The 60,948-nt window shown below is 46.8% G+C and overlaps 3 protein-coding genes, 2 long non-coding RNA genes and 1 pseudogene across 5 annotated transcripts; 2 read left to right on the top strand and 4 right to left on the bottom strand.

Annotated features, from left to right (window-relative positions):
• Nucleotides 1-21,294: 21,294 nt before the first annotated feature.
• On the bottom strand, nt 21,295-22,210 carry LOC121836792 (the record flags this gene model as incomplete). Its single annotated transcript, XM_042291998.1, has 2 exons — nt 21,295-21,969; nt 22,065-22,210. Coding segments are annotated over 2 exons (768 nt in total), but the record flags the coding sequence as incomplete, so codon positions are not given.
• Nucleotides 22,211-22,618: 408 nt separating this feature from the next.
• LOC121836578 lies at nt 22,619-29,778 on the bottom strand (the record flags this gene model as incomplete). The annotated part of the gene is made up of 9 exons (XM_042291513.1): nt 22,619-22,769; nt 22,864-23,126; nt 23,246-23,547; nt 23,640-23,677; nt 27,200-27,429; nt 27,492-27,701; nt 27,831-28,063; nt 28,181-28,905; nt 29,600-29,778. Coding segments are annotated over 9 exons (2,331 nt in total), but the record flags the coding sequence as incomplete, so codon positions are not given.
• On the bottom strand, nt 23,941-25,786 carry LOC120847879. The gene is made up of 2 exons (XR_005717488.3): nt 25,543-25,786; nt 23,941-24,082 (listed from the first exon to the last, which is right to left on the bottom strand). It is a non-coding gene; the product is annotated as an uncharacterized LOC120847879 (long non-coding RNA).
• Nucleotides 29,779-43,928: 14,150 nt separating the features above from the next.
• On the bottom strand, nt 43,929-47,989 carry LOC115326651 (annotated as a pseudogene).
• Nucleotides 47,990-52,707: 4,718 nt separating this feature from the next.
• LOC121836691 lies at nt 52,708-53,672 on the top strand. Its single transcript, XR_006077932.1, has 3 exons — nt 52,708-52,770; nt 53,008-53,061; nt 53,592-53,672. It is a non-coding gene; the product is annotated as an uncharacterized LOC121836691 (long non-coding RNA).
• A 220-nt stretch (nt 53,673-53,892) lies between these two features.
• On the top strand, nt 53,893-56,110 carry LOC115326650. The gene is made up of 5 exons (XM_029987554.4): nt 53,893-53,903; nt 53,979-54,020; nt 54,181-54,230; nt 55,695-55,914; nt 55,977-56,110. The coding sequence occupies exons 1-5, from the start codon at nt 53,897-53,899 to the stop codon at nt 56,108-56,110; spliced, it is 453 nt and encodes a 150-aa protein (XP_029843414.3). The 5' UTR covers nt 53,893-53,896.
• The last annotated feature ends 4,838 nt before the right edge of the window (nt 56,111-60,948 follow it).

Raw genomic sequence — 60,948 nt, 5'->3', positions numbered from 1 at the left:
TTAAACAGGGCTAAGGACATAGCTTCTATTTCCAGGCTGCTATTAGTCATGATGTCACAAAATTTCACCCAATAAAGTGCGTGCCAATGTTCTCTGCAGCCGCCGGTCATTTTTTTGGTAGAGTTATATTACCTCTAGCCACACCTTAGTAGTTTGGTGGTGCAATCTGCCGCCCGTTAGATGGGGTACACGTTTTCCACCCAGAGCTGAAGGGTCGTGGGGTGGCTTTGTGGAAACATTGGGAACAAATATATCTTTTACAGAACGTATTCCTGTGCACCAGGATAGCCGCAGAACACTGAATACTTACCGATGGTAAGTTCTCGTCTTTTCGTGATCGGGGCGATTTGAGCAGCGCGCCTTACAACATGACGGCATAGCCGACCTTCCTCTGTCGCTTCTGATTCGGGGAGATTCCCGCATTTTCATTTGTACGATGACAGCTGGTTGCACACGACACAGCTGATACACTGCTCGGAAGTTCCTGTGTTTTACAATTTGCAATCACGATTGGCCAACAGCTGGTTGCACACGACGCCAGCTGACACACAGCTGATTTCGCACGACACTGACTACGCCCTGTCTGTGCTCTCTCAGAACGGAGGACGCTCTGGGCCTCTGGCTTTGATCGGTGTGATCGGGAAAAGTCATGAATTCACTTCGTTTAATGGCATTTTATTTGGAACGTCGCAGGCAAATATATTCTACAAAAATATATAAATCATTCACAGGCACATTGGCACACAAGTTTGTTGAGAGACCCCGGTGGTATATACACTAGCGAGAATTCCCCAAATGATCGCGAGCACATCCACGGTGTCTCTTGATCCGTATCCAAGCGCTCGGGACCCGAGCTCATGACTTCACCATTAATGAAATCGCACCACCACCTATTAACAATGCCGAACCGTGGAGGGGCTCATTTCCGGTGCGGTTTCTGCTTTCTATGCGAGCTGCACTGCTTTCCCCTGGTGCTGCGCTTTCACGCCGGGTTTCAAGAATCTGCTTTGTCGAACAACTTCAATGAAGCCCAAAATATCACCCACGGTACAGTCTACTAGAGCCACTTATTTTTATGGCAGTGTCACGTTCGCCTGCCACAGCACTCGAAATAATGAGGCGAGATGACGACAACGAGAAGAAAAATATATATATATATGTATTTAACAGAACTTGTAAGAAAGAAAGGAAAATTGGTAATAGTCAAGGTATAGCAAGAAAAGAAAAAAAGGAACACAAGGACGAGTGTCACGTTCTGTCCCTTCCAAAATCCCGATTCTCCATATTGTCAAGTCACTCACGACCGTTTGATTGGACGGTGTCACTATAGGTCCTGTCCTGGACGATGTCTGGTCTGTAGCGACGACCGAATCTTGGGAGCGTAGCCGGTTACGGGTAGGGTCGGTTTCGGAGCGCAGCCGAAATCGTTCCCCGGGTCTTTCGGAGCTCTCCTTAACACTTCCGCCCTCGCTGTCCGTCAGGTAGTCGTCTTCCTTTTTTTTTCTTCACCTTCGCCTCATCCTCTTCCCCTCCTTTTCCCTGTCACATAAATTGCAGATATCCCCTTTCTCTTCTCCGGTTCTCACACGCGGCAGGCAGCCTGCCGCCACAGCGCTGTCCGCCATATTACTATGATGGCTAGAGGTAATATAACTATAAAAAAGATGGCCGACCGTGGCCGCATTTCCGTCTATACCCAAGTAGCACTAAACATACCCACAATGTTACTGAAATGTCAGCTAACATTGCCAAACGTTGCTGTATATGTCACCTGGACATTAGATCAGTGATGTTACTTGGACGTCGTCAGCTAACGTTGCCAATTGTTGCTAATGACCACGAATTTTACCATCCGGTAATGTTACACCAAATTGTTGCACTGACATTACGACTTACTTAAAAGTGAAGGAATAAAAACATGAAGAACATACACAAACGACCACTTTTTTATTTCAGTGTATCTTGACCTGGGGTGCATGATTATTTTTTTCCAAAAAGACAAGCGTTCTAACTGGTAAATGAAAGAGCGGTCGTCCGTGTTTGTCCTCAGTGCGTTCATTCTGTCAACTTTCAGTAAACATTTTAACAACACGCTGGCACCAAAGCCGTATATTGGGAGAGTTTGGCCAGTGGGTGTGGCGACGAAGGCGCCGGAGAGGAGAAAAGTAAATGAAAGGGAGGAGAGTGCCGAAGGAGCGAGAGAGAAAGAAGGAAGCAGAGAGGAGACGACCGCCATTTTTGAGCAGCGCTGTCGGAGACTGGTCGGAGAAGAGCACTGCTGAGGCTACGCGTCGTCTGCTACCGGCCGACTTCTTTTTCGCCTGAATAAAAGTTTGTGGCCATACGCCGAAAAATCTTCATTTATTAGCTTTTTAACCCACCGAGGAATAACAGAATGTCGTTTTCTTGCCAGAGCCAGCGATATAAAAGGCAATAATCGAGATTTAGATGCCGATCCCACGCATTCTGCCGGGAGAATGATCGAAGATGGCGGCCCTCCCCACTCAGCTGGGAGCAGCCTGGAGTTCACGCCATGCGCTCATGCCTCTCGCTCTGCGCCGCGTGCTGATTGGCTCACTCGGGAGGAGAGCATTACGGCGGCGACATCATAGACTGACCAAACTCTCCCCATATACGGCTCTGGCTGGCACTGGCCAGGTATTACTGCATGTGTTACTTTGTTCAGTTGTTGTTACTGAACAATGTTACGAGAAAATTGCTGTCTAACATTGCCAAGCGTTGCCAGGAAACTGCATATATGGTTGTCATGAAGTCATTTTTTGAGCTGGTGCCTGGTATAAGTAAACGGATGGGTATTGTTGTGACCGTAGGGGTCCGAGTACGACCATGTGGTCGCCAGGCAGAAAAGACACATCCACCCCGTGTGACAGCTTGCCAAAAAAAAGTGACTTTAATCTTCTATCAACTACCAGAGGAAACTCCGTTTCCGGTAGTACTGCAGTACAGCACATATCTGTTACCAGGTGGCCTCACTACATCTCCCCTTCCAGCTCGAGGGAACTTTATCTCGTGCTTTCACTCAGTCTTTAAGGAGGCTTGACATGCCACCCCGAACGAGTGACGCATATACCTGGTGGGAGACTCTACCGTGTAGAACTGGGCACCACCGCTGAATCGCCTGTTGTCTTTTGGCAACAGGAACTGGCCTGTCTGAAGTTGCAGGCTGGGTGCAAACAAAGTCACTTGGCTGGCTGGGAGTACTGGGTGTATACGGCACCAAGTGGCGACGCTTGCGCTGGACAACACCCCTTAGCATCTCGACCACGTAAGAGTGCAGCCTCTGAGCCGGTCTCAACACCCTAGCAGCACATGGTATATCTTGTACCCACACGTCTTCCCCTGCTTCCAGAGGGCGCAGTGACTGGGCGGCGTTACGCCTGAAAGTCCTTGCAATGACGTCTCCTCACTCTGTGGTCCCTGCTCTTGATGAGCTTTGGTGACGACCACTTTGGCATCAGCGATGCGTGTAACCCTGGCAGCCTGGTCCGGAGACGACGACCCATGAGCAGCTCCGAAGGGTTGTAGCCGGTCACTCTGGGTGTGTCCCGGTACACCAGTAACGCCATTTACGGGTTCTCTGCCTTCACGAAAAGCTCCTTCAGTGTCCGAACCATGCGCTCTGCCTTGCCATTCGCCTGCGGGTACCTCGGGCTGCTTGTCCGGTGGGCGAACCCATACAAGGCTGCGAAAGAGGAAAATTCCGTTCACGAAAACTGCGGACCGCTACCCGGGACCACAGTTTCCGGAATCCCAAATGGGCAAAAAACTCTTTGAAGCCGTGATGATGGAGCTTGATGTTGTGGTCGTGCAAGACTGACCACCTCGGGGAAACGGGAATAGTAGTCAACCATGACCACGTAGTTGCGTCCCTGCAGCTCAAAGAGGTAACCCCGATATGTTGTCAAGGGCGATCGGGTGTAGGAGTCCCGAGAAGCGGCTCGCAGCGCTGAATTCGTGTTTGGGCACAACACCCACACGTCCCCACCAGTCGCTCCAGCTCGCTGTTCATGGTTGGCCACGACACTGAGTTGCGAGCCCTTGCCTTGAATCTTCCCACGCCTTGGTGGCCCTCGTGGAGTGATGTTAGCATCTCCTTCTGAAGGGTCTGAAGAACCATGATGCGACAGTTCTTCAGCAACAGGCCCCTGAAGGATCTGATGTTGCCTCGCTTCTTCCAGAAAGCCCTAAGATGCACTGGAACGTTGCACACCTTCTTGGGCCACCCATCCTTGCAGAATCGGAGTAGGCTGGCACAGACTCCATCCTCTGCTTGGTGCTGGCGAAGGCGATCGAGGCAAGTGGATGCAAGACTTTCTATGTCCTCAAGCAATGACCCAACAAAGAGCTTGACGGCGTCGACTTTGTTGTCGGCAGCCTGTACAGGAGCTTGGGAAAGGGTGTCTGCTGTTGCCAGGAGCTTTTGTGGTACTTAGAGAATGTTGTACTGGTAGGCCATAAGCCGCATCCTCAGGCGCTGAATGCGAGGAGGCATAGTGTCCAATTTCACAGATCCCAACGGAGTGATGAGGGGTCGATGGTCTGTTTCGACATCAAACTTGATGCCACGGACGAACTGGTCGAACCATTCAACGGCCCATGTGACGGCCAGAGCCTCTTTCTCCGCCTGGCTGTACCGGGTTTCAACCGATGTAAGAGATTGCGAAGCGTAGGCAACGGCACGATGCTCTCCCGATGGTTGGTCCTGTGGCAAAACGGCTCCCAGTCCATACGAACTTGCATCAGCCGACACTGTTGTATGGTACAAAGGGTCGCGCATACTTGGCCATGCAGACTTCGGAGCTCAACATGCCCTTAAGACAATGAAAGGCAGAATGCTGACTGGGCCCCCAACACCAGGCACTGTTTTTTTGGAGAAGAGCTTGAATCGGCATAGTCACGTCGGACAGGTGAGGAAGAAAACGGCCCTTGCCGAGAAGCAGGGATGGGCAAAATACATGCAAATATGTATCGAAATACAAATACAAAATACTTCGTCAAAAATGTATTTAATTACAAATCTAATTACATTTCCAAAAAAGCATTTAAATACAAGATACAAATACAACCAAATGTATTTAGTCTCCTCCAAATACTTTTCCAAATACATTCCTCAAAATTTGCGTCAGCGACTTCAGGGCACCTGCAACGGGTTTCTGGGTATCTCATTTTAATTTTGCATTGCACACTCGGGAGTTAGTGTGCGAGGCTCTAGTAACATAATAGAAATATAATCACAAAAAAATGTGATCAGCTTGGACGTCATAGGTGAAAAAAGTACAGAGCTTCAAGCAGCTTTTTTTGTCGATTACATTTTGGTATAGACCAACAAAGAACTGAGACGACCAAGACTCGCAGCACTAGCTAGAGAATTTTTTATTGTTGCAACTCGCACCAGTTACGAAAATCTGGACAACCCGTGCATTTAGAATATTCCACGCAAAAATATGGATGGAAATCGGGCTGGAAAGCATCACAAGTTGTCACTGGCACTTATTTAACCAGTCTGCCTGTGAACGTCGATTTCGTTACTATTCTTGCCCTGGACTAGCACCGTAATCACAAAGTCGCTAAACGTTTGTGCTTGATTGAGAGACACTGCATTCGGTGCAGAACATAGTTTTCTTCCTGCTCTGGACAGTGACAATAAACTTGAGGGATGTATTTTTGCCCACAAAATTGTATTTAATTACAATTGTATTTGAAATACCCACGTTTTAGTATTTAAATACACACGTCAAATACATTACCCAATTTGTAATTAAATACAAATGCAAAATACACAAAGTATTTGAAATACGTATTTCAAATACTTGTATTTGAAATACTGCCCATCCCTGCCGAGAAGTCTCCTGACACTGACATTCGCTGGGGCCTTTAAGTTGACCAGAGCCTGGACCTTGTCTGGAACAGGGCTGATAGCATCTGCGCTGACAGTGGCCCCCCAAAAACCTGACAGTGGACGCTGCAAAGACACACTTGGCCCTGTTCAGTTTCACTCTGGCACTGCTCAGGCGACCCAACACTGTTGCAAGACGCTGGTCATGTTCCTCTTGGGTGCGTCAGAAGACCAGAATGTCGTCGATCGTGTGAATGACTCTGTCGAGACCCTCCAGGATCCTCCTCATTTGATGTTTGAAATACTCCGGAGCGGAGCAAATTCCAAAAGGGGGCGACAGAAGCAGTATCTGCCGAACGGGGTGATGAAGGTCGTGAGGAGCTGGCTTTCGGCAAATAGCTTGATCTGGTGAAAACTGGCTGCAACGTCGAGCTTGGAAAAGATCCGTGCAGGACCTAGACGTCCCAGGATGTGCTCCACCGATGAGGAGACATGACGCTCCCGCTGGACCACCTGGTTAAGGCGTGTGAGATCGATACAGATCCGGTATCCTCCGAGGACTTAGGGACAAAAACGATACCAGAGCACCAGTCGGTCGGATCGTCGACTTTACAGATCACATCGTCAGCTTCTAGCTTATCTAGTTCTTCACGGACAATGTTATGAAGGGTATCGGAATGCGGCGAGGAACGCTGTGGGAGAATGGCTGTGCTCCTGGCTGGAGTCGAATCACATACTCGTCCTTCAACTCACCCAACTCTTCGAAGATGTCACTGTGAAGAGGGCTTTGCTGGTCGAGACTGGAGAGGGCGTCAACAAACTTCAGCACACCCGGCTTCTGGATGGCAGGAAACCCCAAAAGAGGCGGGTCTTGTGACGGCAGTACGTAAACCCGCTCCACGACCGACTTGCCTTTCCAAGTCAATGTGGCTTGGAAGGTACGGAGAACTGTCAATGGGTGATTGCCTGGTCCAGTGAGTTGCTCTTCAGGCTTTTGGAGACTGCGAGGTGCTCCAGGAAACATGCTTGGCACCACCGTAACTTCGACTCCAAAGTCCACATTGAAGTCGATGTTGTACCCATTGACAGCTATCTTGACAAAATTCGCTCGGCCCACGGTCGAAACGGCATGTAGATGAACAGTGCTCAAACTTCGTTTGCCTTTCTCTCGGACATCTTCGAAGTGACCCAGGCGTCGACAGTAGTGACACTTGGCCGGACACTCGTTGGGGGGGTGCGCTGTACGGCCGCAGACTCTGCAGTCCTTGTTACCTTCTCTCGGCGACGACGCCGAGTCTCGCTTGGGAGACGTCTTGGGGGCTGGTTTCCGTCCTTTCTTCACACGTGCTTCATCCAGCTTGAGCTGCTCAGGTGCGACGGCAGCTGTCTCGTCACAAAAAACGGTTGCCCGCGCCTTGACGGCGTCTTCGTGGATGCGTGCTTGTAGCAGGGCCTCGGCCATAATGAGGGTCGGACAGCGGCAGAGCTTGTCAGAGTCGAGAAGTCCTACGAAGAGGCTGTCTCTAACGAGCCTGTCCTCGACCTCTGTGGACGGATAGTTGCACTTGTGAACGAGTGCTTGAAGGGCCGTGTAAAAACTGTCGACGGTTTCCCCTCGTTCCTGGACATGCCGGTGAAAAAGCACGCTCTCGTACTCTTCGTTCGGTGGATGCACAAAGTGCACCCTGAACTTGTCTGTTACCGCTGCGAAGGAATGCCATTCCTCTGCGGTGAGGCCTAATTTCTCAAGAACACGCCGCGCCTCTTCGGATCCCATAGTGTACAGTAATGTCCGCACCTGAACTTCGTCCGATGCTTGATAGATGCCTCACACAAAGCTGAAATCTTTGAATTGTAGAAACCATTGCGGCCACTTGTCGGGATTTGCAAAGTCGAATTTGGGCAGTGGAACCAAGCTCAGGAGTGAGACAAGGGGGCAAGGGGCGGTGGCGGCGGCGGCGGCAGCTTCCGTTGTTCTCTTCTGCGACATGACGAGGAACGCAGCGACGATGACGAGAAGATGAAAAGCGTAGCAGCGTGCGACGCAAAGAAGCAGGGCCAGCTGTGAGCATGGCAGCAGCAAGGATGCTGTCAGACTGAGAGGCCGCCCACTTCTGACACCATGTTGTGACCGTAGGGGTCCGAGTGCGACCAGATGGTAGCCAGGCAGAAAAGACACATCTACCCTGGGTGACAATTCGCCAAAAAAAGTGACTTTAATTGTCTATCAACTACCGGAGGAAACTCCGTTTCCAGTAGTACAGCACATATGACACCACCTGTTACCAGGTGTGCTCACTACAGGTATTACATGTCATTGATGAATCAGCATTTTGAAGTCCTAGAAGCAGGACACCGGAAGAAGACAAGAAGTTATTTCACTTCTGTTTCTTACAAGCTATTAGATCTACAAAATTGTAAAAAAATACACTCAACTACGAGGCTGATCTGCATGGAAATAAAAATGCAAATATCAAAATTCTCAGCAACATAAAGCAAGCAGCTTAAAATAATATTCTAAATATCCCTCAAACTACACTCAATCTTGGGCTAAGACATATAAATAAATAACGGAGGCAATAAACCAAAAATGACTAGAAAAGGAACAGAAATTTTAAAACCTGTAAAAATGCCATGCAAATGTGTACATAAACTAAATAAAATAAACCACTAGCTGGGGCTAAAATGTATGAATCAATAGAAATGAGAGCTAACATATGCATATTAAAAATTGCATAAAAAAAATTCAAACAACCGGCACTCTGTACTAATGAATGACTGTAAACAAAAGAGAAAGAAATCATTAGACAAGAAAGCTTTTAAATGATTTAGGTACCATGAAATAGTTTTTTTTTTCAATTCCATGCATCTAACATGGTACTCCGATCCCATGCTCCCAGCAGCAATCAGTACGTAACCAACTACTGACATTTAAAGCTATAACAGAAAAATGAAAACAGAAACATGTGAAAAACAGTGCGAAATGCACAGACAAGAAAAGACACAGGACAATGTGCTGTGTGTTCTTTTCCCTTTGTCCGTGCATTTCGTGCCGTTTTTTTAACATGAATTCTTACCAACTAGCAAAGCCCAACTCTCCATTCTTGTAATCAGAAACATGCTTGCCTTCTCCCATTGTGACAGCCCCTAGTCACTTCTGGGAAGAGGCGCTGCTCCTGCAAAACAATAACACAAAAAAGTTGGTTGCATTCTGAAAATGGGTTCCTATTTCAGTTCAGAGAGTGTTATCAAGTTAAAAAGAAATGCCTACTTCTGTTTAAGGACAGTTTTGCCTCAGTTTGTTTGCATGTGCAAGCCATTCTTTTCATCCAGTTTAGACCTTTTCTGCAAAGTGTGACCTCCCCAAAAAGATTAATGCACCTGCTCAAGCATGTTTTGATGGCCGAGCACTGGCAACACGGTCGGCCATAAATCTGATATGGCAGCCCCACAGCAGAGGTTGGCATTTTAGGTCGCCCTCACTCACCCTCACCCTCACAGCCATACTCACCTAAGCCCCTCACTCACCCTCACAGCTACACTCACTTTCAGCCCCTCATTCACCCTCGCCCTCTCAGTCACACTCACCTTCAGCCCTTCACTCACCCTCACTGAACCTCACGGCCCTCATGCACTGATGGCCCTCGCGCACTCACCGCCCTCACGCACTCATGGCCCTCACGCCCCTCATTGCCCTCATGGCCCTCATACCCCTCACGCCCCTCACACATTCATGGCCCTCACGGGACTCGCCGCCCTCACGCTTCTCACTCATGGCCGTCACGCCCCTCACGCACTCACCGCCCTCACGCCACTTACCGCCCTCATGCCCCTCACTCACTCATTGCCCTCACGCCCCTCATGCACTCACTGCCCTCACGGCCCTCACAGCCCTCACGCCCCTCACCGCCCTCACGGCCCTCACGCACTCATACCCCTCACACCCCTTACGCACTCGTGGCCTTCACGCCACTCAGGCCCGCTTCATATGGGGCAATTTCGCCCAGAAACTTGACGTCGCAACACCATGCAGCAACACGGGCCGCCCACATTCACACGCAGCAACCAATTGCTGCAATTTGCCATCATCATCATGAAATTTTATTTTTCTTGGGCTATTTAGACACACAATTACGCACTAAAACATGTTTTTACGCATTTAAATTTTGTTAAGAATACTAATGCATTTTTCTGAAACTGTTTATTTCCAAAAACGATCAATTTCCAACCAGAACCAAGTTTTTGTTGACATCATCACCGGCACGAGGTATCACGTGAAAATATTGCGTCCCTGATTAGGTGCAGCCGCTTCAAACGTCGTCTTATTGCTCCGAGTTGCTCTCTTGTTTCGAGCCAGACCCGATCTCAGAAATTCGTGTTGGTCTAAGGAAAGCTAGGGAGCAACTCGCCTGCAATACCAAAATTGCTGAGAAAGTAGCTCCGTCTGAAGGGAGCCTCACGCACTCACCGCCTCACGCCCCTCACGCACTCATCGCCCTCACACCCCTCACGCACTTACCGCCCTCACGGCCCTCACACCCCTCATGCACTCATGGCCGTCACGACACTCACCGCCCTCACGCCCCTCATGCACTCATGGCCCTCACTCCCCTCACGCATTCACCGCCTTCACGGTCCTCACGCACTCACGGTCCTCCAGCCCTCACTCACCCTCACACATGAATTTTCCTTGTTCAGAAACTCACTCACCCTCACCTCACCTGTGAAGATGACGGTGAGTAAGGGTGAGTGAGGGCCCTCATGAGTGAGGTTTGCCGAGGTATGCCCCACAGAAAACCATGCCATGTGTCTGATAAGTCTTTTTCAACTTCTTTACACTGAAGCATAAAAAGCTGCCTGCTAGCAAAACACTCTTTAGCTAGCTGCAGCCTGATGTGGACCTAATGGTAACATGCCAGAAACATATTTAGACTAATTGGGGCCCTGTCCAGCACTCATTTCTTAATAATCACCACAAACTAGTGTAGCCACTGGTCCACTGGGCACCTTTAGACAGCCTTTTCAGGGTGTTCTTATGTAGGGTTACCAACTCATCACTGAAGGAAGTCGGGACAGGGGGCCAGGACAAGGTAGCGCGAGGGTTTTAAAGGGGAGAAAAGGGGGTTTATACAAACGATGATGATGATAACAGGCCCTGCCCGGTACCAGTGTTGCCCCGATTTCCGGCTTGCCGTGGCTTGTATGCTGAAGTGGCTTAAAGCCTCTCGCAGCAAATGCTAGCCACCGTGGTGCGATTCGTGCTTCGCAGCGTGACGCACATTGTTGGGTGTGCATTGTATCACATAGAACATTTTAAATGCATGGTCTAAACCACATTCGGGACATAGCTGTTCCGACAGGGACGATGCAGGACTCGGTACACGTATTGAAAAGTTGGGACAGTCCCGCAAAATCCAGGACAGTTGGTAACCCTATTTATATGACTATAACTGGAATGGCACCATGAGTGCCAGACACCTGGCACTCACATCTGATCAGCAGTCTTATCAGCTGGTCATATCAATTGTCCCAAAAGATTCCCTCTGTCTTCGTTAACAATGTGGGGCAATGTCAATATCAATGAGCCTCATATTTTCTACAATGTCAAGCTCATTGCAGACCGTGTCATAACATGCTGTCCTTTCATTTGCTTGGAGTACCTCAAGGTGGTGTACTTAGCGTCACTCTTTTTATTGTGAAGATGAACTCAATTGTCCGCGCAACAGCTCCATCTGTTCAGTACTCACTGTACGTCGATGATCTGCAGATTTCTGTATCATCTTGTAATCCATCCATATGTGAACGTCGGCTCCAGCTCACAATCAACAACTTGGTCAAATGGGCTGATGTCAACGGTTTTAAATTTTCTCCTGAGAAGACCGTCTGTGTGAGTTTCTCACGTCGCCGCGGAGTTTTGCACGAACCTTCTTTGACTATGTATGATGTTCCTATCCCAGTGAAAACTGAACACAAGTTTTTAGGTCTTATATTTGATTCCAAATTGACTTTTGTTCCGCATGTCAAGAGCCTGAAGATGAAATGTTTTAAATCGCTTAATATACTAAAGGTCCTGTCGCATGTGTCCTGGGGTGCTGACCGTCTTTGTCTCTTGCGTATCTATCGGTCGGTCGTTCGATCCCGACTTGATTACGGTTGTATTGTGTATGGTTCTGCCCGGACATCGGTTCTCAAAATGCTGGACCCTGTTCATCATCAGGGGTTGCGGCTTGCTACCGGTGCTTTTCGCACATCTCCTGTTCTCAGTCTATACGCAGAAGCAAACGAGCTCTCTCTGGAGAAAAGAAGATCTGAACTGGGCTTCACATATTTTATGCGAATTAGATCGGTCCCTAACCATCCAACCTTACACTGTATGGAACGAATACGCTACGAGCGAACCTTCGGTAATAAGCCTTCAGTTGTTCCACCTCTTGCCATGAGGGTTCGCAGTTCTGCGGAGTCTGTAGGACTGGACGTGTTGCCTCCAGTTGTACAGTGTTTGAGTTTGGCAGCCCCTTGGGACCTAGTTCCCATTCAGTGCGAACTGGAGCTAACGAAATTCAACAAAAAAGACACTCCTCGCGAAGTCCTGAGACAAGAATTCCTTGAACTCCAAGTACACTATCACGACTTTATAATTTTTACACTGATGGTAGTAAAACTGATTCCTCTGTGGGTTGCGCAGTGATCGGGCCTGGGATGCAGCTTGTCCGGAGAATAAATGACAGTGCCTGTAGTTTTACGGCAGAGCTCTATGGCTTACTCCTGGCCACAGATAAGATCCTCAAACAAAAGCTTCACAAGTCAATTGTTTACACCAACTCACTTAGTGCTTTACGAGCTCTTGCCAGAGTGGGAAATGATCGCAATCCACTTGGAATAGAAATAAGGAACAGGCTAATTTCAGCCGCAAGACGGAAGAAGAAAATAATACTATGCTGGGTTCCTTCACATGTCGGAATTGCCGGAAATGAGGATGCTGACAGAGCAGCAAGCACTGCTAAGGATCGAGAAGTCGACCCGTGGAAAATACCTTACAGAGACTATAGGCATGTTCTGAAATTTTCCATAAGACGCAAGTGGCAAGAGGAATGGGACCGAGAAATAAACAATAAGTTGCGCGCAGTAAAACCACTACTTCAGGAATGGGAGAGTGCACGACACCGCGAGCGTTTTTATGAGGTGGTTTTGTGCCGGCAGCGAATTGGTCATACCCGTCTTACCCATGGGCATCTTTTGCGTGGGGAGGATGCTCCGGAGTGTGAACACTGCTGCATTCCATTAAGCATCCTACATATCTTACTTGTATGCCCTTTGTATGACCAAGAACGCCACAGACACTTTGCTAAGGTTTACCAAGAGCATACACCATTACATCTCGCCCTTTTACTCAGCGATGAGCCGTTGATTCCACACAAGTGTGTTTTCAACTTTCTTAAGGCTACAAGACTCCTGGACCAGCTATAATTTTAATAGTTCATCGCATTCATTGCCACATCTTATGCGCTTGTACTTTCATGATCATTGTTTTATTAAATTAAAAGCTACTATAGCTCTTTCTTCTCTCCAACCTTGATTCAGCAATAGTCCTAGTTGTTGGCGCATTATAGCCTTGGTCGCTGCTGCGCCATTAAACCCCAATCAATCAATCAATCCTTTCATTTGCTAAATAAATTCCTTATTACTTAACATGTCTTTATGTCAAGTAAACTAATTCCGTTGTTTCGAATCTGGGCTTGTTTTAGGACACAAAACTATTTTTGGGGAGTTTATTCAAAATTAGAAAAATCATATTACAATTTTCTTGGTCGTAGCTGGTGCGTGTCTGACCCATTCAGCAACAGCCCATTTGACGTCGGCTTCCTGCACGATGATGGCTGGCTCACCGTTTTCTGCCTTCTGTTTAAAGCAGGTATGCACAGATCCTGTTTCAAAAGTATATAACTACAACACAATGTCAGCTACCACAGTGAAATATGGACAATTCCCATTGTGTCAGCTACCACAGTGAGAGCTACCACAGTGAAATATGGACAATTTTATGCCCTACTTCAGCATTGCTTGGCAGACATCAGTAACTACGAATTCAGTCAGGGTGTCTAGCAAATTCCTCCTTTTAAATTCTCTGATTTTTCCAGGTTTTCTTCGACTATTGCTATAAAATTTCCTGACCGTTACAGAAGCTTTGAAATGTGGTAATTGTTACTAAACACCTCATAAGTGACTACCACTCCCAATTTAAATCAATTTATTGAAATTGGCCCTTTTGTTGCTCAAGCAGTCAAAGACTTATGAGGTTTCGGGCAATGTTATTTAGCGCAGTCACGCCAATGCGCGACTCTCTGGCTTCGTCGCACACCACCGCATTACTTGCACCGGCCATTTTCTCTGATTTGGCCAACTTTTGACGATCTCCCTGACAATTCCTTGACTTTTCCAGATGATCCGAAATTCCCTTACAATTCCAGGTTTTCCAAGAGGCTAGACACCCCATCAATGAGCCAAATAGTTCGGGAGCGAGGCATGATACAAAACTCGACTGGAGTGAGCTTATGTGGGCTGCTGTCACATGCTTCACCAGGACTCAGTTTTCTTTCCTCTAAAAGAGCCAAATCCAGAAACTGTAACCAAGCAAAGCTTTGTGTGAATCCGAACTGTATTTGGTTGGTGCGTCAATCTTAAATGCTACTGGACTGGAATCGGTCAGAGCACGCTATAAAAACCATAGCAGAGGTGGCTGTGGTGCATAGCTGATTGACAGGGCGTCTAGCACCTTAAAAAGTCTGGAATTGTAAGAAAATTTTGGATCATATGGAAAAGTCAAGAAATTGTCCAGGAAGGCTGAGGACAAGTCCCGGGCCCACAGGACCGAACCTCCGAACCTTCTGTGCCAGGCGAATCAGGGAGTGTACATTGTAGACAAACACCGCATCCTCATAAGGGGCACCGGCATCACAAACTACAGCTACAGGAAGTGAGCATAGAAGCTCTTGTCCAAATTACTTTGAAGAACTGGTTTAAAGTACAGTGAGTCGTATCATCCAAAAAACGATAATTACGGATACGGTGATCGGCCTCGTGCCAGAAAGAGAAACGGAGGTTTTAAATGATGTCTAAGCTAATAATCTGCTGTTCTTTGACGAAGCGAAAACTGTCAGAACAAATTGAAACAAAACCATATAATTGTGCGGTAAAGGTGCGAGTAACTTTATTCCCACCTCATAAGAAATCAGTAATCGCCGGCTGCACTTCCCTTCGGTTGCGCAACATCAGCTTCCTTTCGAATGCTGCATTCTCTGGAAGCATCAGCGACGCTGTCGTGGGTGCAATCAAACTGTTGAATGCGAGACATCGTTCGCCGAAATGCAGGAAAGACAGCTGTTTAAAATAAAAAGGCTCAAGCTCGAACTGCGTATTAAGAAACTTGGAGATCTACACGAGAACTATCAAAAAGCTTTTTTTTTTTTTTTCGTAGTGGCAGCAGTGGTTATTTGTTTGATAAGGCTACACAACTTGCTGCCAAACATAAATGTTAAAGAAAAAAATCACAGGTACAATATTAGAATTTGTTTGTCTCGAAGAGAACCATAGGAATGTGACAAGAGGATAAAAAAAAACAGCAATAGTGCATCAAACATAGCACCAATTTCACATTGCCAATGTTGAAATTCAACATGCAAAAGAGGTACAGTTAACAAGTTTAAATAACGAAGGTGAATCCTTTACTTTGGAACATAATGTCCATGAGTACGTGTCACGCAACATGGAATAATCATATATACATTCACAAAAACATCCGAGCCACAATGCCACCTTGGGCTGCCACGCTGTCTGTTCGTATTGCTTCTATGGGGTTGCTGGGAACCTCACTTGGCAGGGAAGTGCTGGGAAGGCCGCATGGAAACCATCTGGCGAGGCCGTGTTGGATGCAGCAGGCTACAATGATGTCGCAGCATCATTTGGGTAGCAAGAAGCTCAGCGTGCAGGCAGTGAAATCGTCGTTTCAGTTGGCCAATGGTCCTCCAAAAGTTGCCGAATGCAGCAGTATGCATAATGAACTGCAGGGGCCAACATTTTAATTTAAGGGCACTTCTGATTGCTTATCTCATCATTGTACCAAAGCAAAGGCGACTTCTGAAGATTGCTCAAATGGCACTTTTTGCACGTTTGGCACACATAGGAAATGTGTTTAGAAAAATCTGTATATGATTTGTGAGATATAAACTTGTAAGGCTGATTAGTTTATCTTCAATATATGTGAAAAGACTAAAAAGTTGATAATAATTGAATGCTAAATTCAGCTAAGAGCTATGTTGTAATAAAAGCGGAAATAAATGTAATGCTCACTTCTTTAGTTGATATAGCTTCCTTTTAGCCCGTTTTAAGCAGGAAGCAAGGCAAAACAACAAGATTAAATTGTTTGAAGATTTTATTATTTAGTGCCGTCATAGAATTTTCCAAAGTATTTTGTGCGTTCATATTAAATATGCTTAGCTGCCTTTCTGTCAGCATTAATCCTACCAAATGGCTGACAGGTGATTAAGGGTGTCTGTGTGATGAAGGCATAAATAGTTTGAACCACTTAGATGGCAGTAACGGCGAAATCATGTTACTGTATCTGCTTAGCTTTCCACGATACAGCTGGATTTGTGCTTTGTTGTACCCCTCCTCTGGCGATGAGGAGAGCATCAGGAAAAGTGTCATGTGCCATGGCTTGCACACATATTTGCTGTCGCCCAGCAGCAAGCCGTCATATTTTCCATTGGCTGACTTTCCGGAAAGGGTGCTCTTTTTGAAGATCTTGGAGTCGTTTGCACTGCCAGACCACCTTCCTATCCCATAGCGAATTTGGTATGCTGCGTCCACCACCAGCTGGTGTGGTAGCTATGGCAGCTGACGTACGCTTCTTCGTGGTCAGACGGTCCTTGAATACGAATGTGTGTAAAATTCACAGGACCCACCACGGAAGGGAAGCCCGCCTCCTTAAAGAACTGCTGCTGCACCTGAGCCGCTTCAGCTTCGTTTGGCCTGCATTGAAACATTTGTCGTCCGCTCTGGAATCTGTGCACTGAAATCGTTGTCATGTACACCCACTTTGTGAAGACTTCCAAGAAGCACTTTCATAAATATGACCACTTGATGTTTGAAAATATTAAAGAATATACATTTTGGGGGTCCATTTTAAAATTAATCGCTGTTGTGGCAGATCATAAACTGCTTCATTCGTCGTTGTGCAAATCATTGAAAAGCGTGAGCTTGTAACACCATGAGTACTTGTAAAGGAAAGCATTTTCTAACATTTTAGGGAGGGAACTACAACTTAGAAACATTCATATTGGTGCTGGAGAAGAGAAAAATAGCATTTTGTTTCTAGGGCTCTGCGATCATCAAATGTATGGTTTTTTTTCAGGTATTAAACTGATTGTGAAAATATCGCAGGGTTTACAATTTTGAATGGTCTAATGCTTTCGTTTTTGGTTAATATCGCTCTCGTCACTCATACACTCACACTTGTGTGTGTCGGTGATTTTAAGACCACTGATCACATAGTCCCCTATCAAGGTACCTGGTATGACATCAGATGAACAAGGGAATCAAGGACTTTATTATAGCTTGTTTAAACACCAGAATGGGTATAAATATGTTGCCACTTACCGTATCAACCTCTTTGCACGACGGGCTAGTGCTGCAGTCATCTTCCTTACGATCCGCGATGCAGTGGATACGTGGACATGCAGATAGTCGCCAGCCGTGATGAGAAAGTTGCCGGTGGCGATAAACTGAAGTGCGACAATCATCTGCAGCTTCGTAAAAATGTCTCGACTGCGGTGCGTCCGTGGTTCCAGGTCTGGCCGAAGTAGCTCGACCAGATATTTGATGCCGTCGTACCTGAAGCGGAATCGCTACTGCAGCTCAAACTCGTTAAAGGGACCATGAAATGATTTTAAAATCGAGTTTCATCCACCGCACGTCGTAAAAGGTGTGAAAAGAAACACAAAAATAGGGAGCCAAAAAAAATTATTTGCTATAGAACTTTTAAAAGAAAACTGAACTCTTTTGCGCCTTCCTTCGCCTGTTCACTACGATGCATCCGCGGAAATGGAGCACGTCAGCCAAATCCAGGTCGCCTATTGGGTAAGAGCCTACCTCACCAGCACCGCGATCGTAAACAATAAATAGCCGGCGAATGTTTCCTAAAAGTTTTGTTAAATAATATTTAGATCCACATTTTGTAAGAGATGTGTGGCGAAAATTGCCAAATTTGATAATGCTGAGAGCCAAGCGCCATCTATCGTGTGGTAAACGAAGGAACTACTGCGCGTGCGCAGTAGGGCAGGGCCGACAGTTACTTGGGTGACGGCGACCGACGAACATTTATTTTCTTTGTTTTCCTTCCTCTCAAAACTCTGACTGACTGAACGTTTCTTTTTCTACGTGTTCTTCCCGCGCGTGCCGACATCAAGCAGCAAGAAAACAGTACTTAAAACAGACCACGACGAACAAGAACGCTGGATCCACCGACTCCGACGAAGCGAGCTGCTCAGAATATAGGCCTAGCAGGCATTCCGACTCGGCGCTGCGTTGCTTCGTCGCAAGACCGTCTGCCTACGACCGGCTGGCGTGCTAAATGGAATATGCCCGCGCGACCCTTGTGGACCCTTCCCGTATTATAGTTTGATCACTGACCTCAATTCTAGATTAAGAGGTGAGGTCAATCTCTTCCCCTTGTTTTCCAAGGCAGTGTTGACGAACACTCGTCGAAAAGGGACTCTCGTCGATTCTATCTTCTTGTTTTGTGTGATATAGAGCTGAAATAAACGCCGTATGGATTACCTTCGTAACACGGTATGTACACTTTGTTATTGCCCGAAGCGCTTACAAACAGCGCGAATACAGCACTTCCATCAAGCGCGCGCGTCCGCTCCGAGTGTAAACAGGTATTTACGTGGCTCTTGCTGACACTCGTAGTTCAAACGTATCTTTTTTAACGTCGGCTCGCTCCTGCATCTCCGAGGCCGCGAAAAACGCCATCTACGTCGCTTTGCAAACGACTGACACGGGCCGGCCCTTCTGCCAACAATGACAGGGTGGTTGACTTCTGGAGTCTTCACCGGAAGACTCGCTGCACTTCCCAACAGGCATACCGGCGTATGGGACTAGTCCCATGCTGTCGCTGTAGCGCAACATATCTCATTGAATTTCGCTCAGCTGCGATGCGGCGATGAGAGGCGCCGATTCAGGAAATACGTCGGTGACATCAGCGCAGTAAAACCTACCGGCGCACCCCAACTCGTTGCCGCTAACACTCCCATTCTCCTACTGCCGAGAGAACTTCCGGTTCCGGAAACGGCCTACGTCACGGCTTGTTTTGCGGTCACTTGGAGAGAATGAAAAAGTCAATATTTCAATAATTTTTTGTGTAGAAGTTAATAAACTGAGACGAAAACGGATGCCTGTTCGGCATTCAGTGAACATTGACGGTTTAATGTAAAAGTTATCTGGAAAAAGTAAAAAGGTCATTTCATGGTCCGTTTAAGGCGGTGTTGGAACACGCATTCTTTGCGTAGCATCGGAATGCCATACTGTCGATACATGCGTTCTCGCCGAACAAGGTGTCTCGACCTAGATGACATTTCTAGGTGTGCACACACAGACGGAGAGTGTTAATAAGTCTGCATGTAAGTCGTAGTCAGTTCGTCAGTCGGTCAATAGGGAGTTTTAGCCGGTCATTTCCATACGAACGGTTCGCCCTCGAACGCATCAACGATGGCACTGCGCATGCGCGCGCAAATCGTTTGTGGCGTTGGGAGGCTTTTCCTGTTCGTTTCTCCTATTCCGGCCGCTGGAGTCGTCACCGCAACGCAGCCAGCACTGTTCACGACTCGGGTAAAAAAAGAGATAATGGTCGGTTCGGCGACTGACTTCGCCGACCCAGCCGAGCGTTAGGCTTATGACAGCGGGAGGCGATCTGCCTTCCTGTTAGTCTGCTTCATTTGAGAGGTTGAACCAAATCATTCCGAGGACTGCTCACAATGGTAAGCAATCGTGAATGCTGTAAACTGTGCATGCTAGTCAATTTTTGCGATCTGTGGGCAGACTAGCTGCCGCGGCAGCTGCGAGCAGACGAAATGATTTGGTTCGACGGCACACAGCGTGAACGATCGGTCAAGTTCAAAATGACAGAGGCATACCACATACCTTTCCGGTCGTTCAGATACTTTTTACTCTATCTAGCTTCACTGTTCTTGAAATTCTGACTGGCAATAGTTACGTCGGCTGTCTTGTTTACATTAGTTGTACGCCGGACACACGAGCCACCACGGATTTATACTTGCAGAATGTTTCACATGTTTACTACAAGATGGCGCCACCAGTCAAACAATCATCAGAATGTTTCACATGTTTGCTAGAAGATGGCGCCACCACTCAAACCCAATCATTATCATTGTTTACACGGTTGCTCCAGTTTCACTAAGGTGCTCTAGAAGGGGTGGTGTGTAAAGCGGAGGGCGAAGCGCGGTGCCGGTTTTCGTTGATGCCGCAGGATGGCGCCGCGATCAGGGGCGCCGTCAGCGCACCGTAGACGGACCAGGGAAACACTACGAAAGAAGACGCTGCGGCTGTTGATGCTTATTTGTTTTGCAGCCTTTGGTAACTACGATCGGCCTAGCATCTCGCAGCTCGAAAAGTAAGGTAATGTTTGTCGTTTACACCATACTGATGGTTCTTTTTAGCCTATATATAAAGCGGTTTTCGGTGCGTTCGCGCGAGCCTGCTGATATGTGCTTGAGCCCATGCTGGTAATTACCGGATTGGGTGGAGAACGAAGAAACCGGAATAAATGGTACGTTCAATTATCAACGCCTATATACTTTGTCTCATCTTATCATGGACGATGTTTCGTATTTATTTGGGAACAGCGTACGTAGCTACGGCTGGCCCGTCAGAACGTCACTCGAGTACACTTTTGCGGTCGGAAGACTGGGTGGGCGAGTATTCCCACTTTTCCGCTCAAACTAGGTATTAATCTGTTAATTAGGCAACAAACCGGAGCCTACAGCGGCGTATGTCCAACTTTCCAAGGAGGCCAAGCCTCCACACTTCAGCCAGCTCACTATTGAACTCCAACTGTGCAGTAAAAGGGGAAACTACATTTTGACTTCCCAGTCCCGTTGAAGACTAGTGCCCGTGAGAAAAGATTAATAGAAGCTGTAGAATCCAAGACAACTCGACATTATAGATTTATTTTAAGCTCTATAGTGCCAATAGTGGCACTTGCCTAACCAGTTTGGGGACCGCAAGCTCCGTTTATAGAAGGAAAATGCACAGAGAATAGTGCACCGTTATAATAGTAATAATATTATCATCATGATAGTGCGACTGTGTCTCTAGTGCCAGAAAAAAGCTTCATCAAAATTCCAACACTGACAACTTTTATTCACAAAACACGCCCAAGGTGTGCTCTTTCACAGAGCTACAGTGCAAGCACTTAGAGGACACATGGTTTTTTCCTCTTGCATTTCTTTTCATTCTCAGTTTGGTTCTTTCCTTTCAGGAAAAAATGCACTCTCGTCATTGCATAAAACTTGACAACTGTCTGTGTCAAGTCGAGCGAATGCTCGCTGCAGCCTATGCTCGGAACCCGCCCGATGCCATGTACAATCTCTTTAACCACTTTTGCATGGAGCTTCACTTTGCTGAATGCACTTGTCAGCCTGTCTTCCAGTGTCTGAATGAGTCTGTACAGGGGTTCGGACGGGTACAGGAGCCCCCCAAGATCCCACTCTATGCAGGTTTCTGCTGGCAGGTTGGAGGGCACGTCCTCCTTACTCGCGAGACATAGCGACTTGCATAGCTCGCAAGAGCTTGGCAGAATTCGTTTCCTTGCTACATATCCTGCGACATAGTACACAAGGCGAGCATCGCTGTGTTGTGTGACGTATGCTAAATGGTCAACGACGACTTCGGCCGAGGCTGATGGCTCCTCCAAGTGGCAAGCTTCTTCGTCGTCATCCTGTAGAGCCTCCTCCATGGAAAGCAAGGACTCGAGCATGTCAGGTGCAACATTCCCTCCCACAGGACTCCTGGCCAAGCCATAGAACGCCAGACACCTGCAGTGTACACAAAAATTGGATAGGAACATCAATGGTTGTTTCTTTCTAACAGATTACATACATGGGAAATTTAAAAAATGGTGGTTCTGTACCTCATAATCACAATAAACTGGGCTGGCGTCGGGTGATCATTTGCTCCACACGACTGCCTCACGATGCCAAAGCACCTCTCCAGGCAGTCCTGGCTAAGGCGGCAGGTCATCAGGAAGGAAAACCCAACTTTTTCGGTCAGGTACCTGAAAATATTGCATCATTTCATTCATGCAACACCGGACATGTCAGACATTTTACAAGTGTTGGCTACTGATCAATCTTGCATTGTTCCCACTTATCACAGGTGCGGCATGTACATAATGCCACAGAATTTACCAATAAGAAACTTGGAGGAGCATTACAATTCCACTAAAGATGACTATGGGACTAAAACAGTTCTCAAAACAAGGACTACATCAAGCAGGCACGTAGCCAGGGGGGAGGGCCCCCCCCCCCCCGAAATCTTCCGTTTTGCTGGGACCTCCTCTCCCCCCCTCCCCCTCATACAGCATTTTGTATGAGGGGGAGGGGGGGATTTTGTCTCCCCCCGAGACAAAATCCTGGCTACGAGCCTGACATCAAGAGCGAGTTAATATATGACATAGCTTTGTAATTACTTAAGGAGGTCTTTCGTGGCATGCAGGCTCACACGGAGACCTTCTGCCGTGCTCGTGCTGAGAAAACCCAGTCTTCCGGCGTGCACTTCCCATGCGCCAAGAAACTGCAGCACTCTGTCCAGCACCGCCGCCTTTTTGCTGCCAGGTCTGGAAGAACGGGGGAAAGTTAATTTCAATTGCATACGCACAGGATAAAAATCGAACTTAAAGACAACCGCACCTGAGTGCTTGAGCTGGGAACCTTGATGTCATGACCTCAATGAGGTCGGCCATCAGAGTGATGAAAACCTTGGTCGGCCTAAGGTTAGGGTATTGGGCTTCTATCTTATCTTCATAGAAGGACATGGCTCGCACAACAAGCGGACTAAAAACCTGGAAAGCCAAGTCAACTCTCATCTTCTGAAAGCCGTCAGGAAAGATGTGAGCTCGAGTCAATTTATGAGCCACTTTGAAGGTGACACTGTTGTCACACTTCCATGTCGATGAAACGTGTTCCCAGTGAGCCTGCGAAGCCAAGAATTGTGCAAGAATCCAGACAATTGCCATTATATCAAATCACATCTTGAGACACAATTAAGAGCAGCAGCAAATATTAAAAGAAAACAGTTGCATGCGTTACATACCCGTCCTTCATGCGTGTTGAACCCATGTTTCATCATTAAGTTACGGACACACTTCATGAGGTGGGGGAAATCAGACATAAAGTACAAAAATCTTTGCTCGTCATACGGGTGAAGAACTTTGCATTCCACGGACTTCAATGACCCATGAACGCCAAGGTCGTGCCACATGGCACGGTTCCAGGATGCTCCATCTGAGCAGATGTAATCCACATACAGTCCAACTTGTTCACAAAGCAGTGTTGCTTCAACCACAATCTTTGTCAGAAGCTTTGACTTAACATTGCTGGCAGAAGCAAAGACACCTACAAAGCAAGAAAAATATATGCACCCAAACTGTGAAACTCAACAAAAATTGCATTTATTGAAAATGCTAGTGCTACTAGCATGAACTTACCAATTATTTGAGTCCATTTGCCAATAAATGGTTGAAACCCCTAGCAAAAATTCCCATAGAGAATTCCCATAGCCTATCGGTTTATTGACACCTATGGGTGTATCGGCGTATAGGTGTATGGGCCTATAGGTGTATGGGCCTATAGGTGTATGGGCCTATAGGTGTATGGGCCTATAGGTGTATGGGCCTATAGGTGTATGGGTCTATAGGTGTATGGGCCTATAGGTGTATGGGCCTATTGGTGTATGGGCCTATTGGTGCATTGGCATATAGGCCATCTGCATGAGCACAAAGGGTATGGTGTGCCTTTATACATTTTATTATGCAAAAAAGGGTCTTGGGGTACACTTGCTCCTGTTATGAAGGCATCTTGACGCTGAACACTGTCACAAACTGAGTCTTGAATGTGCCAGAGCATAGTAGCATACTTCTTGCTTGAAATCCTGAAATGAGCAGCAGAACAAACAAAAAGAGTTAATCGGCGGCATGACAAAGGTGGAGGATGATGTCACCACAGAAAAGGATTAAGGCTAAAGCCATTCGATAGATGACTCGAGCATTTTCAAATTTCAGACTGAAGAAAATAAAATTAAGAGGCTGGATTTCCTTTGTTTTCTGTCTTCATCATGAGCCTAACTGCCTTCAAAACTTATTAAGCGTCAACCTTCTGAAGAACCTTGAAATTAAATGATGTAAAATTAATATCAGCTTTATGTTTGTGGGATTCCTAACAATGCTTCATTTAGTTTGGTCAACAAATACATAGTAGGCATGTAAACTCAGATCAATTCGGGAAAGTCAGGGGATCGAAGTTTGCCTTAACAGTAACATCCAGTCCACTTTCATAACTTCAAAACTAGTCACATGCTGTCACGCGTTTTATAAAGATGGCTATTTTTGAACCATTTTGACTGCAAAGACATAGTGGCTCTGCATGAACCAAATACTATGGAAGTGTAACTTCTCAAATGAAATTAAGTATGATCAATGTAATCAATTTATAGTGGGACCACTTCAGTCCACTGCTAGACCAGTAAGACATTTTCTAAAGAAACGGATTGAAGGTAGCATTAAGGAATTTAGTAAGTGTGCTCTGTTGACATAAGCTACACTTTCTCGGACCACACCCGGAGTGAGTGACAACTTTTCTCTATGCGACGCACAGTTCCAAACATAAGAACAGGTAAAGCAAGCACAACTAGTTAAAAAAAATAGCTTAACAAGCAAAAGTGAGCCGAGAAAATAGGGAGCTTTAGAATAACGAGCGCTAATTTATCTCGCGTTACGGACGGCAAAAGCGTTTCTCTGCCTAGCACCCAAAACGCAAGCATCTCACACTTAAAACGCCACCAAGATGTTGCGATAGCTTTTATTTTGAAGTTAGAATGTTATATCTTTAAAATTAAACAAGCTTATCATCTGGAATAACATTTTTATAGTTGTTTTATACTCAATGCCGCATGTTTCAGTCACTGCCAAACTGCTCTGTTGTACTTCCGAGGCCACGACGATCCACAACCCCGGCATGTTTACATTTCTGCCGCGATCGCAAGTACACGCGCTTTGATAGCTTTGAGCTCTGAATCCAACGGTATATTACATTTTCTGTACGCTATGACTATACCAATCGCGGTCGCCAAGTGCGACTCACGCAGTCCCAAGCGGGCGGCGGGCGTCGAAGACGCGATCAGCGGAATGTCGTGGGCGCCGCCATTTGCGGTATCCACGATATTTCCGAGAAATAACGGGCCCCAAAGCCCAAGCCCCAATGCTCGTTTTGGGTCTGCGCATTCGCACTAGCGACGACGTTATTTATTCGAGGTTGCGGACGTCATTCTGAAACTCCCTAATGTTCAAACTTCAACGCGTCTACAATGCAAGCAAAGACCAAACGCATGCTTACCAACTGTGTTCAGGTGCTCGCTAGACTGTCGCGTCGTGGATCTTCCAAGCTCTTCTTGACCATAATCAACATAAGAGGAGACTTCACAGATAGGTAAACTTGAATAAATGAGTACATTTCCATGTATAAAAGCATTTTCGTCCCCTGAAACACACCCGACGCACGACAAGACAATGGCGGATGGCGGGGTAAAAAAAAGTCTGGTGTCGCTAGCGATGGGGGTCCTGTAACTAGTACGAGCTCGATAGGAATAGATAACTGGGCAAGTTGGTGAGAATTCATGTTGAGAGACAACGCGACCGGGATGAGGACAAAAAGGCGAAGAGAACACAGGACAGACGCTGTCCTGTGTTCTCTTCGTCTTTTTGTCCTCGTCCCAGCCGTGCTGTTTTTCAACAATATGAGCTCCTCACAAAACCGAAACCGAAACTGGCCGAATCGCGATGGTGGAGTGCCATAAAAATGTCTTTACAAACTTAGGAATAAAAGAAGGTGAATACAACTATTGTTATAAGCACATTAAATAAATCTGTAAATCATGACTAGTACCGACTTGCCATTTGTTTTGGGTGAAATGGAGTAGGAAGTAGATTTCTTCGTTTCAACCCATCAAGATATTTTCTTTATTTTTCGTAGAGATTACTTTTATTTACACTTTCCTTACAGTATTTTATTAGTAAATTATTTTGACGCACCAGGCTCCCAAGTTTTATTTAGAATATTGCCCTAAAATTCATTCAGAAAAGCAAGCATCTCAATATGCTATTTTCCTCTAAATTGTGACTGTACGTGAGTCTCTTATTCTAGCATTATTTCAAGCTACAAAACTATATGAATTTTTATAACCCATTGATTTACAATGATGGTGTGTTATGTAACCTGGGCTTAAACCATTTTTGCCATTCGAAAATATTGAGGAAAAAAAAGCGTAACATTGTTGCATAATTAACTTGACTGATGTACTTTTATGCATGCTGTTCTTGTGTGGACACATTTTTTGCATTTGGAATAGATATTTGCATCACACAGCCCAGGTTACATAACACATGCATCAAATGGGCCGGTGTATTTCTGACGCGGACTATTCTGACAGACATATGTCTAATTTATTCCTATTGCTCAAATATAGACATGCACAATTGGTACATTCCTATTTGAATGATTCAAGGTTTCCACTAGTCAAGGAAGCATTCCTATTTGGCCAACAAAACTTTTGGTTTGACTGATGAAGATTCCTAACCGTCCGATAAAGTCCTTATGGGACCAGTCTAAGTTTCTATGGGACCAATAGGAATGCCTATTGGACCGATCGAAATTTCTATAGGCCCAATAGGCATTCCAATGGGACCGGTACACACTCCTATGGGACCAATACACACTCCTATGGGACCGATACACACTCTTATGGGACTGACACACACTCCTATGGGACCAATAAAACTTCCTATGGGACCTATACACACTCTTATGGGACCGATACGCACTCTTATGGGACCGATACACATTTCCTATGGGACCAATAGAACTTCCTATGGGACCGATACAGATTTTTATGGGACCGATACAGATTTCTATGGGACCAATAGAAATTCCTATCGGACCGATAGAAATTTCTATTGGTCCGATACAAATCTCTATAGGAATTTTTGCTAGGGACATCACCACAAGACCATGGTCCGCCCTAACATGCTTGTCCACTTCCTGAGAAAACTGTCCGAGGTCGACAAAGCCTTCAATACGTGTAGAGGCAGTCATGTCCAGGTGTGACGAAAGTTTAATTTCATCTATGACAAGGCCTCCATGTCGCTTCATGTCATCCATTCCTTGCAGCTTGATCTTCACTGAATTCAACAGCTGTTGGCTGAAGCCATACGATGCCTTGAATTTCTGTGAATAAGTAATATTGGATAAGGACTTTCGCCTGGTGTAAATAATTCCCATACACAAACCTTGATGTACTTGAAGAGGCAGACACGGCTTGGGAGCACCAGGATCTTATGACGCCTTAAATGCTCGTAGAGACGGGCACTTTTCATTCGTAGGATGATGCATTCCAAGAGCCACTGTTTGCTGTAGCGGTACCCACGCAGGGATCTACGCTGCGATGCTTCAAAGCAGGCCCGCACTGCGAACTGCTGTTTCTGTGGAAGCTTTTTGATCTAAAAAAAAAAAAAGAACAAGGAGATCCACAACTGCTAGTCAATTTAGGCTGACAACCTTTATACACAAACCAATCCTGTTTGTGGAAATTGTAAGGAAAGCATGCAATAAACTTTCCGCAATCTAACCTGTGCCTCAAGAGCCCCTTCAGTGATGGAGACATTCTTTTCCTGAAGTAGTTTGAGACGGTCAAGTAACGAAAGAACTTTCTTGGTCCTCCGTCTTAGCCTTCGCACAGCCTGTCTGAGTCTTTGTTTCGAAACGCTGACTGGATGTGCGGGCTGCTTTTTCATACGCCGCAAGCGTGTCATTAGAAGGTTCCTGCTGTATTTGCATGACAAACAACGTGATCCACCTGTGCCTGGAGGAGAACATAGAACATAACAGTAGAGGTATGTGGTATTTAGATGTATTCCGCTCCAAGTAAAAACGAGTAACAAATTGATGGTTTGTGCATTCACAAACTAAGATAGCATACCTGTGGGTGCTGATCCGTCACAGTGTTTCGAGAACAACTGCTGTCGTGATGCGATGCCTTTGAACTTCTGGTCCAATAGCTGGAACTCGGTGGTTCCCCCAATGCCAACACACAGCGAAGTGTCTTCTGTGTAGTTAAGCGCTTCCTGAGCTTCTTCTTCTGATTCAACATTCTTTACCTTGTGAAGCAGCCCAGAGAAGAAAATGCTGCACCTCGCAGATGGCCTTGTTGACTCGTGCTCGAAGACAACAATCTTGCTTAACTCGACAGGCGGTGTTTTCGTTTTGTCAAACACGGTAGTTTGGTATGACACCACGCTGCCACTTTCAAGTGTCTGCTTGTACCAGTGATGTGATGGGCAGCGCAAATGATGAGCGAAATCTCCCCTTGCAGGCACTGCAAGTGTTTCACGGTGAGGACATTGATGGGTCTTAGCCGGTACTTCAGAACCGTTGAGTTCTTCATGATGGTGTTCTTGAGTCCCATCCAGTTCTCCAGATCCACTAGGGGAGACTTCATTTTGTGAACTGCAGTTTGCCTTTGCTGGCACAGCGTGGAGTGATGTAGTGATCCGCCTTTTCCTTGCTTTCGGGAGAGTCTTGCTGATGTACTTCGGAAGGTTAGGGAAAACAGTCGGAAATGCATCTTCCGTCAGGGTAGGGATGTCACGTGGTATCAATACCTCTTGGCCGTTTACTTGGTGCTTAAAGGCACGCACAACGAATCTGAAAAAAAAAAAAAAAGCCACACTTCTAGTTATCGAACAATTGCAAAAGTGCTGCAAAACATTCACGGCTGAGCTCTGTCATAGAAAGGAAACTACAACGCATGCAAAATCATTCGAAAGTAGCATGCCACAACTTCCTAAGTAATATGAATGTCTTATTATTTTTTTTTCTGGGCATGAGCGAAATGGGCCGAAAGCGAGTGGAAAGTTTGAAAAATTATTTGGTGCGCATCCCTATGCCGATATTCGGAATGCCCCTTAATATGCAGAAAAATAAAAGCAAAAGTGAGTAAATTTTTCCTAAGCTCCATGAAGTTGAAACCGACCTGCAAAGTTACGTAAAATAACCGCGTGTGTAACTTACAGCGCAGTAGAGTACAGCCCACGAAATACTCGACATCGTGCTCGAGCTAAAAATCGAGGCTGCCTTGCTAGAAACGTTTCCGCTGAAGCTGTAGGAATGAAAGCACCACTCCCACTCGTGAGTTTTGGTAGTTCTTTCTTTCAGCCAGCAGTTTCTGGCAAACCGGCTCAAATTACCGTCTCAGTGCAAGCGGCATCATAAGCACCATTACTTGGAGAGCTCAAAATCGCGTCGGGTATGCTACCTACTGCACCACTCCGCCGTTTAATCACGGTCTTCCTCCCCAGCATCTCTGACCCTCAACTCGGGAAGAAGTAAGTACACCCACCTCTCGTCAAAATGCTTTTCGCATACAGCGGAGTTTTCTTCGAGTGGCTTGTCCGCCCTGGGGATTGCACGTGCCCACTTCTCGAACATCTCACGATTGCTCGGCGCACGAAAAAGGGATACCTTATCTGCACACCCTTTGTAGCCTCCATCGCACCCTGGCACGAAACACCATCGTTGCGTTTTCTTTTTTGTTGTGGAGGGCATCCTCTCGCAAGAAAAAGCAATTCGTAAACAACGCGTCGGAAGCCGAGCACGTACTACGCAGCCGACGGCTCTGACGGCGCCCCTAGTTTCAGCGCCAAATTTTCCCCTGGCGGAATCAACGCCCCGGGGGACCCCGCCGTCCAGCGGGGAAGCGGCGCGCTTTTCACACCACCCCTTCTAGAGCACCTTAGTTTCACGATTCGCTAAAATATGTCAAACATCACAAAAAAGTTTCACGGAACAGACCAGCTGCACCGTTCGTGGTTTAAGAACCGTGGTTCGAAAAACGACTCGCTAAAGCTCCCTAATGGGGAGCTTTAGCGGGTCGTGGAACAGTTTACGATCAGTCAAGAAACGATTGAAAGAAATGCAGGTGCTGCAGAACCGAAAATGGCAGAAACACTGAACAGGTAGTGTAGCCAGACGTTTTGGGACGCAAAAATACATTCGCTGCATTTAAGGAATCTAGCTATTAAAATGAATGGTGAGCAAGCAATAAATGATTGCAATAATAATTCAATAATGATTTGTAAAAAGGATCACAGTTAAAAAGTAAAACGCACCCGCAAATTATAAATAAAAAAAATTGTGATACGATTGGAACTTGGAATTTTCACGCCTCTACGACAAGTCCCGGCTTTCTTACCTCTCAACAACAGCAGATTTCTTTTTTCTTTTTAATAGATAATCTTGCACTGCAAAAAAGAAAAGGAAAGATATTCGAGAGGGCACGCGTGTATGCATAGTCCAACTAAAGGAGGAGGCAACAAATGGATCAGAGCCCCGGTTCGGCCCCCACGCTCCCTTCCTTCCGACCTGCACCAGCCCCGGGAGGACTGGGGTTACCAGAGCCTTAGTTCATCCTGCCCCGGTGATACTCCACCATCGCCGTGCGTGCTAGCCAAGTGGCGCGTGGAGCCCCAGCAACACAAGTGCCGGGGCCAAGTTTAAGCTGTCGGTATCTCCGAAGTCCAAAGTGCATTCGACAAAAAGGTGCTACAGTGTTTCAGTCGCCCCGCAGAGGGCGCAGTTGGTAGACCATGGTACGAAATGCACCTCGACTACAGCCACACCTTCATTGGCAGCATCTTGATGTGGAGCTGCGCGAAGAAGTCCTAGCTCGTTGCAGGGACGGGGGGCCTCCTTACTTGCCTGAAGAGCCCGGCCGCCCAGGCAGGGAACGGAACATCCCTGTAAAGGAGCGCTGGAAGAATTTGCTGATGGTGTCCTACTACATCTTGTCGCTTACTGTGAGGAGGTACTCCCATGAGAAAAGGTCCAAGAAAAACTCGATGGAGCTGGCAATTCCAGTGTAGAAGCGCAGATTTGCACCCCTGGTGATGCGGCCTGTAGTGCTAACCATCCATGTGGCAAGGTACGGGTACCCAAGGTAGTGGAGGGCGCTTAGGAGAAGCCGTTAGACATGCAGCTCCAGCACCACGTTGACAAGGCCCAGTCCTCCCACCTCCAGACTAAAGAAGAGGTTACTGCGGCATGTTCTCTCCATTGGCGACCTCCAGATGGACGGCGCCCAGCTCCGGTGGATTTTGTTGGCGGCTAATTCCGTACAGCAGGCGGCCATAGCCCAGTAGAAAACTGCTGGGTAGTATGCAGTGTTGCACAGATATGCGCTATAGAAAATTGATAGACGCCTTTTTAGCCGTGGAGAGAGTTTAGCATGAATGGCTTTAGTTTTCAGGCGCCACTTGTCTGCTGACAGTCCATGGGCCACAAAAATCCAATCCAAACTTACCTAGCACAGCTTGTTCGGAAGGCTCAGGAGGCACTGCTGTGGTTGCGGCAGGGTTTGCACGTTCTGAAATGCTGTCAACAACACCCAGCCTAGCCGAATGTTAACCGATAGGGTTGTGCAAATAGTGGATTTTGAGTTTGAATCAAATTCAAAACGAATAGTGATTTTGGCCGAATATTTTCGAGTCGAATACTTGCCGTTCAAAAATCTTGGCCGCAAAGTGGCATGAAAGATAATTATTGCATACGTGCAATTATTAAGTGGGCTTATTTGTGAGCATGAGACCACAATTAATCCAAGTATGACTTATTTATTGGAATGCAAACACTAGAAAGCCTAAATGGGATTACAGAGTTAAAATATGATAGAAAAAAGAAATGAACTAAATCTATGTCTGTTCAGTACGTAGTACACACACTACAATTCTCACATGTTGCAGTTTCCAATGAGATTAGAGTTCAATAAATTTACATGAAGAAAAGTTGCTCAACATGCTCCGGAAGCAGGTGCTCCCTTGGGGTTGTCACAATATTGTTTGCTATAGAGCACACCCTTTCACTTTCCGCCTGGGTAGTTCGAATTGACAGCTAGATGCTTCTGCACCACTGTAGCCATCGCAGGGTACAGTTGGATTCCCAGGGTCGACCACCACAGGAGGGGATCCTCTTAACGGCCAAGCCCCGCAGGGGCACCTGTGAAAGCAGGTGTTTGGAGAGTGGCGTCTCCACGGACCCCGAGCCCCGCAGGGGGCGCCTGCACCTTATGTGCTAGGTGCTTGGTGAGTAGCGTCACCACGGACCCCAGCCACGTGGGCCACCATACCCGCACGCAGGGGGCACCTGCCTTGGTAGGTGCTTGGTGAGTGGCGCCACCGCGAACCCCGAGCTATGTGGGTTTACCCACCCACGCCTGTCCGGGGAAAAGGGGACCCTGGTGGTTGAGCTGAGCCCGGGGTTTGTTTGGACCCTTCGGGGCCCCCCGGGCGAGGCAATCCACCGCTTCGGCCCCTGCTTCTCGTAGATGGGTGTCCTGGCTTGGCCCGACCAGGATGATTCAGCCAGTCGCCTCTTCTACCCTCTTCTTCCCTCTTTCACTTTTCCTCCCACCTCTTTCTCTTTTCTTCTACACTCTCTTGCTTCCTTTTTCACCTTCTTAGGCGGCAAGGGCCAACCTTGAGTGGAAACAGGACCTGTCCCTGCAACCACACTAGGGTATAGTGCCCGGGCAGCACTGGTAGAGTAATTGTGTCAGCCAAGCCCATCTTGCTATGGCACATTACCTACCCCCTTGTTGGGCTCCGTGGTGGGCGGTGCACCCAGGCGCTGAATTTTCCTCCCATCTCTTAGGGGTCTGCACAAAAAATCTTATCTTGATCGGCTTCCGAAAAGGGGTCGCACCGAAGTTTCTACCTCGCACGAGACACACACTACTCCACCTAGATTCCCAAAATTCTTGGTACTCCACTCTGAAAGTGACTAACAACTCTCGAAAATGTCACCATTTCTTGTTGCAAAGGTCCTAGAGGGTGTGATTGGAAAGAAGAAGCTGGCATCTGGCGATTGGCTTGTAGAAATTGAGACCAGCCACCAGAGTTCTGCGCTCCTTGCATTCAACTGTGTGTCGGACTACAAAGTTACAGTGACACCCCACAAGACATTGAACACCATCCAAGGAGTCATCTCGGAGGAGGACCTTCTGGACGCGTCTGAGACCGAAGTAGTGGAGGGCCTTACTGAGCAGGGGGTTGTAGCTGCAAGGCGCATCTCCTTGCGTCGTGACGGCCAAGAGCTGAAGACTAGGCACATCGTGCTTACCTTTGAGTCCACCACACTTCCTGAGTCTGTGAAAGTGGGATACCTCTACTGCAGAGTTCGTCCTTACGTTCCGAACCCCAGAAGGTGCTTTAACTGCCAACGATTTGGACACGGTTCACAGAACTGCCGCGGCAAAGCGACATGTGCTAAGTGTGGCAAAACCGACCATGCTGCAGACTCTTGTTCCAACGACACACTCCGTGTAAACTGCAAAGAGCCCCACCCTGCTTACTCCAGATCGTGTAAGACATGGAAAGATGAAAAAGAAATTCTTACACTTAAAGTGAAAGAAAACCTTTCATACCCAGAGGCGCGTCACCGCTTCGCGTTTTTGCGCAAGGGCGGCTTTGCACAGGTGGTGCAGCGGGGACCTGCACCACTGAAGGTTGCGGTGGCAACCCAGACGTCCTTCCCGGATGCTAGGAAGCAACTGCAGTCCCCAACACCCCAGCTGAAGCTTCAGCTTCCTGGGCGTTCACTCTCGTCTGGTAGGCCTACATCCCCCTCCAGCGAGAGTTGTACCACTTCCACGGGGCAGCAACCTGTCCCCTCTCGTGTAGAGGGCTCACAGACTGTTTCTCCTACCCAAGATGGGTCGGCTGTGTCCGCACCTATCAGTGCTTCGCAGTCTCCTTCCAAGGAGAAGGGACCACGCTCCCGACCGAATTCTTCGGAGGGAGCGTCCTCATCCAAGGAGCGGCACGATTCTTGGGCCACTCCTCCAGCACCCAAGGGGCAGGAGCAGGTGGGCTTGGGCGACTGCCTGCCCAGTACCTCTGCTCCTCCGGCTGGTGGAGGTAGGGGCCGGGGTTTTCCTCCTCGTGCCCAGAACCTCTCTAAACCGGCTAGAACAGCCTCCGCCCAGGAGGCAGAACCAATGGAGGAGGGTGCCGAACCATCCACTCCTGCGTCTGACCCAGACGACATGGAGTGGCAGGTCCCCAAGGGCAAGCACAAGAGCAAAAAACCAATTGTTCCACCAAAGTGACAATTATACTCTACAAGGCTGGTATTCTCTTTCAACAGGAACATCATCCTACATCCTCAGTCACTACACCAACCTCACGACACCAAGATATCTTGCTCATTTCTATTGCTCCACCTACTCCTAGGGTTCAGCCGAGACAGAGGAGTAACGGCGACTCCCTCGCCAGTGGCCTCGGCCCGAAGTCTCGACGCCCTTGGAGGTCGGAGAGGTCAGTCCCATATAGACCATCCAGAGGACTACTGGCGACTCCCTCGCCTGGGGCTTTATTTTTAATTGCTTTTCCCCAAAGGTTCGGTCGGAGCTGCCTTCTTGCAGACTCATTAAATCATCATTCATGTCCTTTTCACATTTTACTAAATTCATCTCCTATGACTGGCTTAGTTTTGCTCTAGCTACCATTACACGAAGCTTGTGACTTTCTGGCGAAAAGCTAACTGCCTAACATTAATCATGTCTGTTTTTTTACAATGGAACTGTCGTGGACTTTTTTCCAATTATGACGACATCACCTTTTTAATAAATGAACACCGCCCTGCTGCCTTTTGTTTGCAGGAGACGCACCTTAAGGAAAGTCACTCAAATGTGCTTAGACACTTCAAAGTCTTCAGGAAAGATAGGTTAAACGTCTCTGTGGCTTCCGGTGGTGTTGCAGTGGTTGTCCAACGCATGGTCCCGTCCACTGAAGTGGCTTTGCAAACCTCTCTCGAGGCCGTCGCTGTCCGTATGCTGCTGGACCGTGTGATTACCGTCTGCTCAGTGTACATCTCCCCGGGATATCAGCTGCAGTATGAGGAGCTAGATAATTTAATTAGCCAGCTTCCGGCGCCTTACATCATTTTAGGTGATTTCAATGCACACAATCCTTTGTGGGGAAGCTGTAGAAGAGATTCTCGAGGGGCACTCATTGAACGGTTTGTTCTTTCGACAGGATTGTGTCTGCTCAACACAAAAGAAGCCACTTATTTTAGTTCAGCAACTTGTAGTTTTACTTCCATTGATCTTTCATTTTGTTATCCTTCATTGTACCCTTTGCTTTTATGGAAGGTCATCCAAAATCCATATGGGAGTGACCACTTTCCACTCATTTTAGAGTTCAACCATCCTCCTGCTGGTCTTTTAACACGCACCCCTCGTTGGAAGCTTGAAAAGGCTGACTGGTCAATCTTTACAGAAGCCTCACTTATAGCATGTTCATCCCTTGATGATCTTTCCATCGACAACGTCACCGAGCACATTACTCAGCACATCTTGCAGGCCGCTATGCTTGCCATTCCCATGACGTCCTCACATCTTCCAAAAAGGCCAAAACCATGGTGGAACGAAGACTGCCGCCAGGCAAAGAAAGAACAAAATCATGCATGGGGTATTCTCAGGCGCTATCCCACGGCCAATAACCTGATCGGTTTTAAGAAAAAACGAGCGCAAGCGAGGTATATCCGACGGCGAGCCAAGCGGCAAAGCTTTAGAGGGTATGCTTCCTCAGTTAATAGCAGTGCATCCTCGAAGGAAGTTTGGGACCATGTGCATAAAATTGAAGGCTCCTACCGGGTATTTTCTGTACCACTCCTGAACCACAACGGAGTATGCCCTGCCAGCCTAGAAGAACAGGCGAATGTCCTTGGTGAGCATTTCAAATTCGTTTCAAGTTCTCAACATTACACTCCGTCATTTCAGAGACACAAGCAACAGGCAGAGAAAATGGCAGTTCCTTTGTCAGGTGGCTTGCAGGAGCCCTATAATTCATTATTTACACTTTTTGAACTACAGCTGGTACTCCATTCGTCCAAACAGACGGCTCCTGGGCCAGACGGCATTCATTACAAAATGCTTCAGCACCTCCATCCATCAACTCTTGAGCTTGTATTATATTTGTTCAACCGCATTTGGCTTGAAGGTTGCTTCCCCTCATCTTGGAAGGTGGCTGTCATAATTCCCCTGCTGAAGCCAGGAAAGGATCCTACCTGTGCATCTAGCTTTAGGCCGATAGCTCTCACGAGTTGTTTTTCAAAGACACTAGAAAGGATGATAAATAAAAGGCTTATATTTTATTTAGAAAGAAACAAGCTACTTGACCGTCACCAGTGTGGATTTCGCTCAGCTCGATCGACGGTTGACCATCTGGTCCGCTTTGAGACTGCTGTGCGAGAGGCCTTTGTAAATAGACAGCATTGCTTCTCTGTCTTTTTTGACTTGGAAAAGGCATTTGATACAACTTGGCGCTACGGCATATTGCAGGATTTGTTCAACATTGGTCTTCGGGGCAGAATGCTAGGTGCCATCCATAGTTACCTCCGGGATCGCACTTTTCGTGTGAAGCCTGGGGCAACTCTTTCTAAAGAATTCTCGCAAGAAAATGGAGTCCCACAAGGCGGTGTGCTTAGCGTCACACTTTTTATCGTAAAAATGAATTCAATTTCTCGTATTATACCGCCATTTGTTCAGTACTCGCTCTATGTTGATGATGTACAAATTTCAGTCTCATCTTGTAATCCGTCCATCTGTGAACGTCGACTTCAACTTGCAATCAACAATTTGGTCAAATGGGCGGACGTAAATGGTTTTAGGTTTTCTCCTGAGAAAACTGTTTGTGTGTGCTTCTCTCGTCGACGCGGAATTTTACTTGAGCCTTCCTTAACTATGTATGAAGTCCCTATTGCAGTAAAGAACGAACACAAGTTTTTAGGTCTTATATTTGACTCAAAAATGACATTCATTCCACACGTTAAGAGCCTCAAAATGAAATGTGTGAAATCACTTAATATACTAAAGGTATTGTCGCACGTATCCTGGGGGCTGATCGGTTTTGTTTATTGCGCATCTACCGCTCAGTCGTACGGTCCCGACTTGATTATGGCTGTATTGTGTACGGCTCCGCACGTGCATCGGTTCTCAAGATGCTGGACCCCATTCATCATCAGGGTCTCCGACTTTCCACTGGTGCTTTTCGCACATCTCCAATACTCAGCCTATATGTAGAGGCAAATGAGCCCTCACTGGAGAAAAGGAGGTTTGAATTAGGCTTCATGTATTCTCTGCGAATTAGGTCTGTTCCTGGTCACCCGACCCTGGACTGCATAGAACAAGTACACTATGAGCAGACTTTCATAAACAAGCCTTCATTTGTTCCACCTCTCGCCATGAGAATTCGTTCTTCTGCTGAGTCCGTAGGGCTGGATGTGCTACCCTCAGTTGTGCAGCGCTTGAACTCAGTAGCTCCTTGGGACCTCATGCCCCTCCACTGTGAGTTGAAATTAACAAAATACAACAAGAAAGAGACCCCTAATGAAGTTCTGAGACAAGAATGTTTCGAACTCCAGGACCAGTACCGAGACTTCACAAGTTTCTACACTGACGGGAGCAAAACTGATTCCTATGTAGGCTGCTCAGTGGTAGGGCCTTCCGTGAAGTGTGTCCAGAGAATTAACAATAATGCCTGTATTCTTTCCGCAGAGCTTTACGGCCTACTCCTTGCCATAGACCCCATTCTTAAAAAGAAGGTCCGTAAGTCAATTGTTTACACTGACTCACTTAGTGCTTTACGAGCTCTGGACACAATGGGGGATGTTCAAAATCCACTTGTTCTAGAAATAAGGAACCGGTTACATTCAGCATCAAAAAGGAAGAAAGAAATAACTCTGTGCTGGGTACCTTCCCATGTAGGAATTCCTGGGAATGAGGATGCTGACCGTGCAGCGAGCACTGCAAAGGATCGACAAGTGGATCTGCACAAGATACCCTACAGAGATTATAGACATGCCCTGAAAAAAATCTACAAAGTGCAAGTGGCAAGAGGAGTGGAACCAAGAAATGAACAATAAGTTGCATCCCATAAAACATTTAATTCAAGAATGGGAGAGTGCACGTCATCGTGAGCAATTTTATGAGGTGATATTATGTCGACTCCGAATCGGTCATACACGTCTTACCCATGGGCACCTTTTGCGAGGGAAGGATGCTCCAGAGTGTGAACACTGTCACATACCATTAAGCATCCTGCACATTTTACTTGTATGCCCTTTGTATGACCAAGAACGCCACAGACACTTTGCTAAGGTTTACCAAGAGCATACACCATTACATCTCGCCATTTTACTCAGCAATGAGCCATTGATTCCACACAAGTGTGTTTTCAACTTTCTTAAGGATATAAGACTCCTGGACCAGCTATAATTTTAATAGTTTGTCGTATTCATTGCCACATCTTATGCGCTTGTACTTTCATGATCATTGTTTTATTAAATTACAAGCTACTATAGCTCTTTCTTCTCTTTAACCTTGATTTCAGCAATAGTCCTAGTTGTTGGCGCATTATAGCCTTGGTCGCTGCTGCGCCATTAAACCCCAATCAATCAATTAACGGCCAAGCAGTGGGGTTTTCAAATACTCATTCACTTGCTTCTGGCACTGGGATATACCAGCCGGCTGCCGTGTTTCTTCCGAAGCAATTTTGACTTTAGAGAATGGAGTTCACACAGAGTGTGCTTCTTCTGTGGTGTTTGCTGCACTTCCATGCTCTCTGGCTTCTGCTGTTCCAGTTGAGTGGAGTTTCTCAACTTGCGAAAGAAGCAGGCTGCTCGCCCACAACTATTGACTTGGTATGGAGTGAAGCACTGTCTTGTAGCTAGGATTGACCAGTGTTGGCAGCACCAGTAGCGGGGACATCCTTACAGCCAATAACCTGGTCTTAAGACTGCAGCAGGCTGATCGATAAGGAGGCTACTTCATTGGCTCCTGAAATATGCTCTTTCAGATTAATCTCGGTGCACTCTACCCCGCAGCTAGGGGGCACCTGTGAAAACAGGTGTTTGGAGAGTGGCGTCTCCACGGACCCCGAGCCGTGCGGGTTTGCCCGCCCACGTCTGGCTGTGCGTGGCTTTCCCGTGTCCGGGGAAAAGGGCATCCTGGTGGTTGAGTCGAACCCGGGGTAGGTTTGGACCCTTCGGGGCCCCCTGGGTGAGGCAATACACCACTTCGGCCCCCGCTTCCCGTAGACGGGTGTCCTGGCTTGTCCCGACCAGAATGATTCAGTCAGTCGCCACTTCTACTATCCCCTCCCTTCTTTTACCTTTGTCTTCTCCTTCTTTTCACTCTTCTCATTTTCTCTTCTTTCCTTTTTTCATTTCCTTTGGCGGCAAGGGTTAACCTTGGGTGGCGACAGACTCCTCGTCCAAAACCAGACTTGGTTATAGTACCTGGGCAGTGCTAATAGTCTAACGGTTCCAGCAAAGCCCTTTTTGTTATGGTCCTTTAACTATTCCCTTGTTGGGCTCCGTGGTGGGCGGCACACCACAGGTTCTGAACACTTTCCGCCTCTTATGGCTCCTTCTCTCTCTAAACCCGGTTCCAGGCAGGCATCAAAACGGACCTGTCCGGAACAAGTCATCGCCAAAGCACCAGAAACAGAACACTTTGTTAAATTTTTTGTGGTTCACTCTGAAGACAATCAACGCCCTGCCGCCAAGCTGTCTCCGTTCATTGTTGCCAAGGTTCTTGAGCATTTGATCGGACACTCCTATCAAGCAAAAAAGTTGCATTCTGGGGACCTCCTTGTTGAGGTCACCACACAAGAGCAAAGTGTGGCCATTCAGAAGATGAAGAGCATCGTGGAGACCTCAGTCACGGTAACACCGCACAGGACTTTGAACACTGTGCGTGGTGTCATCTCCGAAGAGGACCTGCTAGATGTAAGTGAGGATGAGATCCTTGAAGGCCTACGAAACTCGGGTGTCATTGCACTAAAGCGGATTATACTTCGCCGCGAGGGTCAGGAGATTTCCTCAAAACATCTTATTCTTTCTTTTGAACGGCACTGTCTCCCAGCAACAGTAAAGACAGGCTATCTGAACTGCCGTGTCCGTCCTTATGTGCCGAACCCCCAAAGGTGTTTCAGGTGCCAAAGGTTCGGGCATGGGTCCAGGAGCTGCCGTGGAAGAGAGATCTGCGCCAAGTGTGGCAGCAACGAACATGTCGCAGACGTCTGTGAAAGCACTGTGTGCTGCTCCAACTGCAAAGGCACCCATGCAGCGTACTCCCGTGCCTGTCCCCTGTGGAAGCAGGAAAAGGAGATACTGAGTTTAAAGGCTAAAGAGAACATTACATACCTTGAGGCCAAGAAACGCTGGTCATTCCTTGCACAAGGCTCGTATGCCGACGTGGCGTGCCGGGGTCCTGCGCCGCGTATGGAGTCGAGGGCAACCCAGGTCTTGCTCGAAGACCTGGCTGCCGCCCTCAGGACTCCAAAGCCTACCCAGGGACAGCAGGCTCCCTCTCTTCGCGGAGAGGGTTCGCGGGCTGCTCCCACATCCCAAGACAGGCCAGCGCCTGCTGCGCCTGTACAGTCTGCACGGTCTCCTACCAGGGAGAAAAAGCGAGGCCCTCGGCCTCACTCCCTGGAGAGACCGCCTGCAACCAAGGAGCTGCATGGCCCTCATGCAGCTTCTGTAACACAGAAGGAGGTGGAGAAGATGGACGGGGTTGAATCCCTCCCCAGTACATCTGCCACCCTCCCGTCAGGTTCTGGTCGTGGCCGCAGGTTAGGATCTCGCAGCTCCGACCCTCCCAAGTCGGCAGGCAAGCCTGCTTGCGGAGCTCAGGAGAGCAGTGCTCCTGCCCTATCCACCTCCCCATCTACCCCTGAGTCTGACCAGGAGGAGATGGAGTGGCAGAATCCGAAAACCAAGCAAAAAACTAAAAAAACCTGTGATACCTCCGAAGGGATGATTTTTTTTTACTGTTCATCCGTGTGCTCATAATTTCATATCTTAATAATGGTTTTAGTGCTAATGCAGTGGAACTGTCGAGGGCTACTACATAACCTGGATGATGTGGAGTTTTTGCTGGAGGAACACAAGCCACGTGTGCTTTGCTTGCAGGAGACTCATTTAAATCCCAGCCATACCAACTTCCTCAGACGGTACCAGGTATTCCGAAAGGATCGTCCGTGCTCTGTCAGTTCTTCTGGAGGAGTTGTGGTGGTTCTCCCGAGAGAAGTGCCCTGCGTACAGGTCCCACTGTCTACCTCACTGGAAGCAGTCGCTGTACGGTTCATGCTTCACAAAGCTCTGACAGTGTGCTCTTTGTATCTACCACCATCCTTTACTTTGAAATCCTCAGATTTTAATTCGTTTTTAGACCAGCTTCCTGAGCCATTCCTTTTGATGGGTGATTTTAATTGTCACAACACTCTATGGGGGAGTACACGTCGTGACATCCGAGGAAAAATTATTGAGTCTGTGTTATTCTCTCGAACACTTTGTCTTTTTAACACTGGTGAGCCTACTTTTTTTAGCTGTCAACACCTTTCTTCATCATGCATTGATCTCTCTATTGGGACTGCCACACTTTTCCCTAACTTCTCATGGCATGTGCATCCTAACCCATATGGTAGCGACCATTTCCCCATTATTTTAAAGTGCACTGCTCCTTCATGCTGTCTCATGACACGTTCACCACGCTGGAAAGTAGACCAGGCAGACTGGGCCATGTTTGAAAGTGCATCTGAGATTAACCCTGACACTTTAGTTGGCTTGGATGTAAATGATGCCTGCAAATGCCTTACTGCCTCTATAATTGAGGCAGCTCATAAAGCTATTCCGCAGTCTTCTACACCCCAGGTGAAAATGTCTAACTGGGACCAGTTGAAAATCTAACTGGTTTCAACTGGGAGTCAACTGGGTTCAACTGGTTTCAACTGGGAGTCAACTGGTTTCAACTGGTTCCAGTTGGGAGTCAACTGGTTTCAGTTGGGAGTCAACTGGTCCCAGTTGGGAGTCAACTGGTCCCAGTTGGGGGTCAACTGGTCCCAGTTGGGGGTCAACTGGTCCCAGTTGGGGGTCAACTGGTCTCAGTTGGGGGTCAACTGGTCCCAGTTGGGGGTCAACTGGTCCCAGTTGGGGGTCAACTGGTCCCAGTTGGGGGTCAACTGGTCCCAGTTGGGAGTCAACTGGTCCCAGTTGGGAGTCCACCAGTCCCAAATGGATCCCAGTTGGGGGTCAACTGGTTTTGGTTAGGGGGCAACTGGTTTCAGTTGGGGGTCAACTGGTCAGTTTCAGGTTAGGTGGGACCAGTTGGAAGCCAACTGGGACCAGTTGAAGAGGTAACAGGAACTTGTCTTGATATTGTGCAGTTAAAATGCAACCGGGACCAGGTGCCATGTTTGAACCCAGTTAGAGCTGTCTGGAGCGTTAGCTTGAACTGCTCCCAATGAGATATATCTCGAACCAGTCGGTTCAAATGGAACTAGTTCACTTGGGTGCAGTTCTAGCTAGCCCCAGTTGGAGAAGCTAGCACCGAGCTTGCCTCACTTCTCCTGAATACCTTTGACAAGATACAAAACGGAGTGCATTGTCAGAGAAATACAATTTTAGGTGGTTGTGAAAATTGGATTCCATAAGTTCTGTGGCATTCAGTCACCAACATAACTCATGAAACTTCGAGTCTTCTTCAGTCTGGGTTCTCTTATTTTTTCTGGCTTAAATTTAGGAATAAATATTAAGATAGTATAATAGATTAATGTGTTATTCATGCTGCAGAAATGCACAAAAGCACTAAAAATTACTTGCTATTTGTTTATTTTGTGTTTAAATAAGATGGAACACTTGAAAAAATCACTGAAGAAAAAGTACATCAATCTTGTGTCAATAAACATTTCCTTTGAATAATACAAAAACATGAGCTACATTCTGAATTACCCCAACAGTTATAAACAGTTCTTCAAATTAACCATAGCAGAAGTTGACAAAAATTTGGTTATAGGAACCAAAGACTACTTACAATTAAAGTAGCTGCTTCGATGCAGTTGACATGCTGTAACTGTCTCCAGCAAATGCATTCGTACAAGATTGTATGTGATACACCATGTGACTAAGCTTATACTTAGTTGAATACATACAACCATGGCACATGTCTAAAAAGAAAAGATTTCACATATTTTACCAGCAGGATTTTTCTACAATTAAACCAACATTGTGTTCATAATTCACTAGGCATGACATCAAGAGTAATAAAATTGACAATGTTGAACAGGCACCAACAAAGCAGCTTGTATCATACTACCAAAAAACAAAATATAATGTAACTGTACATAATCACAAAGTCAACTGTAGGTGTCAAGTGCACAAAGGGCATTTGCCATGCCCCGAGATTCGAGATGAATTCAAACTAAGGGGTAATTCCATGTGTAACCAAAATCTCAGTTCACACCCAACCCACTTCAGATTGCTAGAGAGATGTGTGCCCGTTTTTCCAAGACAAGGTATTCACAATGCTGACATCAGTGAAAGCATGGGCTGACTGCTGCAGTTAGCTGTACGCACCCTCTATTTGATACCCGATTGTGATGTGCATATGCTCCTACGTTCTAATGCATTGCCACAAAAAGTTATTTACAGTAAGTCCACAGCAAAAAAAGTAACTGGCAAAGCTACATACATAACATGAAAGTACATAAATGAATTTTGAGGATTTACATGTAAAACGAACATAGGGCACCTGGCATGCCCAAGAGTTCGACTGAGGATTAATTCTGACCACCTGGAGATCTTTTGATATGCAACTTAATGATCAGCTACGTTGCACCTTCTCCACAATAAACCTCCATTATATCCTGGGCACCCCAACCGGAAAAACGTTCAAATGCGGCAAAGTATCGTAAAAGGAACTGTCTACGATCGAAAACGATTCACCAGATTGCAAAAAAATGTCTTTCCATTACACTCCAGCCATAGGCATCCCACTGCATCGGCATCGATCTCAATGACCTTCTGAGATGACCACCTCTCAACCTTTATAATGTGAGTGGTGCCAAACGAGGGAGAGGCTGCATAGCCCTTTGTAACAAGAAATACTCTCTTCATGTTACTGCAGCTCACTGAAACAATGTGCTGAATCTTTGCACAGACATTGTTTGGCAGCCTTACTGCTGTGCAGTTCGTTCTGTTTGGCCTTTCGTACTGCTCACTGTGGAACACACGTCCAGAGATGCAAACTCTGTCATGCTCTACAACAGGGCCAGTGATTTGATCAGGGACTTGCCTCTCGATCAACCCATACAAAGGCCCTTCTACGGGCCTTGGTTTGCCGAGAAGCGCTACAGGCTCTTTGTTCGGCGCACCACACTGGAGGAAGTCCTGAACGTGAGGGCTTGCGACTGCCTTGCATGCGTTTACTTTCTGAGTCATTATAACACGTGTCATGATCTGGTGCGGCACACCCTTCGCTGAAGTGACGAGGTTTTTAAGCTTTCCCATGCTTGCCTCAAAGCCAAAGCATGAATGTGCCCAAAGAGGTCCCTGCAGCATGACACTCTTTGCAAGATGTAGCAGCTGATGCACATTGGACGTCATTTCTTTCTCAGAGTAAAGGAACTGGACACCTACAACAAACTGCACCAGGCAGTCCGTGCTGTCAGCAATGTCGGCGGAGGACACCTCGTCTTGAAGAAGCAGAAAAATACCTCGCACTAGCAGGCTGAAGTGGGTTAGGTAGCAACCAGGCAAAATGCCTTCCACGCACACCAGGCTGAAGTAGAGCAGCCATTGCTGCCATTCGGTGGCCTTCCAAAACTTCCTTAAAAGAACAGATCTAGGCAGACGTGCCATGCACTGTGGGGGCTTGATGTGACAGAGCCGCTCGTCAATCTCTTTCAGGAGTTGTGGCGATCCAATGTAGTACGCAGCACCGACATTGGATAGCCACAACTCCAGAAACTGGCGCGTCACACCAAGCAGCGCACAGTGCATGTAATCTGGCGTGAAGCTCCACACAATGTCGAAACCGGCCAAGGTGATTAAGGCTGAAGGCCCCTTTACCCCCTCAACATGCGTGCCCGTCTCAAACGCTTCGGCCATGTTGCGTTCCACTCCTTCTTTGGTCCTATCAGGCACACTGGAAGAGCTAACAGGGTACTTGACTGTCCCTGTTGAGCAAGTGAAAGGACAAAAAGATTAATTGTTACAAATATGAGCATATTGATTTTCATCCTTAACATCCTTAGATCGTAGAGTATGTACACCCTGACTCCCGAATTGCCGCGTGATAACTACTATGTAACCATAAAATACAGGAAGCCCTTTTTTCATTGCTCCATCAAATCCGTGATATGGGTGAATACTGGGCCCTAAACAGGTAAACAATTATGCATCAATTTTTTTTTTATTCCACAAATGCAACATACCATATTTTGTTGCAGTAAAAATCTTATCCAAGGGCATAGAACACAATTGAAAAAGCACCAGAATAATGGCAGGCAAGAGGCAGTTTGGATAGCAGGGTCAGTGTATAGACCGACATGCAGCTCTGACATCACGCCTATGCGGTGGCGCTGTTGTCACCACGGCGCATGGCAGAAGCTTCACCTCGCACGAATCTGGTTTCTGTACTCGTGCAATGCCCACACCTGATGTGGGCAAACAGGCTTGTTTGTAAACAGTGTCAATCTATTGCATGGATAATCAGTTGCACACAATCTCTGATTAACTGTGCTGTATTGTTCTATGGGGCAGTTTATATAATAGTAGAGGTTAAACTGTATAATCAAACTCTCGTATACCTTCAACAGTCTTGCCTGGGTGCAGGCACCAGCCACACCCAAAGTAGCCGTTATATTGAACCATGTTCTGCATCAGAGCCCTGGCTGGGGAATCGGCTGAGCAGCAGATGCAGTATACCTGGAACAGAAGCAGGTCAAACTGTGAAACGTTCCAACATTTTATAATGACTAAAGGAAACAAAGTGTTGTGTAGGAGCAGGCCTCCATACTCTTAGATACTGCTTCTGTGTTATTTAGTAAGCGATGTCATTTTATATATTGATATAAATGAAAACGTTGTCTTTGTGGCACTTCCAGAAATAAATTATTTCAAAATATGACTAACGGAAAGGATAACAAAAAAAATATTCCAAAGGAACTGTTCTCTATAGTAGACCGAAATTGTCACTGAGGAGAAACCAAACTGGAAGAGGGCTTGGATCCTCCATCATATTATTAGGTCTATCTGTATTTCAGGGTGAACAACAATGTAAGCTAACCTTTCCAGTAATCAGAAACAAACCTGATTTCGTGGCTATCACTAATAAAATATAAAATCTTTGAGATGCAATTTGTTATAAAATAAAAAAATGTATGGCAAGCACTCGTGTTGGCATGTGTAACTTTTGTGAGTCCATAACCAGAGGAATGGCCTGGATGGGAGGGGAGGGGTGCTTGGAAACGAAAGATTGTGGGAGAGGGGTATCCAGACACGAGATCCCTGGTAGGGGGCGGGTGGATACCTGGACACGAAAGATCCTGGGGGCAGGTATGGCGAATGTCCCGAGAGAGGGGATGCCCGAACACGAAAGGTCGTGGAGGTCTCGGGGACACTCGCTGAACGCAAATGTCCTAGGATGGGGGGTAGCCGGACACGAAAAATTGTGGGGTAGAGGGGAGGGAAAGGGGGGGGCGACTGAAGCCATGAGGCTTATGTCACTCAGCCAGTCAGTTAATGCTTAGCCTTCACGTTCAACCAAAGGCTAGCCTATAAATGTTGCACATTAAAAAAAGTATACATTACCTTCGAGATGAAGGTCTCCCCATCACAGGTCCATTGCATGCCAGTCTTGGTGAGCAGGTCCATCTGTTTGGCGAAGGCCTGCAGCACCAAAGTCATGTCAGGGTGGCTCTGACCGTACCAGAGCATAGAGATGGTCAAGTTCTTGCAGCGAAGGTCTGGAGGCAACTCATTTATAGTCATCTGCACTGGCCAAATTGAGAACTTGGAGGAATTGAAGAGCGGACTGCCGTCCGAGTTCACTGTCATCGTCACGTCCATCTTCTCGAGGTTGAGCTCCTCTCGTTGCTTTCTGTAGAAAGCTCCATCCGTAATATCACCCATGGCAGTTGGGTCACAACGATCTGATAGCTTCTGCAGGGAGGACTTCAGCGTCCTGGCAACTTCTTCAGATGCGAGCATTGAAGTGAGCTGCTGCTCCAACGAAAGGCTGACAAAAAAATGGCCTTCTCTCGTCAGCTCTTCTCCGGTGTACTTTTGACCACACTGTGCGCATGTTGCCTCAACTTGCTTTCTCTCCTTGAGGTCTCCTGCAGATTCCCCCAGAAGAAGCATGCAGTGTGGACAGTAAAAGTGGAAGGTTGAAGACTCCAGCGAAATCCCCGCGAATTTCTTAAACAAGAACTTCGTATCGGGAAGGTCATCTCTCTTCTGGATAAAGCCAACGAACTTCATCAGTTTCTCTACTAGCGTCCACGACATTCCAGATGTGACGGCGAAGTCCATCACCAGCGTGACTAAGTCTTGCGCAGAAAATTCAGTCGGGAGGAGCTCCGCGACTGCCAGAACCTTCGCAGTCTTGCTCATTTGCAGAGCCTTCGCAGACTTGCTCATCTGCCACCTGTGTGCCAGACTCCTCACATTCGTCTCCCTCGTCTAAATCACTGTTGCTCAGTGAAGAATTTCCGGGGCCGGGCGGCCCATTGCCCGCAGGTACGGTCGACACTCCACTGTCGTCAGGTTTCGTTTGTGTGTTGGATCGCTCGGCACAAAGAGACCGGTGCTCTGTCGACCTCGGTAGGCCGGCTCCGTCGAAGAACGGCTCCAAGTAGAGCTTGCGCCGCTTTGGCGTCCCAGACATGTCGGCGGTATAAAACGTCGCCACACGCCACTAGGTAATTTTACGTCAACAGTCGTCCCTCAAAACTCGCTGCCAGACCAGCCAGACCTCGGTGCCTCGGTAGGCCGGAGGCTGCGTCTTTGGATTTGGTTTTTGTCGACAAAATAAAAATAAGAAAATTATGGAAACAAGAAAAAAAAAAAAAGGACAAAAGATATATTAGTTTAATAATGGCTTATTCAGTTGATTTATTATAGTTCAATTTCGTATTTCATCAACTCTGATGCTTTGGAGGAGCCCAACGTGGCACAGGGAAACGCTCTGTGGCTAAAAGAAGAAGAAAATAGTTTAGCAGCTGGCAACCCTGAGTACCTGAGCTTACAGCCTGAGCCTTTGTGGACGGTAGAGCGGAGCTCGCTTCTCAATTCGACCGAACTCTCCGCACGTTTTGTGTTTTCCTGTTGCATTATCTTTCGGCTTCCTAAATATTGTGTTCAGTGGTTCTTGCAGTTGTTTCTTCATATAGTCATTTTACGTTTGTTTTTGGATTCGGATCGAGAACCGTCATGTACGCGCTGGTTCGGTTTGTGGATGACCTGGACAGGCGCCGCCATGTGATCCACGTCGATAATATACGAAACTTCAACCCAGTTCATAAAACTGACTTCAACAACAAGGCTCACTACACGGTGCTGTGGACAGACAACGTGGACAGTGAGAACACTGGGGATTACACTGCGCAAATTCTTATGCTCGGCGGTAAGCACTCGTTATAGGCCGCGATTAGGCCTCTTTGGTGCTTGTATTTCCGCTAAATTTTCGCCCTGTCAATTTTGTAGTTACCGAAGAAGAACTGCGCGAATGCCCTAAGAGGGTCCCAGTGCCAAGACTAACGGCCGCAGAGGTGAGCTCGGAGGACGAGACGGAGACGTCTACCCAAAAACGAAAGAAGGTAATATCCCCAACCTCATTTCACTTTCCGGTTTGAGCAAAGCTATATGCACGAGCTTGTGCACCTCCCACCGGATATTGCTATACGCACGACGCGAAACGGATGGTTCAGGCACGTAGCCAAGGGGGGAGGAGGCCAAAATCTTCCATACTGCTGGGGCCTCCTCGCCCCCCTATCCCTCTTACAGCATTTTGTCATGCCTTACCCAACCAAAATCCTGGCTATGTGCCTGGAATGGTTAGAACGAGTTTCCGAAGTGGTAGCGTAGCTCTATGGTAAGGTGTCTGCTTTAATGTATGCAGCGGACCCCGGTTCGATCCACAGTGTGGGCTTTTTTCTTTTTTTTTTCCTGAACATAGCATTGTTTTGTCAAGCATGTGCCGATATTTACGACATTTCTTTTTACAATTAACACTGGAAAAAGACAAAAAAAAGAATGTTGTCGGCAAAACTTTGTTGAACTAAATGGTTGGAACTCCGTTTCCGGAGGTGCAATGGGGGTTGCGGGGCTTGGAGTACAGGGTGGGGGGGGGGGGGCAAGTGGGTTAATAGTTTTGTAATTTGCAGCCACACACTGTCGCCGTAAAGCGGCGTGTACGCAGGCGGGGGTTGGGTTAACACGCTCTCCAGTGATACACGCGCCATCCGAAGAGAGTGACCCAAATGCCATGACCTCTCTGCGTCGTGCGTACAGCCATTTCTGGTCAAGGTGCACGATCTTGTGCATATAGCTGTACTCTTCCGATTTATGCAGTGGAGAACATTTCCTTGCGCTCAAGCTTCCAGGGGGTTGGCAGTAAAATATAGGGTGGAGTGTGTGGTCCGTGTCGGGAGGGTCTTTCGGCGAGTCGGCTCCATGCCCGGCTCTACGCATCTTTCTAAATGCGTGAGCATTTCTGAGCGAAATCTATGTATGCATCTGCTTTGCATACATTTGTGCTATATTACTGTTTCACTGACTGATTTTGCCCTTATCTATTACAGGGTTATTAACACTTTTTTGAACCTAAAATGGAACCTTTTAGAGTCTAAACATCTGGCCGCTAGTTATATCTGACAAATAAATGCTAGCCACATTTATTTGTTACTCCATTTAGTGAGAGACATTCAGGCAAAATGCAGCATGAGCACCACCTGATGTTTCTGCCTCTACCCCCTTTCCCAAACAAATGTCACTGGCCCATGTTTGAGACTGGCGTAAGCCAAAGCAGCTAACTGATAGTTCCAATTTACGTTTTTCAGAAGTGACCAGTTCACGAGTTTTCTTTTCACTATGCAAAATTCTCAAGCTTGTGATTTCTGGGAAACATTTATACTATACACCTTTCCAAAAAACACTCGACCCCAGGGGCAACCAACCGTTTTCGAGCCCAGTCACTGAGTTTGAGGCTAGACTCTCACCGGCGTCCCTCCTAACCCTAACTTAGTGGACTGTGATCTCAATAGGCGCAGCTTGCGTAGGCGCATTTTCAAACGCTGCTGGCGGCTAAATTATCGCCTTTTCCCGCTACATTTTGTGTCTCCTGGTACATGTATTTTCCCGAGGACATTGAGAAAGCATTGTACCACATTTGAAAACACAAAAAAGCAACATAAAAAAACTGTTAACTAATTTGTTTGGTATGCGCGCGACAGAACGAATGCGACTGGAATGTATAGTTCTAGTTAATTTTTTTTCTTACGATAAGTTTTGACGGCGCAGCGGGATTCGCTGCATGTGAAACGACAAAGCGTTTTGCTGTCAAAAATAAATTGCAACAGAAAAGGGCCGAAAGACATGCATTTTTCACACTCACAACTAACGTGTTTACCGATGGACAGTACGCGGACATACAATTGAGGAAGTGTTCACATTCGAACAATATATCGTACGTACCACACGATGCAGCGTTATCCGAAAAGAATTTATTTGAGAACGATCTCAAATAACACAGTCACAGTCGACGACAGTCACATCTTGACGATCGGACGGAATCCGAGATGACTTCGTTTTGGGGCACGTTTCGGGGAGAGCTTCGTTTTTTCACAACCGCACCAAGGCAAAGAAACAAACGCGACTGACCCATTTCTCAGCCCAAGTTCCCAACCCGGACAACTATTTTTGGAGATAACTGAGGATTCTACGGGGATTATCTCTGGGAGGGGGGAGAACAATGTTCGCAAAATCGCGTCGAGGGCCGTTCAACGTCCTTCACCTTTCCCGTGAATGTCGAGCAGAAAAGCTTGAATGGCAGGCACTTACCAGCCTTATTTCTCACAATGGAAGACAACACAACAAGGGTACGCAGCACGCATAAAAAAATAAGCGGAAACTTGCAAGAGAGGCGAGAAAACGTCGAATGCAAAACCGCAAAAACGTAGGTAAAGAACTGCGCTGAGCGGGTCTTCACAGTCCCAGAGAGTGGCAGAAAATTTCTAGCTGATAGGGGGCGCGAGAGTCGCACCAGCTGCATCAGCATCAGCAACATGGCGGCGGCCTAGGAGCGTTTTTTGGAAAGGTGTATACATGTTTCACATAACTTGGCGAACTGTGGAGGCTGCGGCGCCTGCGACCCACTGAGGGCGACTGAGAAGGAGGCCTCTTTACCGCCACAGCAACAGCTCAGTCCGTGACTAGAAAGTAGTTCTAGACTTTTTCTTTTAATGCCAGTTGAACTCTTGCGATTGCATCTCTATTGACACGACAGGAAAGAAAGACGAAGACGTTTTACTTTTTATTGATACTTAATTCGGATCTACCCTTTTCCAAGAACAGTGGGGTTTTTGAACAATGTTTGTATAATTGCAGCCCTGTAATTGACCACTTCCACTCAAAACTTTGCCCTTGAATTAACGCGCGCCACAGATTCGCTAGTAAATTGAGCGTATGGTTGTATCATGAACTGTTCCCGAAGCGCTCTAAATCTAGCAGACAGCAATTTTGCAGCGGTGGATGTTCATCCAAAGTTGGTTGGTTTTGGAGCGGATGACTCTTGGCCAGCAGACGACAGCTGGTTCCTCTGGGCCTCGCATTTGGCTCAGTGACACACACGCTCCTGTGACTTGGTGTCACGTGCCTTGCTCCGACGCTCTTAATGGGTCGCGGGAGCCGTAGCCTTTACATTGATGGAACTACGCAGCGCAGCATTTCATCAATGTCAAACCAACTAGCCCAACTTCAAGCATTATTAGCCTCCACAGTTTGTAGTATATGTGCTATAATTGATGTCACTGTGGCCAATACTAAGTGAATACTTATTTGCTTCAATTTCACTCATAGGTAGCAAAAAAGATAAAGAAAAATCAGGCGGCTGTCAAGAGAGACAGCTACGAGGCGATCCTACAAAACCAGCTGAGCCAGGCCCACGAAAAAAATGCGAACACCGTTCGAGTTACCGTGAGTATGCTGCAATTGTGTATTTGGGATAGGATGTGAACTGGTGTATATTAAACATTTTGGTGAAAACCCAAGACTGAGGTAAACAACAGATGACGACTGGAGAATGTCTCATTTTGAGACGTTCTCCTTCTCTTTCCTTGTCGTCGTTTGTCATTTACGTCAGTCTCGACTTTTCACCAAAGAGCAAAACATTTGGGATGACTGAAATTCTTGTTATCCTCTCCAATCCTAGAGGTCTGGCATTAACATACACTTTTATGCTCCAAAATAATGTTTAGCGCAAAAGGCAGCCTGCTTCCACCAGCCCGTCAAGTTCAGATGACTCGCTGGTTTCCAGCAATGAGCTTCAGGAAGCTCGCAAGAAGGCAAAGTTTTGGAAGTCCCGAAGCAAGGAACTGCAGGAGGATAACAAGTTCTTACAAGAGCAAGTCCGTTCACAGCAGGTACTCCTGGGATCCAAGATCTTTAGGTGTGAGTGGTAAACCTTTACAAATTCTTTTTTTTTTAATGACTATTTTGTTTTGGAAGTTGGTGTATTACTGAGAAAGTTTCTATTTACAATCTGTAGTGTCTGCACCAGGCATATAGCCAGGATTTTGTTTTGGGGGACGCTCCCGGGTAACGTGGTTGCTCTGCACCTATTCTGTGCAATAGAAACATGATCAATTCTTATGATGATCATTAAATGAATGACACTTATTTAAACAGTGGAAGAGCTCCAGAGTAGAAGCCAAGATCCAGCCGGGGACCATGGTAGTCTGGGTATGTACAGATATTTTGTTTATAGTTTAGGGGTATTTGATTAGTCAGATTTGTTGCATTGTTTACAAATGCTTACAAGACCGGGGGAGAAAAAAACCTATCATCCTGGAAAACCTAACGACCGATAACACTGCTTGATGTTCTAGAGATGTGACACTGGCTTTGATGGCTTTAGAGAGCTACCTGACCTATCTCAGTCGCAAAATGTTCCGAGCCTGTAAGCTAACCTATCTGCTTTCACGTATCAGCTGCTGCTTCTACTACACTGGTGCAAAGCGGTGAAGCGCTGCTGTAATGCGCAGTGATCAAGCTTGCAAAGCAGTCGGGCTCTTGCTAAAGAGTCTGCCGCCTCATTCAAAGTCATGCCCACCTACATTGTGTTTAAATTAACTAATCTTGTACTTCGATGGGGGTCGTTCGTAAGGTTTCCAAGAAATTTAATGCTGATCTACTATGTGATGGGGATTCCAGGGCTGGGAAACAATCACTTCAACTGGCTCACATTGTTGATGCTGTTTCTTTTAATACAGCACCAGAGACTGAGGGGCTCGCTGAACCCTGTCAAGTTGTAAAACAGTGCCAAGCTTCTACATCCAGGGCAGCACCCACAGCAGGATGTAAGTTAGTTGAATGTATGGGTCTTTGTGGAAGTCAAATTTGTTATTTTTTGTATTTATAGCACGCCCAGGGCTGCTTGGACCTCATCCCCAGGAAATGAAATGTGAGTTGACAATCATGCAGCCTTTTACACCTGAAACAAACTAACCTAAATGCACTGCGTATATTTACAGCCAACCAAGGAGTCGTTCCGCACATTCCCCGGTCAAGCAATGCTATGGCAGGTGAGTTGGCTGTGTGCATATCTAGCTTTTCTATATGGAACCCTATCCTGCATTTACTCTCTGCATCGCCCTCAGGGCTGGCTGCACAGGTGCCTCACGTCAGGGTTCCTGCGGCAGGTGAGTTACTTCTTGATACTTTAGGAACATTGCCTTGCTATGAAATTTTAATAACCTGGCATGAGCTCATATGTTCCTGCTTGCATATGCATGGCTTCAGGAACAGCTGCTAATCATGTTAGCTGAACAACACAAATGTTTGACTGAGTTCTAATTTCAGCATCACCTGGTGGATGCCTGGAGGAATTTTCTTATATGCCTGATGGTTCAGTAAGTACCTTTCTAGTTTTGTAAGGTGCATCTAGAAAGGTTTGCGACAGAGAAGGAAACAGGTAAAATATCTTGCATATCCGTCAGTTATTAGATGTAAAGTTGAAAGATAACCTAGTCTCACATTTCGTTCAGGTAGCAAAACGTGATTGGTTATAGATTACTTATTTCTTTGGTCAGTGAATATTTCATGTTCTTTATAATGCAATCAATTTTCTGTGTTAATATGTGTCTTTTTGTTTTTTCATTAGTCATAATGAGTGGGTCTAGGATCATTGCAATTTGGTAAAGATTGGTTATGTAGATAAGTCTTGATCGATTGTGAAATTTTGTGCCTGCAAAATATTCGCGAGGCTTGTACCTCATAAAATATCGAGCTCACGAAAATAGAGTTTTGAGCTTAATATCTTGCGAGCCCACGACTCTCTTTTTTGTGGGCTCGTAAAATCTTCATGCTTGGGATTTGAAAAATTCCCGAGCAGAGGTAGCATGCTGGGTTTGTAGTTTCATGAATGTGCTGCATATGTTGCTGTCTGCAGTAGTCCTGGTGACAACATATCTTTGGATGCAGTGGCGGGGGCTGAGGTGGCTGGGATGTCCATGCATTGGGAAGAGGGGGGGGGGGTAAAAATGCATGTGTATATTATAGGGTCGGTTGGGGGCGGGGAGGGGGGGGAGGGGCAGTCAGTCAGAGTCTTGGGAGAAGGAAATCAAAGGAAGTGTTGCTGAGCCGGAAGCTCAATATGTCACCTTTGTTTTGGGGTAGGGGAGGGGGAGTGAAAGGTAAAGATAGGAGAAGGGTGGTTGCCCCAGTGTCGCGCCGCAAAATCGCGCCGCCGCGCAACGCAAGCCGCACGAAGAAGCCCCCATGGCCGAGCAGAGCGGCCGGTGAAGTGTACTTCTTCCTCATAGAAGTTGAGTCAGAGTCTTCCCTAATTCTTGAGTCAGTCTTCTTAAGTCTTCCTTTTAGTGGGCCGCCACAGAATACACCAATGGGGGGGAGGGGGGGGGGTTGAAGACCCATAAGCACCCCCCCCTTCTGGCTACGCCCCCGTTTAAATGTAGCATACCAATTCCCATCTGTACTATATTGACTAAACTTCGTATCCGCATACTGCAAGCCCCTTTTACACAACTGAAGTCTTTGTCACTATCAAGCTCTGTTATAATAAGCTTAGGCCGTATGTGTTGCTGTATGCAGCAGTAACTTTTACAGCAAATAACAATTTGCATGATCTTTTGCTGTTGCCTTATTGCAGTTGGTTACTTTGAATCATTTCTGCAGACAAGGAGAGCATTGTCACTGCACTTTCAGCATGTTCCTTGGTTATTGGGAATTTTGCAAGTGGTCGAGAGGCGTAGCTTTTGCTGTAAAATTACTACTTTTCCATTTTGTGTTGCTCAGATATGCAAATAACGAGATACCTGTGACATAGATCATGCTGTTGTGCAATCTGTTTGCAGCTTCACCTCCAAAAAGGCATCACGCTGACAGCAGTCCAGGCGGCGCGAGTGATGAAATTAAAAAAACCGACACTGGTGGTGAAGGAAACAGCCCAGTGCATCTGGACACAAGCCGGGCTGGCGGCACGCAGTGTGTCCGGGGTGCTCGCACCAAAGAAGAAGAACTCTGGTGAAGAGCCGAAGCCTGCTCTAACTCCAGAAAAGATTGGTGTTGTCATAGGTGAGTTTACTAAATGAACAAAATGTTATGAAGTCTATAACATTTTATGATTTCATTTGCAGCTACCTTATCCCACTGGGCCACAAAGAAGGATGTGGATGCATCTCCGGCAGTGGCAAACCTGACCAACATTTTAACTGAAAAAATTCAAGATTCGATCAAAGCGGAGAGGCGACTACAGGCTTCGCAAGAATAGACACCACAGCCTTTGGTTGAGGCCATTTGAATAAACAAAAAAAGATTGCGTATAGAGCGTTTCATTACTTGAGTCCTAGACCCAGAAGCATGAGCTAGCGCCTAGTGCGACCAGCTGCAACTGGGATCCAACTGGTCCCAGTCTAACTGGGACCAGTTGCAACTGGGACCCAACTGGGACCAGTTGCAACTGGGACCCAACTGGTCCCAGTCTAACTGGGACCCAACTGGTCCCAGTTGCAACTGGTCCCAGTTGGAACTGGGACCAGTTGCAACTGGGAATTGTCCCTTAAACCAGTTGAACTGGGACCAGTTGGATCCCAGTTAGAAATTTTCACCTGGGACGCTTTCCTGCTAAGCCAAAACCTTGGTGGACTAAGGAGTGCAGTGAGACTCGAAAAAAACAAAATGGTTCATGGGATGTGCTACGCCGGTACCCGACCCCTCCAAATGTTTTAGCCTTCAAACAGGCTCGGGCGAAGGCTCGATATGTCCGTCGTCAATCAAAAAAGACGACATGGAAGAAATACACCTCCTCCGTTAATAGTCACACCAGTGTAAAAGTTGTCTGGGAAAAAGTGCACAAGATTAATGGGGATTATCGAGCCTTCTCCATACCGCTTTTTGTTCTGCCAGGTGGTGTACTGCCTAGTCTTGAGCAGCAGGCCAATATTCTAGGGGAGCACTTCGCATCAGTATCAGGTTCATCGCATTACTCGGCTGCATTTTTAAAGCGTAAAAGTGTTATAGAGAAGAAGAGAATAAATTGCTCTGGAGGACTACGAGAACCCTATAATAGACCTTTTACTTTTCGAGAGTTACAGGCAGCATTAAATAAAAGTAAAAATACGTCCCCGGGACCAGATCGAATTCACTACTGTATGCTCAAGCATTTGCATTCCAATACCCTGCAGGCGCTTTTAAGCTTTTTTAACCAGATCTGGAGAGAAGGGGTCTTCCCAGATTCCTGGAAAAGAGCTGAGGTTATTCGGCTCCTCAAGCAAGGAAAAGATCCTTCATTACCCTCAAGTTACCGGCCCATAGCCCTCACAAGTTCCTTAGGGAAAACCTTCGAACAAATGGTAAACTCAAGATTGGTCCATTTTTTAGAGGAAAATAACCTCCTCGACAAGTTTCAGTGCGGTTTCCGTGCCCACAGAACAACGCTGGACCACCTCGTACGACTTGAGAAAACTATTCGTGAGGCTTTTGTTAATAGACAGCATTGTGTTTCTCTTTTCTTTGATATAGAGAAGGCTTATGACACAACATGGAGGTATGGAATTTTGAACGATCTTGTCTCGTACGGAATTCGTGGCCGAACGCTCTCACTCATCAAAAGCTTTTTGGAAGACAGATACTTTCATGTCAAGCTTGGTACAACCTTCTCTCGTAGTTTCGTCCAAGAGAATGGAGTTCCACAAGGTGTTCTTAGCGTAACACTATTTTTAATAAAAATGACTTCTATTGGAAAGTCTATCCCACAATCACTTTCCTATTCTCTTTACGTGGATGACTTGCAGATCTCTTGCTGTTCGTGTAACATTTCGGTCTGCGAGAGACAACTTCAGCTGGGAATTAATAGTCTGATGAGGTGGGCTGATGCCAATGGGTTTAGTTTTTCACCAGAGAAGTCAGTATGTGTCAACTTTTCTTTACGTAGGGGCATGATCCTAGAGCCTAGTCTGACCTTAAGGGGGCAGGCAATATTCCTGTTCGTAATGAACACAAGTTTCTAGGAGTGATATTTGATAAAAAGTTGAATTTCCGTAGTCATGTACTTTACCTGAAACAGAAATGCGCAAGGTCAATGAACCTCCTAAAGGTGCTTTCACACAAGTCTTGGGGTAGCGATCGGGAATGTCTCCTTCGTCTCTATCGCTGCTTGGTTCTTTCAAAATTGGATTATGGATGCGTAGTGTATGGATCCGCACGTCAATCTACCCTTCAGGTGTTGGACGCGGTCCACCATCAAGGTCTGAGGCTTTCCACTGGTGCTTTTCGGACGTCCCCTATTCCTAGCCTATATGCTGAGAGTAATGAATATTCACTTGAAAAAAGACGGTTTTATTTAGGCTTCCAGTATGCATTAAGAATTCGCTCTGTCCCTTCTCATCCGATCCAGAAAGCAATTCAGGATTCTCGCTATGAAACTACCGTAATATCCCGAGTCATCGCCCACCCCCCTACCGCCTGAAATTCGTTAAAAAAGTGGGGTGGGCCATGTCTCGGTGGGTGAACACAAACACTTGAAAAAAAAAGCGGAAAAAACCGCCTATTTTTTTCTGCGTATCTAGCGCTGATGCACAAGAGATACATCAAACTCAAAACTCGATTTAGTTTCATTGTTTTATAGAAAAAAATGCTCACGAAAGAATATTTTCCTATAGCGAAGTCCGTTGCTTCCATACGCGCTAGAAACACCGCCGATCTGCATATAGCGCGAACGTTTGTTCCGTGAAAGAATGTCACCATTATGTTCTCCTAGTTAGTAAAAAAAAGAAAAGTCTACAAGAAAATAGAAAAACCGACCAGGCGCAACGAGCGAGCGAGCGAGCGAGCGGACCAAAGAAGCGACCAAGAGCAATGCTGGGAAAGCGGGAAAGCCGGCGGTCGCGTTGGCAAATACTTTGGCGTCGGGCCAAGTCGGGCGCCTTGTCAATTGCAAGCTCTTGCGCAACTTGTTTGGTGCGTACATACGTGCGTCCGTGCACGGCGGGCTATCAATGCACGGTTGGGACGCTCTGCAAACGTCTCTGTAGGACGTTCCAGCAAATCTTTATTTACTCTTTGGCTTTGCCTAAAATATTGCACAACCGCGGTCGCGACGGGCGGGAAGAAGGAGCGGGTTAGCGGTGACCTTACTTCGGCGGAGACAGACTTTGACCTAACACTCCGCGGTTACGTTAACAAACTCTTATTTTGTTATCTCCATCATTTTCTTTTCGCACGGATACACGACCACTTTGGGGTCGCTCACGGAGGAAATGCGTAAACAAAAAGAAGTGCCTTTCCCTCCTTCGTTTTACTTTGTCACGGACGTCCTCCAACTGTAAGGTCCGCGGCCGCGTCATTCGGGTAGGATGAGTTTTCGCGGATCGCAGAGTCCGCGCTGGGGTATTTGAAGGGGTGGGCGATGACTCGGTGTTTTTTCGGAAATCGATATTGGCCCAAAAAATGGGGTGGGCGATGGCTCGGGGATGGGCGATGACTCGGGATATTATGGTACATTCCAGAACAAGCCATCTGTCGTACTCCCTTTTACGCAGAGAATTAAAACATATTCACAGGCTTACAACCTTGACAGTTTCAGCCTAGTTGCCCAACTTCCACTGACGGTGGCTCCTTGGGAGTGCGTAGCACCCATAATCAATTTTACTCTGATCAAATATAATAAGCGGCAAACTCCTGTTGCTGCCCTGCAGCAGGAGTTTTCCCAGGTTGCTTATACATACAGTGACTAGGAGTTTCTTCACGGATGGTTCTAAGAGTGACTCTGCTGTTGGTTGTGCTGTTATAAGCGAGACATGGACACTCCGTACACTGATTACAAACACAGTCTTAAAAAAGCAGCAATCCAGAAAAAGTGGCAGTTAGAATGGGACACGGAAATACACAACAAGCTTCATTGTGTGAAACCTACCCTGCGGGAATGGGCAAGTTGCCGACACAGGGAGCGCTTCTTTGAGGTTGTGCTCTGTCGTCTGAGACTGGGGCACACCCATCTCACGCATGGGTACCTCCTACGGGCAGAGGCAGCTCCGAAATGTGAACACTGTAACGAGTCTTTGAGCGTCTTGCATATTCTTATCGTATGTCCTAAGTACCATCACGAACGCACCACTTTTTTCTCTACCTTTTTCCGGAATCGCGTCCCGTTCCACCCGGCATTATTATTGGGTGACGAACCTCTTGTGCCGCACCGTCAAGTTTTTAAGTTTTTAGATCGCATTGGCATCCTACATCGGCTATGAAATTTAGTTTGTTTTCTTTTCTATTACGTTTACCTGAAAATTAGTGGTGGCAGAGAGCCGGCGATCTTGTATCGTCGGCACATTTTCCATACTTCCTTGCGTAAATGAAATTCCTTTAGAGTGCCTCTGGTTAGTGTAGCATTGGTTAAAATTTCTGGAGGCCTTAATAGGCCTGTATCTTGTAAGGTTTTAATCATTCATTTTCCATAGTTTTAAGATGGAACTACCTACTATAGGTCTTTTCAGTATTGCCTTTAACTTACCTTATGTTTGGCACACTGGCCTTAGTTGCCGCTGTGCCATTAAACACCTAAGTTCCTTCTTCTTCTTCTTCGGTGCACTCTAGCAAAGGAATCACCTTTGAGAGTGTTGGATATTTGGTCGCAGGGAGTTCCGTTATTGCTTGCTGAATGGGCTGAAGTACACTGACCAGCCCAGCCATTAGCTTCCACTTGGCAGATGACAGGTTTTCCACACTGTCTGACTCAGAAAGCTCTGCAGAGATGGCAATGCGAAGCTTAAGGAGCCTGGACTCGTAGGCACGTCTTGCATGACTTCGAGGGGTTCCATCTCCATATATTTTATGCATGTCTTGGAGTTGAGCACGTGCTCGGGTGCTTTTGTAGTGGCCAACTATTGAACGTGCCTATGCACACAGCTGAAAGAATCCAGGTGCATGCTTCTTTGTGTCAGTGATGCAAACTTGTAGAGTGTGGCCAAAACACTAAACCCTGTGCCACTGCAAATGCTCCACAGCAGCGACAAAGTTTCTGTCATTGTCAGTGGCAATATAGGTTGGCAAATCTTCTAGAAGTTCCCAGTCCTTAATCACATTCTGCAGAAACTGGCGAATGTTCTCTTCGGT

The sequence above is a fragment of the Ixodes scapularis genome, unplaced genomic scaffold (genome assembly GCF_016920785.2).
Source record: "Ixodes scapularis isolate PalLabHiFi unplaced genomic scaffold, ASM1692078v2 PGA_scaffold2__306_contigs__length_199485367, whole genome shotgun sequence".
In the NCBI taxonomy this organism is placed as follows: domain Eukaryota; kingdom Metazoa; phylum Arthropoda; class Arachnida; order Ixodida; family Ixodidae; genus Ixodes; species Ixodes scapularis.
This window is presented reverse-complemented; position numbering and strand designations above follow the sequence as displayed.

Bases quoted from the DNA above. Each gene is read 5' to 3' on its own strand.
- LOC115326650 (XM_029987554.4), top strand. The intron at 54,021-54,180 runs GTGAGTTACTTC...TTCTAATTTCAG, and splicing joins CGTCAGGGTTCCTGCGGCAG to CATCACCTGGTGGATGCCTG. The intron at 55,915-55,976 runs GTGAGTTTACTA...TTTCATTTGCAG, and splicing joins AAAGATTGGTGTTGTCATAG to CTACCTTATCCCACTGGGCC.